The sequence below is a fragment of the Pollicipes pollicipes genome, unplaced genomic scaffold (genome assembly GCF_011947565.3).
Source record: "Pollicipes pollicipes isolate AB1234 unplaced genomic scaffold, Ppol_2.1 Scaffold_3087;HRSCAF=3621_pilon_pilon_pilon, whole genome shotgun sequence".
NCBI classification, from domain to species: Eukaryota; Metazoa; Arthropoda; class Thecostraca; order Pollicipedomorpha; family Pollicipedidae; genus Pollicipes; species Pollicipes pollicipes.
The window spans coordinates 17,749,712-17,821,262 of NW_023596225.1; the positions used below are offsets into that span (position 1 = coordinate 17,749,712).

Sequence of the window (71,551 nt, forward strand, 5' to 3'; positions counted from 1 at the left end):
CACGTCATACTAAAATCGTATCTTGAATAAACCAGTTTTAATATAACAGACATTTCATATAAAACAATCCAAGAAACGCTATTTACATGGTGGCGATGTGACCTCAAACCAAGGTAAAATAGAAAATTGTGAAGGCTTTGCAATTTAGCCGAGCGACTTGGCCCGCAAACCCGGTAGCTGGATTCGTGGATGTAGTGGGATGTTTACCGGCCCATAAAAAGCGGATCTTCGTCTCATATAGCGTTGCATCTTCCAACACTAGAGCGCCCGTTCTCATCGTCATAAAAAATTGCTTTTGCTCGCCGTAATAGTAAAAAATGCAGCATCCTAGCTAATAAGCGAAACAACAAACTCCATACACGTAGCCTCCTGAGACACGCAAAGGTTCGAGAGGTTAAGCTGAAAAGTTCTGGAGTGCGGCCATGGCTAAAGTCCTTTATAGCTAAGCCTGTCCCCATCCCCCACAACCAAATATAAGTGCCACCGTCCATGGCTGGCGTAGAGGCACGCTTTCGGCGCCCGAAGATGGCCTGTAAAGGGGCCCCTTTTTGTTCTGATCAAAAGGGGGCACGTACATCCTGATCCTCCCCCCCCCCCCCCACCTGGATCCACTCATGCATGATTTCTGTGATGCTTAAATTAAGAACTTTATGATAAATGATATAAACACCAGTTGACCACTACCCCCAATCTTTTACAAGATCGACACCCCTGCAGCTCAGCGCCTGCCGGCGCCGGAGCGATTCCCGGCGCCACCCGTTCCGCCACCTCTCCGGCGACTCCTCCAGAGCTGACGAGGTCTCCGTCGGGCTGCCTAGAGGCCTAACGCTGCGGGAGCGCCTACTCCCATACACTAGGCTTGCCGGTCAACCACGTGAGTACGACGAGGGTTGCGCAACTGGTAGCTGTTCTGGTCGTAGCCTCCAACGCTTTGGTCGTCGCAATAGGCGACCGTGTATTCGGCGTACACATAAGCCTACTAGTAAGCTATAAACGGGCATTACACACGTGCCGTTTCATGCGTCTCACAGCGCATATCCAGCAATTGTCATTAAGGGATGATCGCTGCACGCTGTCGGATTAAATGGCGTTCATGCAAAGAAGTGATTTACCACCAAAGCAGGTCGCATGCCAATTCTGAAGTTTGCCGAAAGTACGAAACAATAAGGTGTCCTGCCCATAGCAAAAGTGCGACAATTTGGAAATGGAAGATTAGCCATTTTCACGAAAGATTACGGTACGAGATTTCTCAAAACTTAAAGAATTGCTCTACGTTTATTTCTTAACGATACAGGCGATACATGATGGATTTTCGGCTAGATATGCTGTGCAGAAATTTGACAACTTTCATGCTTGTTTGGGCGTATGTGTTGAAATTGCGGTTTCCTAGCTGTCAACAAAATCACGCTTATACCAGCATTTAAGAAGCCATGTCTCTTCCTGCTGAAATATTTCTGAACATTTAAAAAAGATTCGGTGAAATGTATGGCATAGACGCGACAAAAGAGGCTCCTATACCCTGGCCGCGTTCCTGTTCATAAGTATGCAGAATTTACAGAGCTAGCATATCAAAACATGAGAACAATGCAGGAATGTTCAAAGCAAGCCCTACTCCACACGACACCAAAGTAAGCAACAATGGCGTGACCAGCATACAACGCCCAATACCAGATCTCCGCCGTTGCCAATCGGGGTATTATGCTAGAATGAGGGTAAGCTAAAAGCATGGACTGGAGAAAGAAGCGTGTATTAAGTGTTTCGTTTGATATAATGAACTTATTCTGAGTTCAACCAACGTGACTTAGCTACTCGATATCAACGATATTACGTGGACAATCATTTCCTTCCTAAAATATTTAGTACATACTAGAACTTCCGAAACGCTTTTTAGAAACATTGCAACAGCTTTTCAGCATATCAATCCATCGTGAAAACGGCTGTTTCGAGAAATAGTTCCTCATATATAGTATGTAGTAGTCACGTGAGCAGTTACGCAAGAGCCCACACCGCGTCAGTGTCCCACTGTGATTCAGGTGGTGGCGAGGGGGTGGGGTGGGAGCTGCCAAGTATTGCCTTGATCGTGTCCAAAACAAACACTGCTCTGTGTTGCAACCCCAAATTCGCACTTAGTTAGGTGAGACTGGACTGCGTCACCGGTAATTCCCAATGAATGTTGGTCGTAGTTCCAGCTGTAGAATACTTATTAGTGGTGGAAAGAAGTACTATTTCACTCGCCTAAGAACAAGTGCCTTTGAAATGCACACATGTGTTACAAAAGCAGCGCCGAGGGCCTGCTCTGAAAAAAGATTATTTATTCGCGAAAAAGAATGAATTGCTTGCTGTTTTTTTTTCAAAACTTTAAGATTAAGAAGAATTTGCAACTCCTTACAAAAGGCGTATTAATGAGCGTCAGACCAAATTAGTGATGGATCAAGGCGCTTTTGAGTAATTAAAGTTAATGAGTTATTATTCTGATGCAACTATTTAGCTGTGAACCTTCAACGGACGTCTAGTGATTCAATTTTGAACAAATGCTCAGCACTGCTTAAGATCAACGACAACGCAACGTTAGGGAAGAAACGTCCCCGTTAGCCTTTCGGCTTGTCGTGGGCCTTCTAGGCTTGTCTTGGGACCGGACCGGAAGTCAAAAATGTCATCTGACAGTTCAGAATACCACTCAGACCCATGATCCAACACATCAGACCGATCAGGCGCGTGACCTGACACGGGTCACCGCTCATAGACGTAACCTGACGCAGCTCACCACTCGGACAAATGGCCTGACACGAAAGGCTACATACACACGTGACCAGCCACAGCTCACCCCTCAGACACGTCATCTTACGCGTCAGACCGTGCTTGAAGCTCCGAGGGACAGAAATACAGCTGTAGGGATCGACGAGTGGAATAGTGTCAACGAACAGTATGGCTGGTCCATTTAATCAACGGGAATCTATAAATGGCGTAACGTGGGTGAGAACGTGGGGTGGACCTTGACTGGCGTTTCATCTACCATGGGGTGTATGAGGTCGGTTTCAGAGTTGTGGTTAAGTCGGAGCAATGCGTTGTTCAAATTTTGGGCGGCTTCTTCGTCCATTTGTGTTATGTTCATTTTCGCAAACTGAGCCTACATGAGTCCGCGGATGTTACATTTAAAACCAACGAAAATGAATGATAAGTTTCTGGAATGAGCTGTACCACCTCACTACCTCACGATTACACTTAAGCGCCTTTACTTTTATGTGCTCATAGAAGTAAAGGCGTCCATGGGTCATTAAGCGTGGGTGCCTGTGTACAATTGTGCATTTTTCAGCGGTTTGCAGTACAGCAGTCACAGTGGCGCGTATGGGAAAATTCAAAGCTGTTCGTGCGGTTAAAAAACGTCATCAGCATTGAATAAAATGTTGTGCATTCTTGTGCCTAATATAGCTACGACTCACCAGATATCAGGAATGGTTCATCTCGCGAAGACATCTCACACTTCCTCAACAATGGGACGGGAAAATTCCGCGGCCTAAATGGACATCCTTCACTTCACTTCTGGCACTTTTCCCGAACACGTGAAATAGCATTCCGTTCGATTGCCTCTTTAGGCGTCTTCTGGACTTTCGCTAGCTGCATTGGGAGCAAATGCGTGGACACAAACAGGCGTCTGACGCCATATGCGGCACCAGGTCAGGTTTGATCTGAAACCGCGTTAGTCCGCACACATGCTGTATGAGCGTGGCTACACTTACCAGCAGAGGACGGGGCGTGACCGCACGTGAGTTACCAGCAAGGGATGAGGCGTGGCCGCACGTGAGTTACCAGCAGGGGACGAGGCGTGACCGCACGTGAGTTACCAGCAGGGGACGGAGCGTGACCGCACGTGAGTCACCAGCAGAGGATGGGGCGTGACCGCACGTGAGTTACCAGCAGAGGACGGGCGTGACCGCACGTGAGTTACCAGCAAGGGACGAGGCGTGACCGCACGTGAGTCACCAGCAGAGGATGGGGCGTGACCGCACGTGAGTTACCAGCAGAGGATGGGGCGTGACCGCACGTGAGTTACCAGCAGAGGACGGGGCGTGACCGCACGTGAGTTGCCAGCAGAGGATGGGGCGTGACCGCACGTGAGTTACCAGCAGAGGATGGGGCGTGACCGCACGTGAGTTACCAGCAGAGGACGGGGCATGACCGCACGTGAGTTACCAGCAGAGGACGGGGGGTGACCGCACGTGAGTTACCAGCAGAGGGCGGGGGTGACCACACGTGAGTTACCAGCAGAGGATGGGGCGTGACCGCACGTGAGTTACCAGCAGAGGACGAAGCGTGACCGCACGTGAGTTACCGGTACACCCGTGAACGCGATGGAGCGCGTACGAAACATTGAAAATGAGATAAAATGAAATGATAAACGATAAAGCGAAAGACATAAATGGAATAGAGCAGAATGAAACGAACATAAAAATAACTATGAATGAATAGGCAACACTTAATCATCCGTTCGGACGTAATGTTCTGATTGCCCAGGATATTCCGGTCGGAAAACACCGAGACCAGCTGAGGCTCAGCGGTGTCTGCCCGGACGGAAAAACACTGGGTCCAGCCGGCACTTGGCAGTGTCCCCCTGGACGGACTGGTTGCGTTCAGACACACCTGATGCCTCCCAAAATAGCCCGACCCTCGCCCTTCATGCGCCCGCCGCCAGTGCGCGCCGTCATCGACGGCGCCGTCATCGATTTTCCAGAACCGGAGGAGGCCGGCTATACGCATGCCCGAGCCAGGCTCGGCGCAGCGTGATATCAACAGCATAGTACGCTAACATCGTCCGCGGAGGCAGCTCGTGCCCGCTACAGACGCTTGCCCCGAGGAACACCTGAGCTTCTGAAGACAGACGACAGACGACAGGAGCTACCGCCGCGGTAGGGCACGCCCTCTGCCTGCACTGCACCCGCCTGCTGCCATTCTCTCCGATGATGAGGCCCTCTGAGTCCAACTCGTCGCTGGGGTCGGACGCCTCGGGCGTGGGCAACGCCGAGTTTGACCCGATCCAGATCACGGACGCCGGGGGCACCACCGGCCAGGTCACCGTGCAGAAGCAGCGCGCCAGCTGGGACAACAAGCTGCAGTTCATGCTCTCCGTCATTGGATACGCCGTCGGTCTCGGCAATGTCTGGCGCTTCCCCTACCTCTGTCAGCAGAACGGTGGAGGTAGGTGCATTGGATACGGTTGTCGCTTCCCATATCTTGTGAGATTGGGTGGCGTCGATTCTTGCCTGCATCTGCAAAAAGGGAAGGATAGATACGTATCCTGCACAACGTTGCCTTACCTGCCTCCATCAACAAAACCGTAGAAGCGGAATGAATGGCTGCATCTGTCTTGGCTCGCTTTCTGTCCCACGAGCCTCCGTTTCGCTGTAATACTTGTTCCTGAAACCTATGGGGCGCCGTCGTCGGCGTCCCGCGCTCCAAGCCCAGCCCAGCCGCTCGTGACCGCCCGCCAGCCGCCGCGGCGCGTGCCAGCCAGCGCGACCCGGGCGGAGTGAGGCGGGGTGTCATGAAGTGGGCTATTGCGTAGACCTTCCAGACCTGTGTCGCCAGCTCACAGCTGCGTGCCCAGGATGACATGATCGCTTTGGACACTTTCGGGTCCAAAGGAACAGACGAGAGATTTTGCAGGGCACCGGTGATAAACTTAAGGCTCGGGCTGTCGCTCTGTCGTATTCTGCCACCTACGCTTGCTCTTCCTCTTCCTGGTCGAACGCAAATGCTTTTTGCTTCAACACCGCCGTTCTCTCGAAACGGAGCCTCCAGATGGTGACTGTCTCTGTTCTGTCTCGCGGCCAGGAAGAGATGAAAGACGCCTGCTACTATAGGTAGAATGGGGATGTCTGGCAGTTCACCTTTGGATATCTGACAGACTATCTTCGCATTAACTTAAGCCAGCGTGAACATACAACGCTCCACCATTTCTGTCGACTGTTGTTACCGGCATGGTGCATCTATGTAGGCTGAGCAGTTGAAGTCTGTCTGGTATTGCTCAACACGACTATGCGTGGTTGATCGCATAGTTAGATTTGCGTAGTCATTTTAAGAATGTTGGAGGAGTTGCAACTTTGTCTGCATCTGTTTACAAATTGTCACAGGACGTAAAATGCCCCCATTCTGCCTTTCAGCAGATCAGTGAAGGCACATTGAGACAGAAACATTGGACAGAAATATGCTCTTTCCAAAACAATTGATTCATCATTTGATTCAGCTCCGGGAGAATCCCAGGACTCAGCGGCTTCACCTTTGCATTCGACGTGGGAAGAAAATAGTTTTTAAAATGCATGTTGTAAAAAATGTAACAATGCTCGTCCGGGAAACTGAGGAAACGCGAGGATGAAACGTGAGCTGCTAGCTTGAAGGATTTCCACCTGAAATTTGTTTATGAAGTAGCACATATTACAACTCTATATAAATCAACAACTTTCGTATTTTAGATAGACGCATCTTTGTTTCGATGCTACGAAATTGCCCCAATAATGTTGTGTAACTAAATATATCTCGCAAACGTTATCTAAAGCATGTCATGCGATATATATATATATATATATATATATATATATACTTAGTTATTGAACTGATCAGTGCGATCTAGATGACCTCGAGGCAACCATACACATTCAGACACGACGTAGGGCATTATTTTTGTTGTATTTTGTCGAGACATTCTTCTCGCCGTTTCCACTGAACATCATCGACAGACTGGAACATGATGCTGATCAACCAACTAAACGTAGCCGTTTTGCCCATGAACCAGTGGCGTACTTTTAAAACTAGCTTTTGAGACCGGTCCAGAGAAAGTGACTCAAACTGGCGCCATTTTCACCCGGACTATGTTTGCTATTTCAGTGCACCGTTCTGTGTACTAAGCTAAGCTCACGCAATCCCGGCAGCTTTCCTCAACGACCATGGAAACACTGTTACCATGGAAACAGTCGATCGTCTGAGCCCTGTCGAGAGATTGACGTACGGAAAACGTGGTCGGATGAACGCTAGACAACATCTTAGGGACAGCGCTAGATGCCTCCGTCGTCAACCTTTTCCTTAGCACGAATATAGAAACGAAATCGAGCGCGCAAAACGCCCGCAGACGTGCCCCAGATCCACGCCTTACGTCCAGCGTGTCATGTGCCTGATTTTGCAACCGCCCCGGCTCTACGGCGCCGCATCAGCGGCCACCCGCGCGCGGCGCGTCACCCAGCCGCGGCGTCACGGCTCCGCCCCTCTGACGGAAGCCCCACGTCACGAGGTCAGGGCGCCGGCGGCCAAGGCAACCGGTGCCCGACGGCCAGCGCCGGAGCTATATTTGCCGCGGCGTTGCGCGCGCCGCACGCATCCCATCGGGCGGGGGTGGTCGGCGGAAACGGCGCCAGCGGCGGAATTTTCCGTCGTGGGCGGCGCGCGGCCAGGCCGGGCCGCACGTGTTCTGCCACGAGATCGATGCTGGGCGGCGGCGGCGATGAGCCGGGCTGGGCGCGCCGCAGAGGGACGCCGCGCGCGGCGCCGATCGAGCGGCCCCTGCGCTGCCAGGCGAACGATGACCTTTTGGCAGGCGCGTGGGAGGATGAATAGGAGCCTGACGCTGCCCACAACTGAATGTCGCATTTGATTTAGCATGTGGGTGGGTGATTTGTGGAGGATTCGCTGCGTCTCAGCAAGGTTACCTCAGTAAGACGTCATTGAGTTGATATAAAAGCTATCCTTTTTTGTCATTTTGTCATTTTCTGTTGGTTACAGGACGTAAAGATTCTCGTTGTGAACACAAAATGCCGAACGCTCGGTCTCAGCACGCCGTTTCTCGACAGCCACGTCCTTAATCTCACTATTTGCCAGAGGATAGCAGGTAACAGATGTGAGAGATAAAAAAGCGCTAAAACCTTTGGCACTGCTCCAATTCTAAACGGCTGCAAGCAACAGCGTAGCCTCCTATTCCGCCGGCGAGGGGAGGGCTTCTTTTTCCCCCACTCCCAACTTGGACTCAAGCCATTCTCCAACTTTCGCCTATCGAAACTTCTTGAGGGAAAGGACAAAGCACCGGCATCTGTTGCTTGCATAACAAAAGCACACCGGAGCAGCATTTACCTCATCGCCATCCAGAGAGGGCGGCCAGAAATGATGCCGCCCTTATACGCGGCACGCCAAGAGCCGTTCGTTTAAACGCATCGGTCCATTCTTGGATTCAATGTGGCTGTCGGCAGGCGGAGCTCTTGAAACTCTCTCTGGTGGCAGGTGGCGGGAAGGGCATCAGCACGGGCCCGCCCACCTCTGGTTGGAGGCGGTGGGGCGGCAGGTGGAGGTGCTCGCCGGCGTCTCTGGGGCCGCGTGCGGGCGCGGTGGCAGGTGGCGGCGCGGCGCACTCCGGCCGGTGTCTGTGCTTACTTGGCCCCCTGCCCAGACACGCGGCGCCGGCCGCCGGCCGCCGGCCGGGGGGCGTCGCGCCGGAAACGACGCCCGGAAGTCACCCTCGCAATAAGCACATGCCTGACGGGTGGGGAGTGGTCGGAGAGCGGCTGGCTGCCGGGCCGGCAACGATGCACAGCTGCGTCCGTTTTTCATGGTGGTTGTTTGTTTCCCCTGTCATGTCTGAGGTTGTTTCCTCAACGTTTTATCAGCCGGTTGTCCACAGTTAGTGTGTACAGCTGCATCTTCCAGCTCTTGTGAGTCTTTCATTTGTCGGTGCTTTTCACGTCTTTCATAAAGGTAATAACTGTTTTTTAAGTGGAAGATCTCTTCGCCATAGCAACTTAATGCAACTGCAGAAAAAACACGTCGCTCACTATAGCATTTCAACTGCTACCTACCAGAGGAGCGACGTGCAGAACCTACCTTGTGCGTGGATTTATTTGGTCATCCAAAACTTTGATTTGTGCACAATTGCTCTATTCTGCTGACATACAAACATGCCAGCTGTGTATTCTGACAACAACCAGCCAGCTGCTTGCAACCCGTATCTTGCCGTGCGCGTACTGAGCGCTCGCCGAATGCTGCGAACGGTCCCGGCTCACGGCTGTTGTCCTCCGCTTCAGGTGCGTTCCTGATCCCGTACTTCGTGATGCTGCTGGTGGAGGGCATCCCGCTGTTCTACATGGAGCTGGCCATCGGACAGCGGCTCCGGAAGGGCTCGCTCGGGGTGTGGAACTCCATACACCCGCTGATCGGTGAGGGTTTGGGCTGCCGGGGTGGGAAGGGCTCGCTTGGGGTGTAGAACTCCATACAGCCCCTGATCGGTGGGGGTCTGGGCCGCCGAGCTGGGAAGGGCTCGCTTGGGGTATGGAACTCCATACACCCGCTCATCGGTGAGGGTCTGGGCTGCCAAGGCGAGAAGGGCTCGCTCGGGGTGTGGAACTCCATACACCCGCTGATCGGTTGGGGGTCTGGGCTGCTGGGGTGGGAAGGGCTCGCTTGGGGTGTGGAACTCCATACACCCGCTGATCGGTGGGGGTCTGGGCTGCCGGGGTGAGAAGGGCTCGCTCGGGGTGTGGAACTCCATACACCCCCTGATCGGTGAGGGTCTGGGCTGCCGAGCTGGGAAGGGCTCGCCCGGATGTGGAGCTCCATACACCCCCTGATCGGTGAGGGTCTGGGCTGCCGAGCTGGGAAGGGCTCGCCCGGATGTGGAGCTCCATACACCCCCTGATCGGTGAGGGTCTGGGCTGCCAAGCTGGGCCAGGTGCGGCTGATCACAGTGTCCGTAAATCTTTACCTGGCCCAGGTTTAGATGCCGGACGTAGTAACAGTTCACGCAGGTTGGTGAATTTCTATAGCGAAGCTGGGTATTAGCTGATTATATCGAAAGTTATCGAAAATGTGCGCTCTGGTAAAGCTATTGAAAAGAATGTTTGTATCAAACCCATTTGAACGGCGTGGTTTGAAACCATTGCCGTCATAACCTACGGCCCACAACAGGATAAAATACACTGTTGGTTTCATGCCGGATGAACAACAGGGGACGTCCAGCGGGGCGTCCTGAGCTTATTGCATGCCATAACTTCCTGTCTATTGATACAGACTAGTAGGTTAAACCGTGCCCATCTCGTAGCTAATTTCAAACCATCTCATTTGCATGCCCAGAAAGCACCCCATTCTATGGCGGGAATAGAAGCGCGCGGAGTTATGCAAAGCTGACAAGGGGAGATTTCGCGGATTTAAGGGAGCTTGTTCACCAAAGACTACCTATTTATGTGATTATAATAGCGATTTATTTTTTTAGAAAACTGTAAATCAGTTTGTAGTGGCGCCCAGTTTTCTGTTGTAAGAGTGTGCCGGGTATTGTGAGGAATGTAACATGTAACGTAGGTGTTACGCATGTGTTTCGGCTAATTCAAATCGCAATTTTCTACATGACGTCATGACACACTATTCTGCAATCAGCTCCCGTGAGCGCAACCACATCGGCAACAGGGACGTATACCAACCAGTAGGCAAAATATTTAAATTTTCTGACTTCCTGTCAAAGCCCACCATTAGCGACGGAAACCACCGACGTGTTAAGGGTCGCTACTTCGGGCCGGTCCGACACGAGCGGTATGAAACTAAACACCTCCGACGTACAAAGTCCGACCTCTGCTGTCGTGCCAACCACCAGCGGTGAAAAATGAACTGTTCTGTCACCGACGAAACTTGGAAGAGCTTAAATTGTCACATGGAGCCGAATCTATCAGAAACCGTCGCAAGAAGATATACATACGATAAACCACATAAATCAGAGATGAATGAAATGCAATGAGTCACAAACATCATACCTACCTATGCTTTGGAAGATTCGCGCTGAAGAAGCAGTTGCCGGCCATGCCATAAGCCCCGGTGGTTATTGTGTAGGTTCTAGGGCATGAGTAACCGACGCAGCGGGTTAAGGGCTGATGAGCACATTGCCTCGGTTCAAGTACGTCAGATGTACGGGGAAGAGCGAGAACATGCTTGGCCAGCGGCCTCACAACCATAATATGTAAATAATCGAACCTGCTAGGCCTGGTCAAAAGGCCAAATTTTCCTGCAAAACGAAATTTTAAAACTTGGCAGACCCTCATTTATCAGATCATGCGCAGAAGTGACACGAAATTGAAATAACTGTATTTCCACCCACATACCTGTGGTGTAGGCATCCGCTGACGTAACGGCGTAACGCACATTGCCGATTGCCGCCCGTTACCCGCACCAGCTGTGGATCACCGTACAGCGTTCCTATAAGCCAGCAGCTACTTAGAAAGCAGGGTTGCCAGGGACGCGTTTTTGGTGTCAAAACACGGGCAATGAGTGCCCGAGGGTTACTGAAGGTTTGTACGCGATTGCATGACATGCCGGAGCGGTATCGTTCGAAAACCGGTGTGTGTGTGTGGGGGGGGGGGGGGGGGGCATGCTAAGCTAATCGTACTTTGGAGACCTAATTGTAATTTGAAAACGCTGGAGGTTGTGCACAGTCTACTAGCCTCGGACCACGAACGAAGTCGCGAGACCCGCCTCACTGCAAGCCGAACATCAGGATCACGTCAGCAGTTGCTGCAGGCGTGCCTCACGGTCAGATCCTTACCCGTTCTGCTAAAATGGAGGCTGGTGACACTGGTGTTGTGTGACAAATTCACGACCTGAATCAGCGCTGGGGATTGAGTGACGTCAGTTTCAATCACGGGAGCAAACCTGCTGACTCGTTGGCCAACGAAGGAGCAATTTTGAACAAAGCCACTAATACCGTGATCCGACGAGGACGTGGGTGGTAAGAAAATGGACTTTCCTATCTTCATTAACCATTTTGAAGTCATCACGTTTCATCACTCATCAGTTCTTAGAGTTAAGCCCCCCTCGAACCAATTTTGAAACCTATGCCCCTGTTCTTAACTCTGAGGCGAAAATGGTTGAAATCTGGGGTGAAACTGTTTTGATTGCACTAAAGGTGCTGGGGTCGGCCACAGCTCTCACGAGAAACAAGCCTAATATTTTCATATGTTATACTGTTGAGTATGAAAAGCGAATCTTAGCTGAAAAATCTGTCGAAAACACTGTCATTGCAAAAGCACAGTGTCGCCACTGATCTCTGACATCAGCACCGGTGTAATATGGTTTGCAGTATGTTCCGGTCATCTGCTAAAGTTATCCTGGTCAAAGCTACTATACTTGGCAACCTTTTGGGACCCAACTTACTCATACAGCGCAACTTCAATGTTTCGACACATGCTCTACACAAACTCACGCTGCAAGCGTTAGCGAGTACAGACCAATGCCAATATTTAAGTTTCCTCTGGCTGGGATATTTGCTATGATTTGTCTCCATGTTCCCAACTGCGTCACCAAATACCTCGCAAAGGTGCTCGTTTTTGTCACCAATCATATCCTGCACATCAGAAGCTTTTTCACCTCTGCCAACGTCACCCCCGGCACCGCCTCCGTCTGGGCGGCTGTATGTGGGGGGGGGGGGGGGGGGAGCAGGCCTGGCGCCTGCTAACGGTCTGCCATCGACCGCCGGCCCTGCTCAGGCCGGAACCCCCCGGCGACGCGGCGCGTTCTAAGTAGCCACCGCCGTCGGAGTGGCACTCAGGTCTCAGCTCCAGGGCGGATGGCCGCGAGGTGTCAGGCGTCCTGGGCAGGCCCCGGTCGATGCTGTGAACTCCGTGCCGACCTGGTCCAGGTGCTCCTGTACCGGGAACCCATGGCTGACACCGTCCCTGGATTGGTCCCTCCGTGAACAGAACACACACACACACACACACACACACACACACACACACACACACACACACACACACACACACACACACACACACACACACACACACACACACACACACACACACACACACACACGCGTATATATATATATATATATATATATATATATATATATATATATATATACATCAATATGTTTCGGTCGTGTTTGAGTGTAAAGGTCCATGAATCAACGAAGGCATACTTCCTTGCGATGCATGTGTGTGTGCGCATTTGCTTCATAACAAGAAGAGAAGGTGAACAGTTAACTGAATGAGTGAGCGAATGCATGAACAAGCATGATGTCTCAGAAAGGACAGGGCTCCCGCACTCCATGCGCGTTTGACCTTCAGTGAACCTCGTGGCAATACTAGCCTCTTCACTTTGCTTTACATGCCGAACGCTTCAGAGCTAATTTCTATCATTCACAGGTGGGATTGGTCTCTCGTCTACGGTCGTGTCCTTCCTTGTCGGCCTATACTACAACGTGATCATCAGCTGGTGCTTCTACTATCTCTTCAACTCGTTCACCGTGAGTAGACCGTGTGGTTCGCGGTTCAAACAGAGCTTCACTGCCTCACAACTCTTGCTGTGAACATAAGGTTTCATTTTTTCCTCTTGTATGCCCTCACATCACCACTGTCGGTGACAGTTTAAGTCGCAACTCACGGTTGGTCAGATTCATGAACCATTTACGTCAGCCGTCGGTTGTGCGGGTCCACAGTTGGGTCATTTATTACTACTGCAGTTGGCAGAGCTACCGTCGCGTGACGCAAATTAGAGACATGGTCAAAAAGGTTTGCTAAGTCCACGGAAGTTTGCCTAGGTCACGACTAACGGTTGTTGTTGCCCATACATACTGGGCTTGGCCACTGGGGAATGAACACGCGAGAAAGAAACACGAGTCGTGAGCTGCCTGGACAGATCAGCCAAACGTCACAGCATCCGTACAGCCTGTGCCCCGCGCGTCGCCCCTGGACCGGTGCCTCATTGGCCACCGGTACCAGCGTCCCTCGCGTTCCAACCCCTCCCCCCCGCCCTCCCCCTCCGCTCGGATCCAAACCCGCCTGCCTCGAGCCGGTCCGAACCGGCCGCGACCGGGCGTGGTCGCCGCCGTCGACTGCGGCTGCGCAGCCGTCGGTGTCGACGATCGATTGTCAGCCGCCGCCGGCGACCTTGCCGCCCGGGTCGCTCCCGCCGCCGCGCAAGAAGGGCCGCCGCCGGGGCGGGTCAACCATGGAACTGCGTCGCAGACGACGGGGGGGCCGCCGCGAAAGCCGGATCGACGGCGGCGGCGCGTGGTTCGAACCGATGCGGCGCGGTCGCGCCGGGAGTGCAGGCTCGCTCGCGGCGGAGGGCTGCGCTGGCTCGCTGGCGGCGCCGGGCAGCCGGTATTGACCGCAGCCACGTCGCACGTGCAGCGAGGCGGAGACGATCGTGGCGGACTTGGAAATGATTCCCGGGCTGGGTGATGTTAGGATCCGGTTTCCGTGGTACCAGGATCCGGTTTCTGTGGATCCGGTACCCGTGGAGCGGTGCAAATTAAGCTGCTTCGAGACTCGCGCAGTGTTCACATCAAATGCTGGCATCATTTTGGACTTTCGGCGACGTGCAAAAAGCGTCAGTAGCTGTGTTTCGGTGCCTTCGAAAATCAAGTTCGAGGAGTTAATATTTTCGAAAGCTGCGCAGAATCGCTATTTTATTGTGACATTCCACTGACACGTCTTTGAAACGTAAGACATAACTGATGATGCAAAATCCAGGCTGTGAGAAACCCCAGGCGTTGTCTTACAGGGGTTGTTAACGCTCGCTGTGCAGGAAAATGCATAAACACAAGCCAAAATAAATGCCAAGTCAAACAGATTCCTTCTGCCACGCGCCACAAAAACAACATTTGTAAATAACTGTCCTGAAAATACGTTTTAATAGTTTGCTGCTGCCACGCGTTCAAAAGAAATTCGATCGCTCCACTGTGCTCTGCATTCGTCCGGCCGGTGCTGGCACAACATGGAGCTTACTTCGCAAAAACGACTTCCAACAGGCCATCCATCGGCCCGCAGATGCTCCTATACGGTACCGTTTTCAGTTCTGCCTGCCTTAACAGATAATCGGAATACGTGCTGCCGCTGCTGCACCAGCGTAGATCAGACCTGCATCAGCAGATCTACGCTGCACCAGCGTAGATCAGTGCCCGCTGACGCAATCTGTCGTTCTTGGCTCCATCGGCAAGACACGGTGTCCGGGTCCGCATCCCCATTCTGACGATTCCCTGACACGTTAGGGCTGCTGTGCCAGCCGCGGCCTATCCGCTCATTCAACAGCAGTGGGTGCTTCTACTATGCCTAGTCTAGTCTGCTCAGCCTGTCTAGTTTGTCCGGTCTGTGCAATGTATGGCGTGTGTTGCAGCTCTTACTTCAGTGCAACCCGCCCGTGCAAACTGCATATCTTGCCAGCGCAGAGTGGTTCGTGTGGTTTATTAGGAAAAGCAAACCCAGTGCCGTTCTATTCAGCCGTTTCATTCGCGGTGCATTCGTCACGTTCGAATAGTTAAACATGCTAAGCACGTCGTCTGTTCAGTCTGTAACGAGTTCCACGGCGTCTCTCATAATTTATTTCCAATCTCTTCACTGTCTGTGCTACCAATCGGCGCAGTTCTGGCGCCATGACCCGGTGCGCTTGGCCCTGAGGTCGGCCCCCGCCACATGTAGGGAGGGGGAGACATGTTCTCCACCGAAATGTGCGAAACGTTATATAAGTTTTATGACCGTGCTTAGAAAGGAACGCATTGAGAAACCGTTATGGCCCCTCACCGGCTTTGGTTCTCTGCGGAGTAACTAGGTCTATCCCTAACACATCCGTACACGATACGACCAGCCATGGACAGACCTCTCCGCTGCCCTGGCTCGCAAGCCAAGCTGTCGCGGTCGCGGTCAAGAGCCCCTACAATTATCCACTGTTTCCATTCGCAGGACACCCTCCAAAGTCCAGTTTCCTACGGCGGCAGTCCCTACTGACCTGTCCAATGTGCTCGTTCGCAGGCCAAGCTGCCGTGGTCCAGCTGCCCTCAGGACGGCCCGAACGGCACGGTGAACCTCGAGTGCGCCCAGTCCTCGGAGACCGCCTTCTTCTGGTACCGAAACACGCTGGACGCGTCGCCCGCCATCGAGCAGCCGCAGGGCATCAAGTGGTGGATGGCCCTCTGCCTGCTGCTGGCCTGGACGGTCGTCTACATCTGCATCCGCAAGGGCATCAAGTCGTCCGGCAAGGTGGGCCCGAAGTCGGCGACGATGTTGTCAGAGGGATTGGACGGGGGAGGGCGAAGAGGTGCCCCGGCCATCAGGGGCTTAGAGTTGCTGGGGGACGAGAACTTGAAGGTGTGCTGCCTTCTATTACCACGTGAGTGCAGATGATATTATTGCTTGCTTGTAGTCAAGGAAACGCTATACACGCGATGTGTATGTTTACAGCAGTAGTATTTCACCTGTTTTTGATTGCTGTGCTTTATGAACGGCCATCATCAGGCATATCTGAGCCGGTGATTGCCGGTCTCTACATACTGGTATGCCATTCAATTCATGCAATTAAAATGCGGCAATTAATAACAGATTGACGACGGGATGCCTGTGACTTCACCGGTGACTATTCGCTGACTAAACTCGACTGAGCCCGGTGTCTGTCCGCAGGTGGTTTACTTCACAGCGACGTTCCCGTACCTGATGCTGACCATTTTCTTCTTCCGGGCCGTAACGTTGGAGGGAGCCGGCGTCGGACTGAAGCACATGCTCTACCCGAAGGTAATTAAAACAGCAGGCGGTACCCTGCGCTTAACGTGCAGGCTTTACGCTTAGCGTGCAGGTGTAACGCTTCACGTGCAGGTAGGGTTCTTTGAATCTGGCGATCGATGTTTACTTGAAGGGAGAGCAGCAACTGTAGGTGACGAATCTTATAGCCCATTCAGGTCCGCGTAAGTAGAAGCTTCTATCTTGCTTCTGTTGCCTGGTTGTGTTAGATTCCTCAGCTGTTTTTGTTTCCTGGATAAATTGCCTCGTGCTCCTGTCCGGTAGTTGCACAGGTTTTGATCGAATATTTAGTAGATCGTAGGAATAACGTCTGTATCCAAGCTTGGGGAATGTTTGGTTCAATGAGATTTGGTACACTCGTGTGAACTGGACGTGAACATCACCCAAATGAGAAAAAACAGCGTTTAGCGGCAGATTGGGCTCCAGAATGTGGCGGCACCTGGCCGGCCTCCTTCGCTCGCGGGGTGCTGCCATCTGTCGGATGGAACCGCGTTTTTGCTGCCAATAGCGCGAGATTTATTTACAACCAGAGGCGCCACTATTGTCAATAGCTTTGCATTGTAAACAGGGACCCTGAGTCTCTGGAGGAGTGTGGTCCCTGTCACCATCGGTTTCTGCAGACGTTTCGCGGGGGTGTTGCCAAACCAAGTAAACAGATTCGAACTGTCTGCGAATGCAGTTTTACCATTTGATTTCTGCCACCCTCAGACAAGACTCCGACGGCACCAATACAGGCGGTACCTTCATGAGAGTGAACCCTGGACGTTGTTCGGAGAACAGTGTATTGACCGTCTACTGCGCCGCGCCGCCCCTACGCTCCGGATAGGATCGGCTCCCAGAACGTTCACAACAGCTAGAATGCAACGATCCCTGGGGCGTCATGACCGCTCTTTTCTCATTCGCGACTTGCAGACCTGGGTAGAGGGCCAGGCTTTGGAGCAACATTACATCGCACGCTGAACGTGCGTTATGACTCCCTCGAGATCAACGAAATGCTCGGAGCTCCCCCTTTTTGAGGCCTTTTCGCAGATAGCGTTTGTTTACCGTCAGCATAAGAGCATACCAGAATGTTATGCTATGCCTCGCCAAAAGGCATGCATGGATAAAATCTCTGCTGAAATGCAGCGTGTTCCATTTTCCAGCTGCTGTGTGCGATAGAAGGGGCACTATCATGACGTAGTGGTTGTAGCTTACATGATATTGGTTATCGCTAACCGCTACGATAGCCTGCGTGCACATCCGTCGATGACCGTTATCTAACCCGCAGCGATTGCACAATGCTACCACCGCAGTAAAATATGAAATAATCCTTCGCAATGGTTTTCTGGTAACTATGGCCGAAAAAGACGCACCACGCACCAGCGCCGGAACTGATTAAGAGCTTACGAGTCACGAGACGGCGACGAAGTTCTACTGCGCACAAGCCGTCCCCGTTAATACGACCTACGTGGGAGGCGCCGAAATAGCGGCGCCCCTCCTCCAGCACACCCTCCGGTGGACCAATGGGACGCCAGGCTCGACTGACGTCACCAGGCCGTCAATATAGCCGGCGGCTGTGTCGCACTTGTCTGGCTGGCGCGGTGCCAGGTCGTGCCTGGGATCGATGGACGGGGAGCGGGCGATTATGAGTCCTCCTGCCAGAGGGGGTCATGCAGGAGGTGCTGCGGAGGCCGCGTCGGCGCCGGCCACGTGCGACGCTTGGCCGGGCCGGCACTCAGTTAGCCGCGGACCGGCAAATTGCAGAACAAACAGGCGTGGCTGGTCCACTGGGCATGACCCAGGGACCATTAACGTGACCACGTGACCCATTAACTACCCCGAGTAGACCGAACCTGTCTGCTCCGTGATGTAAACCTGTCTGGTCATGGTCTGCCCTCCCCCCCCCCCCCCCCACACACCTGCTGTTCGAGACTGACTACCAACTAGACACCGCCCAGTCCGTCCTGACTGAAATGTTGGCTATGGTTCGGGGTGGTCGCCCACTAGAAGGCTCGTTCACTGCTTTGAATCACTGACATTTCAACTCGTAAGCCGTCTCCACAATGCCCAGGACTAGCACTCAATAATTTGGGGACCACTTCCCATTTGATGGCCACTCATCTTCGATTAATAGGCTCGATAATGTTGGCCTAGCAGTCGGTCTATCCTCTTTGGTTATTTACGCCTCCGGCCCGTCTCTGGCTCTTGTCACACTCCTGGTCGCTCACACTACACAGACGGTAGTCATTCGTGCAGATGATGTCTGCATACATCTCGCTCGGTCTCTGATTGACATTTGGCGGGCAGAAGCTTACTGCCCGCCAGCCGTCTGCACCGACCGCTGAACCGTGACCTCACTCAGGCATGCTGCCCCCCCCCCCCCCCCAGCTGGACCGTCTGAAGGACCCTACCGTGTGGATGGACGCCGCCACCCAGATCTTCTACTCGCTGGGCCTCGGCTTCGGCTCGCTGATCGCCTACGCCTCGTACAACCCGCCGAAGAACAACTGTCGCAAGGACGCGCTCGTCGTGTCCATCACCAACTGCACGACGTCCGTCTTCGCCTCCATCGTCATCTTCTCCGTGCTCGGTTTCAAGGCCGTCGTCAACCACGAGAAGTGCATTCATCTGTGAGTGAACCTTGATTTGTGGCTCGCCGCTTCTTGTCTGCACTTAGACTGGTGGGATCATAGACCTGGCTTGATTCGATAGGAACACACAGCCCTGAGCTGTCTCGCGTAGTTGTCATTTGGTCCTCATTAGCATCAATATTAGGGTCACCTGTCGTTCGTTGAGGAGGAATAATCCGCAAAATTTGAACGGATAATAAACTTTTACCGAAGTGATTTCTGTTCAACTGTAAGTTTTGAGTCATCAGGACGTAATGAAAATGGTGCCATCTACTCAATACGAAAGTTAGCGCTGTAACGGGAACTAACTAGCAGTACGTGGTAGGGCTCCATTCTATTAATAGCGAGTTGTAATCCATTGGTCATGAATCCGTATATGTACTTTGGAAATCTTCGCGATTTCAGAGCCAAGGTTTATAAAAAGAACATGTCTTGACATCAGAGAACGATAACAACTCAGCCAACTGAGACCGTGCAAAGCGTTCTCTGACCGTTGTGTCTCCGCCGAAAGCCTTCGCGGATTGGACGCATCCACCGTGGAAAGCTAGTGCGTTTTTTGCTCGGAGGTAAACGTTCTCGCCTTTTTGTTTGAATTTAACACCCATTGTTTCCAGCCGACATAACCTGCCGCAACCAGTTAACTTGTTATCTTTTTACCCTACATCGATGGACGATGCGGCATCCTCATCAGGCTCATGTCTGTGTTACAGGCACGAGCTGGCCCACAACCTCTCAGAGGTAATTCCTCAGCACAACTGCAGCCTCGAGAACCAGCTGAACCAGGTGGGTAAGACATGGGAAGGCAATCCTCCCCATTACCACACCTGACTACTGCAGCAGGACCAATGTTCTACACTGTCTGGGGGAACGCAGAGAGAGGGGGGGGGGGGGGTGCCATCCCTGCCCGCCATGTTCCACCTTTTACACCCCGTCTTTTGGCCATTCACCATGTCGCCAAGGCAAAACGGGATTTTATTTCCTGCCGCCGCTTCCTGGTGGCGTTCGTTAGTCGTTGAACGCTATGGGGACGGAGTCCCCGGGCGATCTGCCGTCCGACCAAACCTGGCGGCGGTGGAAGGCAGTCAGAGCCCTGAACTTGAACCTCCCCGGTGACCGCCGGTGGCAGTGACGGTGGCGGGGGTGAGAGGGAGGGGCGGTCTCCGGGGGCGGCGAGGCCGGGTAAACATAGAGGCCGCCGCCGACTGTGGGCAAGGCCCAGCCCTGGTCGTCATCCAACCGGGCGCCAAATATTTAGAGGATCTAGACGCCGTTGCCGGGGATGCTGGGCATTTGGTGTAACCGGAGCCGACCGGCGGCTCCGATTTCGCCGCCGTTTGACCTCGGCCAGCTGCAACAAACCCCACCAGCTCGGATGACCGGGAGACGGACGAATCCGGCGGCTCGGCAGCCAGGGGCGGCGCCTGCACGTCACCCTCCGTGCGCTCGTACCAGAGCCACGTGGCTGCGTGTCCCGCGCGGAACGGCGACGCAATGCTGACGCTGGAGCGCAGACGGCATGCCATTCCGTGAACTCAATCGAAGCATTTACAAACATTTATGGATAGCTGGCTGAGGACGTGCACCCATGGGGTGGTGTCAAGCATGCGCCTGTCAAGGCCCGACGGCCTTCAAGCGGACTCAACTGTTGAACTCTGTTGAGTACAGTGATGACCACGTGGTTACCGGCGGCTGGCCAGCCAGCTTAAAACACCGCGCCCATGAATAAAGTTCCTTACAAATTTTGGTAAACAGTGGAAAGATGAAAAAGGCGGGGCTACCCCGGCTTTGCTTTCTTTCTTCTTTAAGTTTGAGGGGTCGGATCAACCCCCACCCCCACCCAGCTGAATAGAAAACTACACCCATGGCCGTGCCTTTCTCCTTTCACATATATGTGTGTATTGCTTCCGTTGGGCTCAGTAAGAAGTGCCGGACGTGGATTAGGTATGGAGCAGCTTCCTCGGTTCTGAAAACAACGCAATGTTCATCTCATGGTGTGACATGGGACAGAACACAGATACAAACCGCGCTTGACTCAGCTTTCTGGAGCTCCGACCAAAGCCGCCTCTTGCCAAGCAATCAAAGCGAGGTCACTTGGACCGTAAGGCACACACCCCCATCTCCTCGTATTACATAACGCTGACTGTCAACTCCAGCCGCGGCGCCAAGTCAGCCACGGCAGGCCTCTGTCCATGACGGGCCGGCGGCCATCGTCCGGGCGCCGTCCCTTCCGGTGGAATTGCTCTATATTTTATGTGCTCTGCTGAAGCTCCCATCAATAACCAGACGAATCCAGCCAGCACGCTGGCTCGATGCCGGCGTCACCGGCTGACCTCTGACCTCCCCTCAGGCGGCCGAGGGCACGGGGCTGGCGTTTATCGTCTTCACCCAAGCCATCGTGGAGCTGCCGGGAGCGCCGTTCTGGGCCATCTGCTTCTTCCTCATGCTCATCTCCCTGGGCCTCGGCTCCCAGTTCGGAACTATGGAAGGCGTCATCACCACCGTGTTCGACATCAAGCTCTTCAGGAACATCTCCAAGTCGGTGCTGAGCGGTGAGCAGCTGTCGGCGGCTCCGAAGGCTGGTTGTTTAACATGAGCGCTGCCTTTGGCTGGAGTGCAGGTGGCCCATTACCCTCGCCCGCACGACAGTCGTTACATTAGTTTAGACAAATTTAACCCTCACCGCCCCCGTAAATCGGCGATCATGAGGACCAGCCTGGCCCAGACCTGTAGGTCACGTTTACGACAATCACGCTCGCGAATGTTGTTGAAACTTGTCTCCCCGTTGTTTACGCTCAGCTGACAGAGTTTGGCCTCCGTGCTTCCAGGTGTCATCTGCGTGACCTGCTTTCTGATCGGGCTCATCTTCACCACTGGAGCCGGCGAGTACTGGCTTAAGCTGTTCGACTCGTTTGCCGGCACCATGGGTCTGGTCTTTATCGCCCTCATGGAGATGCTAGCTGTCTGTTACGTCTACGGCTACAAAAAGTGAGCAAACTGATGTTTTGTCAGTATGGAGCTCTTTGTCTGGACGTTTCTTTGTGTTCGGTTTTTAAAGTTTTGCCTCAACAGTGTCAAATGTAAGAAATTGACTACAACAAACAATTGCCACGATTTTGAGTGCGATCGAACTAAAATGCCACGATTGTCCTGCCCTCTCCCCTCCCCTCCAACACCATCACCCCAAACACGACCGGGCACGGGGTTTAACGGCAGGATCAGGCTGACTCCTGCATGGCTTCTCGGCCGGTGCCTCCCTGACCGGTGCAGACGAAAAGCCACACAAATGGCGAGCTTGATGAGGAAAGCCTTTGTACTGACTACGACGCTCACAACGTCTGCCCGCCACCTGTGCTGTTCAACGTAGACAGCTGAGCCCGACGTCTTTGGTTTTCAGCCCCTGCTGTGGCCGATAAATAACAGACACGATTTGTTGCAAATGAATGCTACTGAGTGGGGCCTGTGTACAGCTCTGGCAACATTCACACTGCTCGAACACTTCAGTTAATGAGTGCCTACTGCTAGAATCAGGACACGTAAACTACCCTGGGTAGTTGTCCGGTTGGGAGAGCTCCAAAATTGTGCGTGTCTGCCGCCCCAGTGCAGCTCAGTGCGCACAACGTAAGCTCACTGTAACAATGTCAGCTCACTGTGTTACAAGTCAAAACTACCGCCTTACGGCTGCACCTCAGCTGACTGTGTAACGTTATCAGCTGTTTGTGTTGTGAAAGTCGAATCAACGTCACTTCATCACTGCGCAGCGACTCGAAATTTCTGCCCGCTCCGTCGCATTGTCGGCTCATTATGTGGCAACATCTGCTAATGAGCAGAATGATCATTCTGTCTTTTATCGTCGTCGGAGGTGGTGTCATTGTGTCATTTTCTACACCATATTCCGGACAGCGTGTAATATCCGGCCTTGGACGTTACGCGAAAGGTTGCATTACTGATGAGGACACGCGCCCGAGTCATGATCGCATCTGAACTAATACTTTGTATCAGGTGTTGTCGAACAATACAGTAGCTGCTGACAGGAGGGTCTCATCAAAATTAATATGTGAACGAAAAGGTCAGATTATCTCGAAAACCTTTATTTGTATTGTTCTGATAACCTTTGGATGATGTTAATCAAATATTGGAGGAATAAAAACAAACTCAAGGGAGTGACGAGTGGGGAAGGAGGAAAATTCCTCCAAATCGGGGCAATCCTCCACCCAAGGGTTTGTCCACGGTGTCAGGTCATGTCAGATTATCGCGTTACAATGTCCGACCACTGCATCTCTTTGCTATGCCGCACTCATGATGTCAAAGCACCATGTCACAGCGTCCCCTGGCTGTCAGGTATTCCAGCTCCATGCATCCCCACATCACACGTCTGGCTGCTCATCGCCAAGAATGTCAGTGGCAGCCCATTCTGTCACGGTGTCAGTCTGTCACCGTGCTGCCTGTCGGTCAGGTTTGCGCTTGACATTGAGGAGATGACGGGCGAGAGGCCGGGCCTGTTCTGGAAGCTCTGCTGGAACTACATCTCTCCCCTGGTCATGGCCACCGTCCTGGTAGCTTCAGTCGTCTTCCGGTTCATGAACCGACCCACCTACCCAGCCTGGGACCGCCATCTGGTGAGACTCTGATTCCGCTACGCTGCGTCAACTGCCGGCATGGGTTGGTGATGGAGCTGCTGCCTACTGTTCCCTCATTTATTTGCAATCGAGCATTGCTGGAGCTAAGTCTTCACTTGTATGAGCTGCCAATACACATCCCGTGGTTTAGGCCGTGCGGATCACTGGCCATGGCTGTGCCCTCCTGGGGTGGAACCTGACAGTCGGCGCTCGTGCGTCAAAATTTAGCCGTACTATTTGTAAACCTATAACTGACTTCGAAAAACATTCAAAATTCGGGAATAAATCGAGGCGACGAGCCTTTGGCGCCAAGAAACTAAAAATAAATGCATGACCCTATCTGAGGACACCAGGGTCAACAGTGACAAAGATCACAGAGAAAATGTTGGCTTAAACCCCCACTGTCTTTGAGTCTTCTACGTGCTGCTGTCAGCGTTTGCAGTACTGATCCATTTGTCCGATTCATTTCACCCAATCGCTCGCAGGGGATTTTTGCCTCGGGTGGGTAAAATGGCGCTGGCCTTCCACAACATTTGCGCTGTCGCGTCTGCCGGGCCCGTGTCTGTAACTGCAGGCTCCTGTGCCCAGGCCCTCCTCCTCCCCCTGACCCCGCGCGCTCGTGCCCCTCCTGAACGGCGTCGCCGCGCCGACAGGGGGAGACCGTGACGCGGGAGTACCCGGACTTCGCGCTCGCTGTTGCTGCCCTGCTGGCCATTGCCGGCATCCTGCCGCCCTTCGTCGTCCTCTTCGTGCGCAAGTGCCAGGGCAAGCTGCTGACGACGGACGACGAGGTGTCTGAAGCGGAGCTGCGTCGGGTCGGCACCGCCTCCTCCACCCTCCCGATGATCGCGCGGGAGTCCAAGATGCACTGCGACGTGAGTAAGACGGGACCATGACACAGACGATGTCGGCAGCGCTGGTCGCATTCACCTGGGCTGGTCAGCTAGCCTTTGGTTATCGGAGCTGAACGATTAGCCTCAGCGATTAGCGGAAGTGGGTGATGGGTAACGATGCTTTCCGGAGGCGGTCACTCGGTAGGTTCACTGCGAGTTCTAATTTTGTCATCCAGGTTTAGTCTAAACCTTTTGATCGGTTGGATGTCTGTGACGAGAGCCCATGCTATGCAGTGCTTGTTGTGGAAGCCCTCAGCCCCTCCACCGACCGTGAAATTCCGAATCAACGCAGAATTTTGCGACAAAAGCTGAATCTGCGGCGACGCTTGATCCCTCTGCCCTCTGACGTCCCCTAACGTGTGGCACGGCCGCTGACACCAGCCACAGGTCATCGCAGCCGGGAAAATAGTGACACCTTAAGCCTAAAGCGAGTCGAGCCCGACCTGCCGCGGGTGGGCAATGGGAAGGCAGGCGCTCCTACCTGGGAGCTATCGGGCCGCATACATTTAATGAGTGGTCACTGGAGCTGGTTACGGATCGTCACCCAGGGACCGTCACAGCTGGCTGGTAGAGGCACTGGGCATCGACAGCGGTTAACAGAGTCAGTTCGCACCGTGACGTTTAGTGTCATTTCGAGCAATTTCCTACCGTTTAAAGGAATTCAGTCGATCAGGTTTACGAGCAAGGATATTTTTGGAAGTTGCCGTGAGCAAATGATGAAGTATGGAACATTAGAAAAGTCTAATCTGAATTAACTTATTGACCTACTCATTTTGGCAACTGCTGAATCTGTAACTTGACCATCTCATGCTTGATCACATAATGCCCACCCGTGCATGTCCTGCGAAAGATTACGTCACGGCATAGGTGTCGGGGCTACCAACATACATCGCAGCACAGATGGTGCGGTAAAAAGACGTTGGCCATCTGTTTCCGAATTGACTGACCCTGTTGGATGTTCAGTGCATCATGTCTAACTATTGATGATTGCGGCTGTCATGGGAGATATCAGCGCATAAGAACTTAAGCGTACGGCTCACAAATGTCGCCTCGGTCCACCATATGCCTGGCGGGAAGACAGGGGAGTCTGACTTTCCCCATTCAAAGACCTGTCCACAAATTTCGAGATCTCACTTGCCTTTCATGCAAAACCTAAATTCCTCCTCACACCCTACACCCATTCCGGACACACCCTGCACTCATTCCGGTCACGAGCCTGTTCGGCACCGTCGCTTCCCGCTACCTAGCAGGTGCAGACAATTTATACTCCAGATGTGCTGCTAATAACCGTTCCTGTTTTGCAGAACGACCTGGAGACGATCGAGGAGTCTGGCTACAGCAATCTGAACACTGTGACCTCCGTGTCGCAGCTCGAACTCACTCAGCCTTTGAGGGCCAAATTCCACTTTGAACTGGCCGACGACTGACAGCTGCTGCCAAAGCAGCAGGCCAACTAGCGCAGAGCTCGTAGTCCTATTTTCCCCCGGAGGGCCGCGGCGCCGGAAGCACACGCCACACGCGCGGGTGTCGCTGCGGTGGACTCGCTGGCGACCTGTTCCGGTTGTAGGTGCGTTCTGTTCTCGTACTGGTGCGTGAGCTGTGATAGAACTGTGTGTACTGTGCATGTACCCGATGCTCTGTGGCGGCACGGTCGCTGATTCTAGTCAGCGGTTGTGATATCTGTGGGCTGGGCATCTACGGAAGCACCCGCCGGCATTCTTCGGGAAATCTCCGCAAGCTCATGTCATGAGAATTGTTTGTTTCCCGCTTCTATTGTTCGTTTAAACGTACAGCTGCTCGAGTGGTACGCGAGTCAACCGGCTAGAAAGATGACCAGGAGCTTAAGCATTGCTTATCAGTCAGTTAGACCCAAAAATGATATCTTGCTCGCGTTCGAAAAACTTCGCAAAACCTGAAGATCTGGGTGTCTTCATCACATCTGATGATCTGTCTTCATTACATTCTTTTATTTTACGAACGTGCTTCTAATATTAATTTGGAAATGGCGTACCAAGCATTTCCACCCTGACATGCCTCAGGTCGTTCCGATTAAAGGCTTTGGGGTGGTATTAGAAACTGAACACTGTCAGGGCCCGTCGATGCAAAAGGGAGCTTCCTCGATGAGTCTACACGTTTTTATATTCATTTGGTACCACTGACAAAACTTGTCTTGTTTGTAGGATATTCAACATTTAAATGGCGTTTATCTTTCAAGCACCATCGGAATCTTCTTTGTCAGTCCATGATCAGTACCCAAACAAAATGACAGCAGTATGACTCTTTGCTGAGTGAGAAGATATTGATAGCAATATGAGTTTGCTCGTTTACGTCCCGTTTTGTGTTTGTTGGTTGGGCACGTATTAAACCCCATGAGAAACAGTCCTCGTCGAAATGTAGGCTCTACTAAGTGCTCGGAGCTTTTGTATCCTGAATTTTCTATGTGGTACATGGGCGAATGGTGTTAAATATAGTGACTTCCATTTCGTCGTAGAGCTAGATATATGTTTTGCAACATGCCCTCGCTGGTCTCGTTAAGAGCAAGCCCGCCCCTGTGGCCTAGAGCCACCGCTTTGGTATGGCTGTGTGCATGACTGGTCACAACTCACATCCTTCGCGGATAAGAACATGAAATTCTGAGAGCAGCTGAAACCAAGGAGTTTCTGAGTGTGAAATCAAGGAGTTTCCTTAGCTAAGCTTGTTATGACGTATATTACTTGGACGTTTGTCGTCTGTACGTCTGAAAGTTTTTAATTCTAGAATCACGTCATGGTGCATGTAAAGTGCATAGGTTAGGTACATTGCATGAACGTATATTAATTCATGGCCCAAGTGATCAGCATGTTCAGTCGTGTGAGCATTTTTAAAATGCGTTCAGAGCTTTGTTGATCATGTTGTACTATTTATATGAATATTCTCCTTTTTGTTGTTGATTTTTAAGGCGCGTAGCTGCTTAACAAGTGGTGGGTTCTTTACTGCGCACCGACATTTATGTGACCAACCTCTGTGGTAGTTTATCTTTGTAGTATATTTTGAAATGCTTGTTGTCAAAAGTATTATACTGCAGGACGTTTCATCCACGCAACTGGTAGTATGCTTCCCGATTTTTTCCTGGCTGTCCGCGTCATAGCATTTAGGCACTAGCAAGCTGCTGAAATTATTTCGTAATTTTAGGCCAAGAGATGTCAATACCAGTTGTGGTGATCGCGTGATCTCAACAAATGCATTGCAGAGATGGTCTTCGTAAATATTTGCTGGCGCCAGCTAAACCAAAAATGACGTGTGCAACTACCAACCACGATGGCGAAAGACATGGCGTGAGGATCCCGCACTACTGGTCCGTATTATTGCTTCCAAACAGCCTGACAACATTTGGTTTTTTAAAGCAACGTGTAAACCGCAAATATATTTTGGCCACCACATTCACCGGGCTCAATGTGCAATGCGCGCACAATGCGTATGTGCACAGAAAGCCGTCAAGTTTTAAGAGTGCTGGAGCGTATTTCACCTCCAGAAGCTTGTTTCGTTTGAGCGTAGCTACTGCGTAGTGAGTACTCGTGTGCCCTGTGAAAACACATTGGCTTGATGCAGCTGACACCAGTAAACGAAGCCCCTGGTAGTTTTGGTGCCCGCGCCGCCGATGCGACTAAAACCCACACGCCGCGTTCCCTGTTCGCGAGCTGTATCGGACTAAATGTTTTGTAGAAATGTGTCTGACAACGTACAGATGATTTTGACAAATGTGACGCCAATACACAAGGGAAAAGGCGTTTGTGGGTTTGTTCGAACAGCACGGGAAGGGTGCCATATCTCAGCTTCCATATATATCACAGTGTCTATTTTTACCCGACAAACGTGTGCCTGCCAGGAGCGGTAGCCAAGCTGATCATTAACGAAGCAAACGGAAAAAGAATGCGAGGTTCTTTGGAGGTTCCATTTGTAGCTGTGTGGCTGGTGGTCATATGATCACACGTCGCATCTCATGGTAGTCACCTAAACGCATTGTGGCACTGCGACATATACCTCTGGCCAAGTGTGCTCCACGCGGCCAGGGAATTCGTGGGGCCTGGCTGCATGGACTGCAACTGACATGGTGGCCCGATCAAGTTTTCCAAATTCAGCTCGACATTTTTTCAATCTTCTCAATATACCTATGCAGTCTTAGGAATCGTTGGGAGTGTAATGTTTCATGCTGGAATTCACGCATAAGGATGCGTTTTTGTTGACGCCCAAAGCGCTTCTCTACGACCGTTCAATGCCGCAAATCCCCGAAGCACATGCAGGGATGTGAAATACAGATGAAGCTTGCACCGAAGGTTATCTCCAGTGTCCTCATATTTCATGACGTCCACTTCCCGAGCACATTGCACGCGACCCAGCACCATTTCGCAATAGGGAACGAAAAATAAACACTTGGTCTTCCACTTGAAAATGCTGGTTGGTTTTCTCAGAAGGAACAAGAACACGCAACATCTTTCACGAACTGGCCATGTCATCACTCAGAGGACACGGGACGAAACAAAAGATGTACTACGCACTTATGTATGATCCAGTTTCCAATTAGGTGTGTCTTCAAGCTTGTTGTGAACGGCAGCTCCACAACTGGCCTTCGGGATCGCGTACGGCATGACCAACAATGCTTTTAGACCTATGCTGCGCATCGCGTGTAGCCGCTTCCTGTTCACGAAGTGAGAAAGGAGTTGTGGCGTAGGGATCGATATGCTGCGTGCCTCGCGGGTGTGGTTCCATTATTGCACCTATTTTCGGGTTGTGGGTTATTGGTTCAAGCTTTCCGGAAGATCTTAATACTGACTCACCTCGAACCATGGAATCCGTCTCACGCATAGCGTCGCCACGGCAGCACGAAGCACGCCACAAAATGCGCCGGTTATAAATGCCCTGCTAAAATGGCGATGACTTCACTAAGCAACACGCGGATCTCAAATGTCGACCACATGGCAGGGAGCAGAACCAACCGACAGTGACATTATGGCGATTCTCGCTGAGTTATGTCGGGTTGTGAGTTAGCAACTCATCCCAGCGAGATCCCCGGCCGGAGAAATGGGGCGTCTCCCGGCCGCGCCGCCGACTTCACGCACGGCTGGTGGCCTTAATCGGCAGCGTTCGCACCGCAATGGTCACATGGAGCTCGTCAGCGCCGGAGACCTACGGCTGCTTCTCTGAAGACTGTCGTCTGCCGCCACAGCCTGACGCCCGGCACGCGAATAATGCGCCTCGCCCCCCGGGCTCGCGGCACGCTGCGCCCCATCCGCGCGCTGCGCCGCGCCCCGGTGACCGCCACCCGGCGAGGCGCAGCGGTCCGCTGCAGCTGCAGCCAACGGCGCATTGACACCGCTGGCGCCCGGCGGGACAGGCATCAGCGCGGCGCCGAATCTGGAGGATATGAGCCCGGATTGGCGCGGACAAAGGCGGAGGTCGAAGAGCAGGGTCGCTGCCTACTGTCCCTTCAGTCGCTGCGGGGCATCTTGGCATGAGTAAACAGTTAGTGTGATTAGTATCATAATTATGTCATTTGCCCGTTATTATTATAGGTGATTTACAAGTTGATCGGCGTTATCATTAACATGAGATATGAGACCAATCGGAAGCACATTGGACAACACTCCATTGTGTTTCATACCTACGCACGCAGAACGGCACGAAAGGGATCACGCACGCCGCTTTTCTAGTTACGCGTGCATAATAAGCGTCATTTCCTAACTTTCACGGCAGACTCCCGCTTTCATTCGCTCGATCCTGCCACCTTAACCCATCTGTGGCGTCGCCGTCCGTCTGACTTTGTACGTGCTGACACCGGGCGCACGCGTACCGTGGACACGGCTCCGCGGCCACCATTCGTGACGCAGTGTTCGGGCGAGGTGAGTCGGGCGCTCGCGCTGCGCAGCATGACACTGATCTGCGTTGGCGGCGGATGAAAAGCCGATTCAGTGGATCAGACACCTCCTCGCTTATCACAAAATACAGCTGGATGATACTTGCATGGTGGGGCTGATCCTTTGCCCTGTGCATAACATTTCATATTCGCAGCCACTAGGGTGGAAACGTACGGTATGTAATGGGGATGGACCTCGGGCACTATTGATATGAAGTCGGCCTATGCAAACGCCATCATGCAGAATAGGTCGCAATGCCAAACAAAACCTGGCGAAAACATTAGAAACGAGATTCACGTTATAACTGGAGGCCATGTGCTCCCGGAATCTTAACACTGTTAGGTCAAGGACCGGCGGTGGCTGGCCGGGATACATGCTGCCAACACATGCTAGGACAGGGACGCCACGCCCCAGATGCCGGTCACTTGGCAACACTACGCTCCGATTTGGATGACGTCGGGTTTACAGGCAGTTGGTCTGCCTCATACTCTCCCCAGGGATGGTCGGCCTCGTCGAGACCAGGTCGGGGTCACGTGGCTCAGCTGGGGTACATGGGTGCAGTTGTCCGAGCGCGCGAGTGGTGCGGCCTGCCAGGCGCAGCGCAACATATAAATCTGTCAGGCCTGCAGATCTGCCAAACGGGAAAAATAGTCGCCCATTTCCACTGCATGAGAAAGAGCTAATATAGCAGAAAAGGCAGGAATGTTTTATTATCGCGATGACCTACGCGACTCAACTTGTTTGGGCAAACAACCATTATTATAGCACAAGCATAAGCATGAACCGGGAGGCATGATGTAAACACCAATTTGTGCTTGCAAAACTGAGCAATTCAGTCTGCAGGGAAGACGATATTTACGTTCACCTAGCTTATTTAAATTAATTCTTTAAGTTGACCTAGCTGTCACCAGCATCCATGCGCCAAACATGTCCCTGAAAACAGCGTTTAGCCTTTAGTGCAGATAATGTTAGATGAGCCATGATCTCCCTTTAGCAACCCAATGTCCGTTATTTTCTTGACCATACGTGGATTGCATGAGGCTCGCAGGCTGCATGCTTGGTAAGGTTAAATCAAAAGCTAAGGGAACTGTCAATTTTGTCGCCCCCAGGTATCAGTAAAGACGGAACAGTCCAAATTTAATATAATTTAACCTCCAACAGAGGGCGTTTTCTTTCATGATTTGCCGGTACGCGCCCACTGCACCCCTGGCTGCGCGGTTACCAGCCGGCAGTTGTGTGAGCTCCAGCCACAACACTGACGTGGCGGCGGCGCGGCCGCCTCGGCTCCGCGAGCCAGCGGTAACGACGCCTCTGACCCCTCCCCCGCCCCGCCCGCCTGGCACGGGGCCGCGGCCGGTGGCGCCACCAGCGTCACACGCCGACGACGCCACGTGCCGCGCCGACCCCATAGCACGCGGCCAGCCGTGGCGCCGCCGTCGCCGTCACGCGGGCCCGGCCGCGTTGGCGTCGGCGGCAGAAATAGGGTCGACAACGACGTGGACGCCGCGACGACCGATGGCGAGGTCGCCAGGGCTGGGCGGAGGAGTCAGACGTCCGGTCGGGTCGCCTGGGCTGGGCGAGAGGAGTCAGACGTCGGGTCGGGTCGCCAGGGCTGGGCGAGAAGAGTCAGACGTTGGGTCAGGTCGCCAGGGCTGGGCGGGGGGAGTCAGACGTCGGGCCGACCCCACCACCAACGTACTTCAGCAACCCAACGATGGTCGGAAACAGCTTGTTCCAACCCGCCCCAGCGGATAACAGATCAGGCACAGACTGCTCCAACCTGCCCCAGCGGATAACGGATTAGACACAGCTTGCTCCGACCGGCCCCAGCGGACAACGCATTAGACACAGCCTGCTCCGAACGGCTCCAGCGGGCAACGGATCAGACACAGACTGCTCCAGCCTGCTCAAGTGGACAGCGGTTCAGACCTTTAAGATGGTTTTCACTGGATGGCTCATGCTTGGAAAATTCAGGCAAGTATCGCATCAGCGGAGCCATACCGCGGAGTCTAAGAACTGACCCGTGCACTGCCGAGAACGATGGCAGCGGTAAGCTCCAAAGTCACGCTGACCGGTCCATCCGCGTCCGACAGGCAGCAGTGTTGATACTCATGCCGGATAGTGGCACATCTGCACCGAGTCGTGCACCCAGTGACAGTCCAACCTGTCCGAACAGCCTGGCGCCGTAACGGCCGACGTCCAGCCTGTCCGAAGAGTCTGGCGTCGTAACGGCCGACCTCCAGCCTGTCCGAACAGCCCGACGTCGTAACGACCGACGTCCAGACTGTCCAAACAGCCTGGAGTTGTAACGGTCCACGTCCGGCCTGTCCAAACAGCCTGGCGTCGTAACGGCCGACGTCCAGCCTGTCCGAACAGCCCGACGTCGTAACGACCGACGTACAGACCGTCCAAACAGCCTGGGGTTGTAACGGTCCACGTCCAGCCTGTCCGAAAAGTCTGGCGTCGTAACGGCCAACGTCCAGCCTGTCCGAACAGCCCGACGTCGTAACGACCGACGTGCAGACTGTCCAAACAGCCTGGGGTTGTAACGGTACACGTCCAGCCTGTCAAAACAGCCTGGCGTCGTAACGGCCGACGTCCAGCCTGTCCGAACAGCCTGACGTCGTAACGACCGACGTACAGGCTGTCCAAACAGCCTGGGGTTGCAACGGTCCACGTCCAGCCTGTCCGAAAAGTCTGGCGTCGTAACGGCCGACGTCCAGCCTGTCCGAACAGCCTGGCGTCGTAACAGCCGACCTTAGCTCAGCCAGCCGGGGGACCCAAACGGCCACACTCTGACGGAACTTTCCACACCTGTGGGAAGTCATGCGTTCCTGCCACCAGCACCTCTTCATTTAGGGTAGGGTCCGTGGGCGTTCTCTTGACAGAAATCGGCCCGAGTCAGACGGCACCCTTCGCGCGATTTCGGGGCGTTGCACTGCGCTGCGACCGGCGCGCCAGTTCAGGCGGCGCTCAGACCTGATCGCAGAGCTCGGCAGTGGGCACCAATTAGCACATGCCGCCTGTGCATATCGATCTCGCCCTGCTGCTGCGAATTGTCATAGGTGCTCAACGGCGCTCCCAGGCGCGCAAAACAAGGGGCCATAAGGGGCGCACCCAGGCGCGGAAATTGGGCGACCAGCCTGCATGACACACGTGCGTAACGTCTTGGAGCACGGCAAGGCCTTAGCACAAACCAAGAGCCAGCAGAGTTAGTCGGTGTGAGGTTGTGGGAAAGGTGTGCTGAGCTTTGAATAGCCCAACCTATGAACTGTATTTGAGGTTTTTATATCTTTCCATTTTGCGCCGTAAAACTTATCTGGCTCGTTTGCAGCGCTCGTCATCTTGAATGTTGGTGGCAGCAAAGCGCCCTTGCTGAGTAGTGATGTAACTAAAAAGTATTCATCTGGAACTGTCTCTGCGTGTGTTCTATCACCTTGTGATTGTCGTTATGGCCGGGACTGCAGCGGCTCCTAGCAAGCCTTACAATCCTGCCCCACGCCCGGCGTCTCGTGGCGAGTCGATGCCGACGGCGCCGCCCGCGTCAGAGCGGGACGCGAGCCGGTCTGGGTGGCGGGCGGGCGTCCGCAGCGCCCCCGGCCGGCCGGGGGCACATGGCACCGCCGACGCTTCGGCCGCCGGCCAGCGCTGGCGCCGGGCGGCGCTGGCACCGGCCCGTCCCAGCAATGCACCGCCGGCCGCCCGTCTCCCGGGGCGGCGCCAAAAATAATCATCTCCACACCCCGCGGCTCTAAAGTGATCCGCCAGGCATGCTTCCCGAGCGACCTGCCAGGTTCAAGTGCGGGCTTAAAGACCTCCTTGTTAACTCGCCGTTGTTGAGGTGATTTGTGTGCGACCCGATGGTCTTAAGTTTTGCTAGTCGTTGGTTGATCATAATGATCCATCAGCGATGCTGCTCAAAAAGCATGCTATGTGATGTGTTTAATTTAACTATGCACGTGGATGTCCAGATAAGATGCGTTGATTGGAAATGCAAGCATAACTATCTTCAATGCGTTCTCAAAATGAATTGCGTAATGGATTGCATGATTGACAAGCTTGGTAGATCGGGCAGACCTGCTTATAACATCACGATTTGTATTTTAAACCACAGTTTTTGTGCAATTGAACATGCATGGTCCCTGCTCCATACTAGAGACTTATTTTTCACAAAACCAACCTTGTTTTGATTCCCACGTGGCCAGAATATTTGTTCAGCAAACTTTCTCGACGAATTATTTTTATATATCCTATGGGATCTCATCATGCGACTAATCACTCACGCATCTCCATGCAAATGTATGTTTACAGCCGAGTGAAATCGCCGTAGACTGAAGTATTTAGGCGCACAATATAAATTTTACGTTGTCAACCTCTCCAGTCTTGGGCCGTGGGCTTACAGGTAAAGTGATTGGGGCCCACCGAATATCTGTGTTGTGATTGGCTACCGGCCAGCGCACTGCTGGTACATACTGGGGTGAGCAGACGTGCGCTCGACATCGAACACTCACAAGGTTTCCGACATACTGCACAGCATTTGCCTTGACATGCTGTTTTGACAAGCATGCTCGCCAACGCACCTGCGTGCGATGAATGGGTTTATCTTGGCGGTTGTGTCAGTTCTTGATATGCATTAAAGAACTTGGTAAATATGTGCCTCAGATATGCCTGAGACTATATTCATGTGCTTTGTGCGTCTTTCATGGGCACACTGGTTAATGTACCGAGAGATAAACAGTGAAATCGACTCCACAACTTAATGCCACAACTTGTAGGCTTGAAATAAAAAACTCGCAGGCTCGGCTAGAAATGTCTTGCAGATATCGCAAACATGCCTGTTAATACGTCTCTGCTGATAAAATTGTGGTTTGATACTATAAGCAAGATCATCCTTGCAAGGGCAATCATGGTTCCAAATGCTCCCCCCCACCGAACATTTCCGAAACTTTTTCAAAAGATTCAGACGTCATGTCAAACGCAGACGCGACCTATAGACACCTATATCGTGGTTGCGTTCCTGTAAATAGGCAAACAGCACTTACAGAGCTTACTTGTCTCGCCATGGTTCACGATAAATGATCCTTGACTAAAATGGTGTTCAAAGCTCGTTTTACTCCACACGACAGCAATGTAAACAAAAATGAAACGGACAGTTTGCAACACATTCGAGCGATTCACAATCTTTGCCAGGCCCGGTTCTATCTTAGAATTTGAGCGAGCCTTTGGTATGGGCTGAACAAACAAATGTTTGTCAAGAGGTTTGTTTCACAGTTTTAACTTATTCTGAGCGCGGTAAATGTGTTGAAGATATCAGATGTCAAAGATATTGCATGGACACAACGATTTTCTTGTCAACGTGCTACGTTTATACCAAAACTACCCAAAAACATACAAAAGCTTTTCAAAGCTCTTTAACCCAATAATCATTTGTGGAAACAGCTAATTGTATTTAAGTGATTGGCTGTTCTCACCTAGTAATTGAATCATCATTCGCTTGCATCCTATGGAAAGTTTAAGTTTTTGAGGTAAAGGCGAAAACTAATATCGAATTGCAGCATACTTACTTCAACAGGCTATCCTCAGCTCCCCAAGTACGACTGCAATTTTGCGTATCTCTGCTATTCATTGTGTGCATTGAAACATTGTGCATATAGGTGCCTTGCGTGAAAGCGCCTTTATGCCTTTTTTACCCATTACTTTGCTCCAGGACTGACAATTTATAGGACAATTTCGCTGCAGTTTTCGGTCATAACTATGTTTTAATCCAGTATCGTTACGTTTTTAAATTATCATCTTCCAGCAGCTTGTGTGGTTAAGCTTTCATTTGAAATGAAAACACGGTCTCAACCGGGATCGGCCGGGGACAGAAGTCTGTCCCCTAATGGTTCAGAGGCTTACCACAAACAAATGGCGGATATGCATCAATTTCGTACCCGACGGCAATTTTGCAGTTCCAAGCAGGTCACTGCACCGGCCGAGGCTAGTCTGAGGTTAATGTTTAAAAATTTGAACGTTTATAATCTGTTAAGGTATGGACTGACTTTGTGAAAATTGCTCAAGTGTTCCCGTTTTGTATTACACGTGCATTTACTGATAGCGTTAAATAATTTGAGTGTTCTTTGATCTTCAGCTTGTAATGGAATAGCTTTCAGAGAGTATTTTGGCGGTGGTTTGCCTAACTGGCAACTACCAACTTGATTGTTCTTGAGTGCGTGGGCATGTGTTCTCTGCATCATTGCCAACCGTATACATTTTTCATACGCTTTATACCTTTCAGTTCCCAAAACACTTGACCACTATCCATTTCAGTAGTTAACTACAAAGTATTTCTCAAATATGAGCTGTTATTTCAATAAGAAAGCAACAAGTTATTAATTTCTAAGTTTTATCGCTTAACTTAACCTACATCAATGAAATGGCGTACTATAACGTTTACAACTGCAAACAGTGTGCAAAAAGATTCAAGGAAATTTTGGGCTGTAGCCAAGAATGGGATCAAGGGGAGCATGTCGCCCAAGCCAGATGGCTTACGCGATGTTCTTGGTGATGTCGCAGGAATTTATTTCAAATTCGCAGGGTTTTGAAAGGAATTTGACATTTGGCCAATGTGAGAAAGATTTTGGTCGCGTGCCTTAGGTAATAGAGCCAAAAATTTTATGAGAATGTGTTGTTGCATTGCTATGGTGTGCTGGAAAATTTGTGTGGGAGTCACAAATGTCCCCCACCAGTCGGGTACGGGTACCTATACTTGAAACGAAAGCAAACGACTTAAAATGTGTTTTGTTTTAAGCCCATTGCGTCGTAACACATTACTTATATAACCTTAAATTTCGTCCCTCTTTTCTGACTTTTGACATTCCATTCCAGGTCACGCAAAAGCTACGTATACCAACCCTGCGGAGAAGTCCGGGGCAACGCCATCAGAGGGAAAAGAAGGCGCCATTTGCCTTCGCCATTTGGGAAATAAAGCTTCCCCGTCTGTGTGGATACCCATCCCTGAAGTTGTCAAACTTACAGTCGTCTTTTCATGACTCTGTCTGCCACTTGAGCCATAGCTGAATGCGCTGTCAGCGCCCAACAGGAACTGAAAACTTGCTTCCCTTAAGGTGAATATTACACACAATTGAAGATACTGAGGCAAACATCAGATAAGATGAATGTCTCAGTTGTAACCATTTGTATATAATTGCAATTAAGATCAGTTCCATGGTCTTAAGTGTAAAAGGCTGCCTTAGACCACATAATATCACTATTTAGTAAATATGTCCCTCAATACGTCATCGTTGATTGCGTTATGGAACATCTATTTACGTCAGAGTGACTGCCAGACTGGTCGTGCGAAATCGCTACCATGGTGGACGGACTCACTTATAGTACTTCAAATTGTCGAAAGACGTCGTGTTAATCGATACACTGAAGATATGAAATATCGTTCTACGCGCGAGTTTTGGCCCTTTCTCGTGGTGTTCCTGTGTCCGTGGTTTTATATTGTTCATTTGAATTCACATACTCGGTTATAGCGTTATTCCTAACTTATTCGATTGCAGCGTTATTTCAGTCAGAACTCGTATCAATGCTCCTATCCTATAAAGCATAAAACGTAACTTGTGCTCAAACTTGCATGAAACGCATCACCTTGGCCCACAGCCAGCTGAAGTCCGAATGGCTCGATGTTAATACCCGCTATGGCGTTGAGAACTATGTGTCCAGTGTGGTGGTAATGTTCATATAACGTTTCCGTTGCGTCACGCGTGCCGGGGTGACCCTGAAAAGGTCTGCACGAGATGGTTTGCGCTAGTTGGAGAGCGCCAAGCTCAGAATCAACCGACGTCTTCTTCCTCGTCAGTCAATATTACAACGTTATCACCACTTGATGCTTCTTCCACTTCTTCACTCTGTTCACGGAAATTTGCAAAAGACGAGACGTCTTCGAATCACATCAGCAAACTGAGCCTCTTGCATGAGCATGATTTGTAATGAAGCGTACGACTGTACAAAAGTTTAGGCGATTTAACTTAGAAATAAAGCTAAAGGTTTTAGAAACAGCACATGCGAAAACAAAACAAGACCCGAAGTTAACGATGGAATAGTTAAGAGGGAATGCGAAGGCGAGTATTAAAGGGAGTGCTTCACATTCATATAGGGCATTGAACTGAAAAAGTCGTCTTGAAGACCATTCAGTGCGGTTCACAGCTCTGCCCTTCTTAAGACTTAAGCCACGCTGTCTCTGAGCTACACGTCCGCGAAGATGTGGAGATTATTTTGGAGAGACTGTTCCCAGGCAACCCAGGCATCCATTATACTATAAAAACATCATTTAGAATTCACCATTCCATTGTCCGAGCTGCGATCAAGACCAAAAAAGATATAATTGCCGAGTTGTTCCTATCTGGAGTTCGTGAGCACAATTTCCAGATAAAACGTCAGTCAATTGGTTCTCAATCAATGCTGTGTAAGGCGCCATGATGCGATCAATGACGTATTGAGGAGCATATTTACTAAAACGAGAAATTTTTCTTGAGCATTCCTTTCCATTTAAAAGTGTACAAAAGGTAGAAAGGATCCCAATAAGTGAGCCTATTGTATAATACTTGATGATTACTTTAATATCTTTAAATGTGGAGCAGTTCCTTTAATAAATGGCAAGGCTTATGAGGATTAACGCAGCAGCAGTGTGTTACGTGCTCTCCTTCACCTGGATCGTATAGATCTAGGTCATGCCGCGATCGCTCTTGCCAGTCTAAACGCATCATGTCAGAGAACAGAGAACTCATGTGCGCTTAGGACCGCATCATAACCAGCGGTGGTACAGACCTGGAAGGCGTACAGGAACTCTGATCTTCAAGCAGTGTGTCGTTGGAATGCTTTCATTGCCACCACAGTATGTGACCAGGTTTACTCTTTTATTTTGAGTTTTCCACAAGCGAACAAATCACTCTGGAACCGGGCGTCCAAGCCATAGTGTAGCTGCCGTACAAAAATACTTGAAATATCACCCTGCAAATCCTACAGAAGGTTTTCTCGCCGGTACGGGGCGCCAGACGTCCTTCTATGTTGAGAGAGCGAGGAGATGACAGCTCATGTTAAATTCTCAAGGAGGTGTGGGAATCAGCCTTTCCCTCCCCCCCCCCCCCCCCCCCGTTTCCGCACCGCGATTCCTTACCATGGTGCAGCGCAAGACACATGAGGAATTTGCATAGCAGTGGTCGTTCACGAAAACGTCAGCTATTATGCGGATGATTCCATTCATTTCTTAAATAAGTGTCGGGATGAATTTGCGGCTTCGTCCTCCCACCCATGGATCAAAAATTGGTGGCGGCGCCGCTGCACCTACTCTGCCGGGTTACTGTCACACGACATGCGATCCGTATGACCTTGAACTAGATCTGAAAACTGCATGGTCGGTCTAGGCTGACCTACTGGCCCGGTCCTGACGGCCCATTAAAATCCGGATATGGAGCAGGCCACGTTCATGAACATAAGACATTACAAGAGACGATGAAAGAATGAATGCGTGCTGATGTAACATTGATACTCTGATCAACACCTCCCACTTGGAACGCATACCCTTATACACACAGACCACTACTTAACCTTATATCAATCTCACCCCTTCATGTCGTGGGCGTGTGTTACACGCGCCCAATGGAGTCACTTGTCTACTAAATGACACCATTCAGCCGCGTCCCGGGCGTACACACCCACCTCATCTCAGCGCAAGGCGCGTGCCGCCGCCGCGCCTGCTGGGGGGCGTAGGGGGAGGGGAGGGGGTTGGTGTCCTTTTACCAAGACAGCGCCGACGGACGGCGCCTGCGCGGCGGCCGCCGGTGCCGAGCGTCTCCAGTTTCGACGCGCCGCTGCCAGAGGCGCCCGCTCGTCGCCCGCGCCCGGGTGCTCACCGCTGCAGCCATGCCCGAGAAGGAGCGCAAGACCACCTTCGCCATGGAGGACCACGAGGTGGAGTTTGCGCCGCTCAACGTCGAGGACAACGGTGACGTGGACGTGAAGGCGCAGCCGGAGCGCGCTGCCTGGGGCAGCAAGTGGCAGTTCATGATGAGCTGCGTGTCGCTCTCCGTCGGCCTGGGCAACGTGTGGCGCTTCCCGTACCTGGTACAGCAGGACGGCGGAGGTGAGTGGCCCGGGGAGCGCGGGGAGGGGGGGGGGAACGTAGGGAACGACGGCCGCTCACGATCGACGTGCTCCGTCGCTGATGCGGTCTGGTCGTAACGGGCCGTTCCGCTCCCGTCCTCCGTCTACCAAACAAATGGTGTTTAAGTATTTGTTTTTCCAACGTGTCTTCTAAGTTTTAAGCATGCATTCAGTCCCCTTTGGCTTTTTGTCATCTATACTCCACACACTAATCACCGCAGAACGACCAACCACCTAGCCAGGAGCTGGGATTAAACCCAAAGTGAACAGCATGCAAACTGGTTTTGCTCTATCTCCATGTCGGCTTTCACAATCTGCCGCGCTTCTTTTGGTGCGGATGAAAACAGCACTGGATTTTATATTTCGCGCAAGGTGAATGAATTGAATTGGTTTTGCTCTTATGACCATAACGCCACAGCAAGAGAAACGCCTGCGAACGCCTCAGGCCTCATATTCCCACCTCTGCCTGCCAAAGAGCGCGAACCTCCGAATCAATCCGTCCCCAAACAAACACATCAGCCTGGCCCGACTCCTGAGCCTGCTGATGCGCAGCTCGGTGCCGAGCACGGCCCGGAGGGCAGCTGTGAGCGGCCGAACCACCGTCATTAGCCGGCTCGGGGCTGGCGCGGATGACACGCCACCTGTGTGTCCGCCTGGCGCGCCGCCGCTGCCGCCCACCCCGGGCGCTCGTGAGCGGCATACCGCCTTGCGATGATGCAATGATTTGTGGGTCACGGCTGCGAGTCAGCGACCAAGTGTCCCGCCGGGCCGGAAAGGCGGGGGTGGACGAAGAGAGGGAGGGAGGAGATAAATTGTTGGAGAGGTGTTTTGTTCGAGACGGGGAAAAGTGAGAAGTTTAGGCACACTGAAGAATAGAGAAGAGGGGAGGTCAATAGTGGGAGTGATTGAAGTTGTGTAGTGACACAAATGAAATAAAGAAAAAGGTGTTATAATAAAAGATTTAGAGACAATATATATATATATATATATATATATATATATATATATATATATATATACATTTAATGTATATGCATATGTATGTATCTTGCATACATGCATATGTGGATACGCTTAAGGACAGAGTGAAGGAGGCCTCAAGGCATGCGACAAAGTGGTTTCAAATCGGAATTTTTCTTTGCATCTGTTTTTGTCTGACAAGTGTGCCGGTGTGTACCTTCCCACGCTATGCAGCCCCATCTACATAAAGCCCGGGCCGCAGATTCTCTTAAGCGCCGACGGTGAACATGACGGCATCCTCAAACACAGCCCAGATCGCGGCGGGCCGTCGGAAACGCGCCACTACCGCCTCGGGCGCTAGAGGCCCATTTCCGGGTGTCTCTGGAGCCGGCGCCGGAAGCGACAGGCGAGCTGCCGTTCTCCAGTATCAGTGCACCACTGCTGTGATGTCATCCGACTACATTCCCCGGACCGCCCCCCGGCCGGTCCGCCCTCCTCCCCCCCCCCCCCTGCCGGCGGGGCCGATACGCCCAGAAGGCTGGACAGTGTTGTAACCGCCAGCCGCGGCTGAGTGACCAGCGTCTGGCACTCCCGTCCATGGTCGGCTAGTCGGCATGCTGCTGGAAAGCACTCACGTCCTGAATGCGCCGTCATATCGGCTGATGCTGCCTTTCAGTGGAATGCTGCAAGATTTTGCGTCAAGACGCTATAGTCTAGCGCCAACGGCAATTCTAAATGCTAAACAACATTATTACAAAGCGCGCATTTGCATTGCGCATCGACGGGCGCATAAAACCTCGTTCTTGACATGCCATAAATGAGGTACGAAACATATTGAAAAACTTGATTATTTGGTGAGTTTGACATGCATCTACGCACGTACTTCCGGGCTACAGCTGACCGCAACGCCTCGTCTACGGCACTCAGTGCTAGCAAGGCCGCGACGTTTTCCCGAATTCAATCTAAATTTCATCTGACTGATATCTGCGAGGCAGTCCGCTGCTCAGGCCTGCTGGCCGGGCCCGCTGCTCCGGACCTGAGTCAGGTCGCACCCCGTGTCTGGCCAGAGTGATTTCTGGGTAAACAGAGCGCGCCAGACCCTCGCAGCAGTGCATTCCGCCTAAAACCGACGTGGTGACGCCGTCAGTACTTATCACCGGTGCAGGGTCCGCTGGAAGGGTCAGATTTCGTGTCGACTCGCTGTCGCGCGGGCGGACAAATGGTGGACGGGAGGTAGATTGTGCCGCCTGGCGCATGCGTCTGGCGGAACAGCATAGGCATGCGCCAGGCGGCAGGCATGCGCGAGACTGAGATCATGGAGGGGAAGCAGTGGTAGTCACGGACGCGTTCGCACCCAAATTGTGTGGGTGGAACTGATCATTCGGTCGGCTTTTAGTGAAACATCATAAATGCTATCTGTTTTCCAGTTATATAATTTATAAAATGGGTGGTGCAGTGGGCAAAAATTACTGGCATCATCACGAGTCAAAAGTGTCGATGCAGTGTCTCATTTCTTAACATAACTTAACTTTCATTTTCTTGTCACGGTCGGTGTATCACGCTGGTTGGAAAAAAACTTACTTTTTCATCATGTGAAGGAAGCCATTTCGTTTGGAGATGGTTTGACAAGAACTTTGTTCACCTCAAAGGGAATCAGCCTCAGAAACTGGTTCTTGCGATTCACGCGATTAATTGGGTGCTTCCTTACCCGATGCGTGGAAGTTTCTCACCAGGTGGTTTCTCTTTGCTCAGTAAGAAGCCTATAAAACTTCTGATCTGTACATAAGTCCTGATGGACGAGCATGGACTAGACTAGTGCCACAGCAGGACACCGTCATCAATGCAATAATGTAGTCTTTAGCACGGTTTTAGTACGGTTTGAAATGAATCACAAAAATTGCAACGCCTCGGTCGTTTGGATTGTTTGAGCTTGTTGTTTGTTATGTTAATTGTTTGAGTCTGTAGACTGTTTGAGCAAGCTGAGCTTGGCAAGCTGCCTGAGGAAAAGGACTTACTGTCTGTTAAAGTAAAAGTACGGTTATAAAGTTTTTATGTTTCCAATGTCCTGTCAGGGGCCTACGTTAAAAAGTTAGTTTTGAGTTAATGCCGTGTCAAGTTATGACATCTTCTCCATATATGAAATGAATCCTTCCCCTTGCCTTAAGTTTTAAGTTGTAGCCGTAATGCTTCAGGCCAATTTTGACATTTATGGTGGTGGTACTGCCATTACTGGTGTGTTAGAGTCTAGCGTTACGGCTAACTGTTGAGTGCAAAGGTCGCAAAATGTAGATCGGATGATTAGAAGCTCATTTAATTGAAATTTTTTCCGCAATCAGCATCATCCTTTCGTTTCTAGGAACATGAAGTTAAAAAACCATGTCGGTGTAAAGCCTCTTAAACGCGCTGATATTGCCGGTATCATGGAATGGAAGTTGCTGCCCTAAGTTGACGACATTTGTTGATTGCTTTTGATCCTTTGATAACAGCATTGTAAAACATGTGTTCGCTGAACGCTTGATCTTTTCAAAAGGGGCATGGTGAAGCATGTGGTCCCTGACCTTTTTTGATCTGCTCAAGAAGTACCATGGCAAAGCATCCGTATGTTGATTTTTGTCACTTTCAAAATAATATTTATCTACCTAATGCTTAACAGCAGTTGTTTTACACAACTTAATGCCGTTTTATTCCTGCCAGAACAGAATGCGCCGCGCGCGCTCATGCATGCTTTTGTAGAGATACGTTAACGAACATGACACAAACGGGATTTGAACCTGGGCCTCTCGTACTAGCCGAAGGCGCTTTCCGCGCGGCCATTTCAACCCCAAGCTTGTCGGGCCCTCTTGATCGGTTCAAGAATCACCATTGCTATGAATGTATTTTGTTGGTTGCTATTGATCTCGTTGAAAAGCACCGTTGCAAAAAGTATGCGTGACGAAATGACAATGCACGGGTCCTGTCGCGCGCGAACCGAAGATCATCACTGAAGCGGGCGGTTCATTCGCCCATGATGACCCCGCCGCTGGCCCCTCCTGTGAGGCCGGGCATCAGCGCCTCGTGCGAGGAGGGGCCCCCTATTGCCGTGTCGGTCCGCACACTGTCTGTATTATCATTGACCGCTTGCCAGCACGGCCCTTCGGTTAAAAATAATACCGGTCAATCAGCTGGCCATGTGGAGGGCCAAGTCTCTGTATCGGTACGACCGTCTGCAACGAGGCAGGCTTGGCACCGAGGGGAATTTCGTGGCCGTGATGGTCACGATACTGAAGGCCAAAGATGCTGTCTAAGGATGATGTAGTTCGCGTGCTGTTCTTGCTTCTGGCGGGCAGTCGCTGGCGGGGAAAGGTATGAAAGGTTGCAGCATTTTACAGTATGTTTTTACCCAATTTCATGGCTTAACCCAGCCAGCCAGTTCCTTCGGGAAATGTTGGGGAAGGTTGGGGGGAAACTTGGTAAACCCCAAGTTTATTCTAGGAAACGCTCGGAAACGCATGGGGCTCCAAAGCTTTCCCACATCAAGCGCCTGCTGTCGGCTCTTTTTAGGGAAATTTGGAACCTCCACAAGCCTCTCCAATGCCCTGATTTGGTCTGTGCAAGGGAAAGTCATTTTTCAGGGTGTAATTACCACAGACAGCACGGAGAACGTTTCCGATTCCCTAACCGGTCGTATGAAGAAAGGTTGGCAAATCCCAATGGGGGATAGGACATTTTTTCCGGATGTGGCCGTCAAAGGCAGCTCGGAGAATGATCCGGACATTTCTCTTGGGAAAATATTGGGAAAATATCTCAGAATAAGTTAGGAATCAAAACCAATGTCTCATTTCTTTAATTGATCCAAGCCCACAAGCAGAAACAACGGTCGGAATATTCCAGTTGGGATGAGAACGGAATGGCTGGCGGGGAAAGAGGACTGAAATTTAGCTAATTATTTACGTTGTAATGAAATATAAGTCATGTTCCTCGCCAAAGTTTCTTGTTATATATTCCCTTGAACGTAGACGGCGTGCTAAACCAGTTTGTATCACAAAAACTTCTGGGAACTGAAAATTCAGGGGCGATGTGCTGTCTCAGTGGTCAGGGCTCTTGGCTACCACGTAGACCACCGGGCTGAAATTCCACTTAGACCATGGACACTGGTCCCGAAAGGACTTCTGCAGTCGTAGACAAGCCATGAATGATGTGCGATGAGTTACGTCACGTTGTTGGCATCGCTTTCGTCACCGTCGTGGCGTGCTATCATTTTTTTCCATTTTGCGTTCCGCCATCATGCTATCGACTACCGCTACCATAATTGGCAGTACAAATCTGTGGTATTCGCACACCATAAAGCTCTTGATGTGTCAATGTCTTAGCTCTGAACAGTTTTGAAAGCGTATTTTATTAACCAGTAACAAAAATCAACATGTCAAAAAATAATGAGCATATAGCGCAGCTTTCGGTGAATTCCGGCAACCACCAATTTTTAACTCGTCCAATATCTTAAACGTGCCATGAAGGCTTCACCATGGCTTATCATAACGTTTAGCGGAAACAATTCAGTTAGGTCTAAAGACCCCCACTTATAGCCGAACATAGCGCGCGGCCTTACCGAATCCCACACTAAGAGAGGAGTAATAGCCTTATGCCTGGGAGAAAAACCAGGACAATGGAGATAATGATACATTGATATTTCGGGGGCATGCGTTTAGCAGTTTATCTATATTATGTAGTATTATGTATATATACATATGCGTGTGTATGTATATGTGCATCGCATTTTCTAACCGTGAAGTAGGTTGTGTTGAGTTTCTCTAATGTTCAGTATGCGTCCATAGTTGCGGTTACAGGATACACCAACCTCATACTTTATCTCTGTTGACCGTCAGGATCACGAATGGACTAAGCAAGCATGTGACTTATCTTGTCTAACTAAAATTTATGAGATTGGAAACGGTCTAAAACTGGAAACCCACTCGTTGTTTTTGTATGGCACCGTAAACAAATCGCAACAAGCGCATGCTAGGGAACATCTGGTCAAGCATTACTTTTCATTCGTCAGAACAACATTTTCCCCTAGATGTGCCGATTTAGGGTGTACGGTTCGATTAACTGAGCCAAGAGCGTATGCCATATCCACGAAAACCTACCAAACTTGAGCGCTGTCTATAATCTGCGCTATCTCTGTAGCTCAAACGTGCTAGCTAAAACATCGTGGTTTTCTAACTCAAATAATTGCTCTCATTATGAATACTGTAGTTTTGCTCGCAGTTTTTATTTTCACCTCAGTTTATTACGTACGCGCAGTAGATTCATTATTTCCGTGTGTTTTAACAGCTTTCTTCGTTTGCTTCAAGTGCTGAAACTGGAGAAGTTTAGAAGGTGCAAATAATCTGAACATTACAACTGCGTCGCTGCTAATGACGCGAGAGAAGCTCCCATCATTGCCCTAACCATCTCACTAGTGACGATGCTTTGACGTCTGTCGCGTCGCCAGGTGCGTTCCTGATCCCCTACATCGTGATGATGGTGCTGGAGGGGGCGCCGATCTTCCTGATCGAGCTCGGCATCGGTCAGCGGCTGCGGCAGGGCTCCCTCGGCGTGTGGAACACCATCCACCCCTGGACGGCCGGCATCGGCGTCGCCTCCACCATCGTCTCCTTCCTCGTCGGCCTATACTACTAACGTCATCATCGCTTGGTGCTTCTACTATCTCTTCAACTCGTTCACGGTAAGCTGCGGAAGGCCTCGGGCCGCATCGGCAAAATGAGCCTCGTGCGCAAGAATGGTTTGTACGGAAGTGTACGATTGTACAAAAGTTAAGGCGGCTAAAGTTAAGTTTAAAACAAACCCCATGTCTTCCTGCTGGCAGCACACACAAAAACAAAACGAGGCCCGAGCGTTATAATGAAATAGTGAAGAGCGGGTGCGAAAGCGAAAGCATTTACGGAAGTCAAGAGACCAGATATGGTGATCACCGATAGTTCACGTGATAAGTCACAGTAAGTAGCTACGATATGTTTATGAAATGGTGGCCATGGTGGCAACGCTAAGTGCACGTGCAAAGGGCAAAGTTCAGTGCCACAACCGAATCGCACATTCCTGGCGATGTAAGCGCAAAGTTTTGCAGACGGGCTGCTTACACGTGCTTGCTGAAGCGTTTAGCTGCTCATAACTCGGTGGACATACCGTGATCAGATCGTTTAAGGGGCATTCAGCGGTATTCTACTTCGTTCGTTTCACCAGTCCGGTCCGTTGCCCTGAGATGTCTCGTATTATCGCTCTTCCTGTCAAGAACTAAACGAGCTTTCCTGCATATGAGGTCGAAATCAAACTGTCCGCACCGTTCCTAGACAAGTGAGTCCGAATTGAAACACAAAGAGCATTTTCCGAGATAAATTTTCCAAAGCCTTAAACCTATGTTTCAATATACGTTCTATCGTTTTTCCTTTTCCCAGTCGTTGTGGCGTTTTTCCATGTTTGCTGAGGGGAGTAATGCCATCATTTTACAAGATGTTTATATAACGCACTTGAGGTTCAGTTCCGTTTACGAAATAGCCATTTCTTACCTAGCTGGTCTCATTATATCAGCTTGGTAAGCAATACGCTGGTAATATGTATGACAATATAGCAATATATAGTAAGACGCTGGCAACCTGTATGGCAATATAACAATACCATAGCAATATGTATACCAATATAGCAATACGCTAACAATATGCATAGCAATATAACAATTTATAGCAGCATGTATAACATTATGATAATTTACAGCAATATAACAATACGCATAATAGTGCATTTAAATCAAAGAAAGTAGCTCCAAACCTTCCATATGACATGTATTTTGTCACAGCCATTCTGGCTGTGAATTTGTGTGCTGGAGATAAACGCCGCCAGGGAGGCGCGCGGATAAAGTCCCAATGCTTCAATGCGGCGAATCTGGGCGTTTGTGGAGCTGGAAACCTCGACGATTTGGGCGGAAGCGACTTTCGGCAGAGCTTATAGGTTCGTCACAGCTGCGATCAAGCTTTATGAAATTGGAAATAAATAGGATACAAGTGTCTGCCGGTGTCTTGCTTACGCGACGTTCTTGTGCGTTGTCATAACATTAAAAGTCGTTGTGGTGTCGATCGTTCATTCCGCTGAAATTTTGTAACACACGCGAGAGTTGGGACCACCTTCTAAGGCCTAGCCCAATCGTTCGTTTCGGCGAGTTTTTGGAACGGTGTCCCAAAAACGAGACTTTCCCTTAAGGCATGAATTGTTTGTGGGACCAGCTTAATAGCATCGGTGGTCGGAAATATCGGCTTATTAGTGCTTTTCATATGAGATTAACGAGTCTGACATTGAATCGGCGCGGTAGATAGTGTGTCCACTAAGTCACGATTAGGTCATTACCTACTTCAAGCAAATTGCGAGTCTCGTCAGCCTGCATTTACACGCTGGCCAAGGCATTGAAATAACCTTTGCCGATTTACCGTACGTTGAACTGTAGTCCCCATTTCCCCCACGAACTGATTTCACCCATTCTAACCTACGATTATGCATGACGTACAATCATAAGAAGCATGACGATTGCACATAAGCTACATGACGTACAATCTCGGGTTTCGGCCAAGAACAACAGAAGGTTTTTGTCAATTAAGTTTGTCCTTGGATCAGGAGGTATCATAATTCGATCCATCCTCAGGAGGAAAAAGACCTGGAAAGGTTGGGAGACACTGGGCTCTGCGTTATCGTAAGCCAAATAAGTGGTGGGAACTACCTTACATTATGTATAAGCATTTAAGATTTTGACGAAATCTAGAACCAAATAGGATTACTTTGAATATGTTAGAACAAAAAGAAAGCGATTTCAAAAGGACGGTTCAACTCCAAAAACCATAGGCTGTTTTCATTACGCTATTTGCTACTTTAAACGGAAGGGAACCGCGACCCTTGCGTTGCAGCCATGTGCCGCACTGATGTATGCGAACTGGTTTTTGTTTTGTGTGAGTGCATTTAGTCCTATGATGAAATGTAATCATGTTGTTATTCAGCGTTCCCCGGGCATCCTGCTCACTTCCAAAGCCAAGATGTTTTACAAGTATTCAAATACCAAGCATCGAGATGCAGATTCTTGGGCAGCAAACCCATGTATGCTCACCCACTGAAGTCTACCACGGTATCCTTTACAGCAGGGACGACTGACTGACCGGCTCCAATCCCTACGTCGCCAGAATCCGCTGCCGTTCGCCGTGTGCCCGACCGAGGGACCGAACAACACGGTGGTGGCCGAGTGTGCCATGTCCTCGGAGACGGCCTACTTCTGGTACCGCAACGCCATCGACGCGTCGTCGGCAATCGACGACCCTCAGGGCATCAAGTGGTGGATGGCACTCTGTCTGCTGCTCTCCTGGGGCGTCGTCTACGCCTGCATCATGCGGGGCATCCAGTCGTCAGGCAAGGTACGTCTGGCGCGACGCGGGCAGTGGCGGCGGTGCGGCACCGCTGGGCGGGAGAAGCAGCCCTAGCATGCTCCGCGCTGGTGTTGAGATGCTTTCCGGCGCATTTTGTACGCTGAGATGGGATTGGAGTTGCACGCAGCTCTATGAGGATAAGAGCCAGCAACGTAAAACTCGGTCGAAGAGTCGCATATGGCGATTTATTTTCTTGTCGATCACATGTCTGAGGCTGCTTGGTTTAACTAGTTTAACTAGCTCGGTTTAACTGCTATAGGCTGGGATGTTAAGCACAGGCTGTTGCCAGACATCCCCAGGCACCGTCTGCGGACGTGAATAATGCAGGAGCAAGTTAAGCGCAACATTTTCGTCTTAATTGGCTTAATTGGTTTCGTTTTAATTGGTTTTGATTATGCACCTGCACATTGTGTCGTGTCTCTTTGATCTTACATCAGCACACATACCTGAGATATGCACCGTAAAACAAATATCGTTGTGGCGCTATAAGTTTCTTGCTGCTGGTAAATTGTCTCGTCGCATTAAGCACAGACGGCTGTTCGTTTCGCCAGAGGTACCTTCCCATTACGATAGGATAATTCGCCCGTTTGTCCGCTCGCAGGTGGTCTACTTCACGGCGCTGTTCCCGTACTTGATCCTGATTATCTTCTTCGGCCGAGCGGTAACCCTGCCGGGCGCAGGTGTCGGGCTGGCGCACCTCTTCACTCCCAAGGTATTTGGTCATGCGTCGAAGCAAGGCAGGCGCCACTGTGCGTGTTTGTTTTGCGTTATAGCCCCAAATTATGACATTTTGCGCACAAGAAGCATTTTGGTTTGAAATGTTCCAACTCACTTCCGCTTTCGCGTGGGGGTAAACTGGGTGGGTCGTGGATCAATTCAGGACTGGTGGTTGGCCCCTTGTAACTGCTCCCCGCCGGTGAACGCCACGCTGACTCAACGTCGACGTTGGCCGCCTCCCAGAGAAATTTCTCGGCAAAAACCGGTCGAAAGTCGCCTGTTCGGAGCGGCACGGCGGCCCGACGCTAATTTTAGCCGCGCCGGCGGCCGGTCGCGCCCGCCGCCGCGGGCGATTGGGGTCAGTCACGTGCACACCCAGCAGAACTGCCACTCGCCGGCCCCGACGGCCGCCTCACCGCGGCCGCGTACACCGAGGCGGACCCCGTGCGTAGTGTCAACACGCCTGGTCGGCCGCCAGCCTCGGACAGCGGCACCCCTGGGGGGCGGGGAGGGGTGGGCATCACCAGGAACCACCGGCACGCCGCCGCCAACACAGCCCCACGCCGGCCTCGTTGGGGAGCGCCGCCGCGAAGCCCGGCGGTGCCTCTAACGCGCCAGGCTGGCAACATGGCCAACGCCAACTCAAACACAGCCCAGTATATCGCCACTCCGTCACATTGCCAACCTGGCTTACAACACTAACGGGTTCAGTACAGCGCCAGCGGGTCCGTCCAGCGATCGATGAGTATGCCGAAGCTCCGACGATGCATTCAAGTCGCCGCGCTATCGCATTCCTCAACGCTCTCACAGTCGACGCATTGACAAACGCATCACATTGAAACACGCACGTTTAGAAGCAGCGCCACAGCAAGTACATTGATACTTCACCAGAATAGCGAGCCCTCCACACCTGGGAGTTCCGCCGCGCGGCCTGACTTACGAACGGCGTTTACAGTGCTCGCACGTCCGCAGATGGAGAAGCTGATCGAGCCCACGGTGTGGATGGACGCCGCGACGCAGGTGTTCTACTCGCTCGGGCTCGGCTTCGGCTCTCTGATCGCTTTCGCTTCATACAACCCGGTGAAGAACAACTGCAAGCAGGATGCCGTCTTCATGTGCTTCGTGACAGTCTTCACGGCCACCTTCGGCGCCGTCGACATCTTCGCCGTGCTTGGATACAAGGCCGTTCAGAACTACAACAAGTGCATTGCCCAGTGAGTGACTGTGAGAGTATACGTGAGTCTCCTAGAGTGCGTATAACGTTACTGGCTGATGCTCTGCGCCATATCTTATTAGTACGCACAATTTACGCAGAATGCAATGATAATTTGTGTTCTGTGTGTAGACGATGCACGTGGTTCGTAAGATGTGCTATTTTAGCAGGAATGTTGCTGTTAACATAGGCCTCCTGTTCTCATTCGAAGTGAGCGCCTGACGCATGCAACAAGTCACTGGAGTTATCCTCCGTTGTAATGTCGGGGGGTTATTGCAACACCGCCGACGCTTACTGGCCGTCCAACGTCATACGTCGCCTTCAAGAATCCCAGCTTACAAGCGACACAGTGCGGTCCAGCGCGGTCACTGCCAAAGAACCACTGGTCGTCTGTTTAGGAAAGGTCGCCCAAACCCTCAGTTCCAACGTCGGTCCTAAGAAGCAGTGGGCACAGAGCTTAACTAATGCTGGTCTCACGCGATACGGCTTCGTTCCAGTAACGTGGAGAAACTGGCTGTCGTGTACCCGGAGCAGTTCTTTGTGAACATGACGTCAGAGGCGTACGAGGGAATGCTGGGGCACCACGCGTTCGTCAACGAGAGTCGCCAGGCCCTGGGACTGCTGCACTGTGATCTCCACGAGACCCTCGACCAGGCGAGTGTTGCCATCCCGGCTCTGAGTTTGAGCCCTTAGGAGTTAGGCCCTCTCTGAAGCTTCACATGAGGTCAATGTGACGTCACTAGGTGGTGTGATCTCACCGGTGCCGTGAGCCAAGTTGATCTCGAACGAGTTTGGCGCCTAAAAAAAAGAATCTGACGCACGTCGTCGCGCATCCTTTTGTGGGGCGCCAGCGACTGTAAAGGTCATGTTAACGCTCAGATGCCTTGGCGCAACCCGGGTTCAAACCCAAGCCCTAACGTATGAACCGAAGGCGCTAACCACCCGGCCAATACGCCACGTTTTGATTTCGTTGTTCTATCTTTCGTCTGTCGGAGAGTGGGATATCTCAACCAAGTTAGATATCCCCATATCTTACGTCACTGTAAGCACGTTTCCGTCCTCTCCGTCTGCGTAGTAAGCCAGGAGGCTATTTGCTTTCTTTTCCCTAATACAATGCATTCACATACTGGCTCGCACCTCATCACCAGGCGGCCGAGGGAACCGGGCTGGCGTTCATCGTCTTTACCCAGGCCATCGTGGAGCTGCCCGGGTCCAACTTCTGGTCGGTGGCGTTCTTCATGATGCTGCTCGCTCTCGGCCTTGGCTCCCAGTTCGGCACGATGGAGGGTGTCATCACCAACCTCTTCGACATGAACATCCGCATCAGGAAGGAGATCCTCACCGGTAAGAGTACGGTGCTCTGAGGTGAAGGGAAAGGTGCTCGGAAGTGAAGGGAAATGTGCTCGGAAGTGAAGGCTGGTGTCTCTAAGAACGAATCGGACGTTGAGTCTGAAGGTTACAAAGACAAAATGCTGGAGAGACAGGGGAGTACCGCTCTTTACCGTCTTGGAAAGTGCATGTTGTAGTGCTCCCCCCCCCCTCCCCACTGGAAGCTGGCGGTGCTGCTTGCCGAGATGGGGAACACCGGCTTTCAGTGACAAACAGCCACATCTTCTAAGCAGTCAGAACTTCGTCTACGTCTGCCTCGTGTGGGCGAAACTTCCGAATGTCCGGCATCTCGCATATCACAAGCGCAGGAATTTCGTCATGAGTCTGTTACATCCGTGTGGGAAAAATTTTGTCAACACATGCCAATTCCGTAGGAACTGCACCAATTCCTACGGAATTGGCATGTGTTGACCGGTCATTGACCGTTTGTGTGCAAACCTTAGACAAGCATGCCATTTTGTCGGCACTGCACTTTAACCAGCCAGTACACCGCTTGCCAATCATCAACGCCGTGCCGTTGTCGGCAGGCATCGTGTGCACCTGCTGAACGCCGTGCCGTTGTCGGCAGGCATCGTGTGCATCTGTTGAACGCCGTGCCGTTGTCGGCAGGCATCGTGTGCACCTGCTGAACGCCGTGCCGTTGTCGGCGGGCATCGTGTGCATCTGTTGAACGCCGTGCCGTTGTCGGCAGGTATCGTGTGCACCTGCTGTTTCCTGATCGGCTTGATCTTCACCACCGGAGCCGGTGAATACTGGCTGAAGACTTTCGACGCCTTCGCCGGCACCGTAGGCCTGGTGGTGGTCGGATTCTTCGAGCTCGTCATCGTCATGTACGTCTACGGCCACAGAAAGTGAGTACCGAAGATTTAACTGAGAGATGTAGAGGGAATAACTGCAGTGCAGCACCGCGCAAGCAATGTAACTAACTGTTCATGCACGAGTCATCGTGCAATCTTTCGCCATCAATTGCATAAGGTTGCGGCAGTAAGATAGCATGGAGAAATAAATCTTGAAAGAATGGCAACGTTACTGCCATGGATACGATGCGTTTTACTTTACGATCCCTGGTGTGTTTGGACCGTCTCAGATGAACAAAGTGCGAACGTACTTAAATAAGGAACTATTTTTGCGCGCGACCTAATGTAAACTACACAGTGTGCAGCCAGATGGAAAGGTGACGTCCAACACGTGAGTGCCGTGAATAAAATTAACGGGGTGCCGTCGGAAACAAACAACTGCCATACGAGAAGAGCACCAAGAAATATCTTCGAGTACAGCGTTGTGCTACAGCTGTCATGTCATCGAGTCCCCGACCTGTCCCGGCTGACGGTCTGACTGATATCCGCCCTCGTGACAGGTTCACGGACGACGTCGAGCACATGACGGGCAGTCGGCCCGGCATCTACTGGCAGGTGTGCTGGCGCTTTGTGGCGCCTGTGCTCATCGTGGTCATTTTCGTCGCCAGCGTGATCTTCCAGATCAAGAACCCACCCACCTACACCATCTGGAACGCCGTTGAGGTACTGAGAGCATGCGAAAACGGATTTTCCCCGGAGAGAGAGGAGCATCAATCGGCCCGATGTCCTTTGTGCGAGAATCACACGGGGATCTCATGTTCAGTTGTGGCCGGCATTTTAATTGTTTGAAATAGTCCCATATCATTTTCTCTTAAAATGCTTTGTCCATATTATGATGCCTCGTTATTCTCAAGAATGCCGTACTCGATATCGATTGACAATACTTCCGTCCTCCATATATTGCTTTTATTTCTTACGATGTTGGGCATTCTTATTACCTACCATGTGGTGAATACCAGGCGTCTATCTGTTTGAGAATGTTGCTGAGCTGGGACATCGTAAATATAAAAAATAATATTCCAACGAGCTTGTTTATATTCAACGAAAGCGTTCGGAACGATTTCAAGCCCTTCTGCTACCTTGGTCAACAATATCTTTGCCTGACCAGGGCTGCAGAGATTTTCCCGAAAGCTTCCGTTGAAGATAAGCAAGCTGGTTGAATATTAGCTTTTTACATATGCGTTTATCACAGCTCAAGTTAGTGCTTTGGGGCGGTTCAACACAAAGTTTGGAATCCAATGTGTCCTCAAAGAACTTCCTACCAGTTCTATGCTCAGTTTCCTGGTGCTGCAGTTTTATTCATCAATTCAGTTACTTTTCCCAGTATTCTATCGACTGTCTTGACGGCACACGATTGCCTCGGAACTCTAGCTTACTTCTTTTCACCCTGTCAGTCAGGACTGACGCCAGACTGAGCGTCAGATTTCCTGCGAACCGCAGTCCCAGTATTTGATTCACGTCGATCAGAACCGCGGAAGCTATAACGAGTACCACCTCGTCCAAAGCCGGCGCCCGGGTGGCGCCCGCACCGCCGGCGCTTCCCCCGGGGCGGGGCTTCGCCGGTCCAGGCGTGACCGGTCGATGACCTCGCCGGTCCAGCCGTGACCGGCCGATGACCTCGCCGGTCCAGCCGTGACCAGCTGGTGACCTCGCCGGTCCATGCGTGACCGGCCGATGACCTCACCGCTCCAGGCGTGACCGGCCGATGACCTCGCCGGTCCAGGCGTGACCGGTCGGTGACCTCGCCGGTCCAGGCGTGACCGGCCGATGACCTCGCCGCTCAAGGCGTGACCGGCCGATGACCTCGCCGGTCCAGGCGTGACCGGCCGATGACCTCGCCGCTCCAGGCGTGACCGGTCGGTGACCTCGCCTCACCCACAGGCGATTCCCGAGTCGCGCTTCTACCCTGGCCCGGTGATGGCCATCGCCGTCATGCTGATGCTGGCCGGCACGCTGCCCATCCCCATCGTCTTCCTGCTGCGCCGCTTCCAGTGTGTGAAGCTGGACACCGACATACACCAGGCCAGCATCAAGCGGATAGACACGACCGCCTCCACCACGGGCATGGTGCGGGAGGCTGAGGTACGTGCAGCCGGACAGCGTGCCTCTCCCCCTCCCCGCGTGTGCCGTGGGCCGCTGACCTGGGCCGGTGTTGTGGGCCGCGGGCGTGGGTCAGAGCCCGGGGCCCAGGTGTGACCGCCGCCGGGGGTGTCCGGCGCCCCCTGGTGCGCTGTGCCGTAGACGGCATGTCCAAGCTTGCCCTGCCACCGACCGTCAGGCCTCATTGTCCCTGTTGACCGCTTTGGAAGGTTGTGAAGGTGTTCGTAGGGAAATCGGTTGCGGGAAGGAGGACGGACGTCAACCCCATGCTTTCATGCTTTATGCTCGTTCATTCATTCACCACGCCGTTTGACGATATGACTAACGGCACGGCAGCCAATGACAATCATTATTTCAAATAACACCAGAGTCTCTCGAATTGTTCAAGTCGAATGGATAGTAATGCCGACTTTTGTAATTGTACGTAATTGTAATTGTAATTGTAATTGTAACTGAACGCTACCGGAAGACGATCATAGGAGCGCCCACAGAGGCTATTTGAGATGCCCGAGGCCGCTCTCGAGCCCGTCTCCTCTTTCAGCCCATGGCGCGCCAGGACTCCCGGGGCTACCTGTGGACCAAGCTGGCTGACTTATCAAAGCGCTCCCCTGACGCATAAACGGGCTGGCGGCGGGTAGGGGTGTGGTGCCCTCTTCTGTGTCGAGGGCGGCGTTCACACGAGACGCGGCGCCGATCCTGTCCCTGTCCGTTACTCACCCCTCTGCTCTCAGCCGACACCGCCTTGCACGGGGCAGGGTCGGGCTGGGGCAGCGCTTGGAAGGCATCTCAGGCTTCTGATAGTGGAATGCGTACGAAATAGTCGTTTTCCAATTTTTTTTAGACGAGATGACCGGAGAGGTCGAAGAATTGTTGAGTCAGCGTTTTCGTTAATGGCATTTCTAGTTACAAAATTTGTATAACGGGGTGGCCGGAGAGGTCGAGTAATGACTTGGTTAGTGTCCTCGTGAATGGCGTACTGGTGACAAAATTGGTACGTACGCTGTGATGACATGCTGGTGTTAACAGCAGTCGGTGGTCAGAGAAGAAACCGATCAAAATGTCGCACACGTAACACTGTGAGGACAATGGTTCCATTCATTTGTACGTGTGGTAGATCACAAATCTGAGAAGGGTTCGCCAATGCCCATAGCTGCTCATCAGTAGGAAACATGCTCTCGCCCTAGTTTGAGGATGGGCAACGGGTCCCTGCGCGCGGGATGCGATGGACCTGCAATGAAAAGTAGTGTCATTTGTGCGTTAATTATTAATGCCTTATGCGCTCAGCTCGCGGTCTGTGTGGTGATGAGCTTGGTCATGATTAATGTTTGCCTTCAGGAACCTTTCGATCGATTTATGATAGACAAAAAGTAGTTTGTGAGTGGCAAACGATGGGCACTCAAGTCAACTTTTGCCGCACCGATTAGGAATGTCGACTTTGAACAGATGCTTTTGAAATGTCAGTCAACTGCTGATGAGACCTGGGCTCCCTGTCTTCGGTTCACATAGTAAAAGTTGATAATGCTTTATCGCGAGCAGCGGCCAAGGCTAAGGATACATCTGTAAGTGGAATACACAAGCCGTCCATTCCTACTTCCTATTTCGCATCTAGAACTGATGCAAACTGTGTCCATGTTATTGCACGCCAGGCGTTGAACGATGTTTTAAACGTCTTGTGTCGTTGTATGTCGCATGAGCTGTGCTATATACGCTCGTGTTTTTCTCAGTCGTAGTTCGATGTTGCATGGCTCTGCTTCTGCTGGATCCGCGCGTAGACCCGGCGCATATCGGTGTTACTACACGTCAAAGCACATGCTTAAATACCATGGTAGTTTTTGTTGAAGTGCATACGTGCTTAGACATTTTAAGCCGCCCATTAAAAGTGACATAAAAGTATACCAAAGTATACCAAAGTGACATCAGGCGGCGTATTAGCGTTGATAGCCTAAGCATAGGTTGTAACGTGCCGAGACGGAGAAAGACACTCCATCCCAATTTGACCGATATCTTGGTGCCTGCCTCTCACGATAACGGTCGCTGCCGCGTGGAGGCACACAGCTAGCGATGTGCCGTCCCATTTGTTTTTGCGTCGGTCGCTGTGGTAGCCATAAACACGTGCGCACCTTTCATCAAGGCTGGCTGCCACCCAGTACGGGGATCGATGCCCCACTGCCTTTATAACGATACGGCCGCCGCAGGCCTATTGATTGCGAGGAATATTTGGCCACTAGGGTGTAAGGATTTACACACTTCCGGAAAGAGCGTGCCGTGCCTTTAACATAATAATTGATGCCATTCTTTGAAGCATGCAAAGGTATTCGTGCGAATCTGGAATATTAATGATTTACACTTTTCGACGTTGGAGCTAGCAATTTAAATCTCTTTCCATTGGTTTAAAGTAGTGTTTCATATATATATATATATATATATATATATATATATATATATATATATATATATATATATATATATATATATACTTATATATATTCACATATGTGTGTATATATTTGTATAAATGCATATATAAGAGCAATGTCACGCTATTTTTACTTTTGCCAAGCAGTATACACATTACGTTCCATGTTTAGTAAATTGCTTTGGCGTCCACCATTCATTGCTTGTTTCTTTTCAGCGTTTGATTATAATGTGTATGCGCTCGCACCGTACGGAAATATTTGCAGGTTCATGTCATACTTGTTCGCCATTCTTGTCGCCTTGACCGGCCTTTCTTTGATCATCAAAAGCTGATGGGAATATGCTGCTTACAAGTTACCCTAGCTTTAGCCTGTTTTCTGAAGAAGTTCGCCTCACGTGACCATGCTAGCATGACTCTGACGCATGCTTAAGGAGCCAGAAAGAGTTGCCAAGCTCGGCGAAGTCCAGCTCGTTCGCCGATGCCTGACGCAGCGCGGTGACGTTTCAGATGAGAGAATATACGGACACGCCCCACAACTCGGACGAGAATATGGAGGACGTCAAATTCCACATGGAGGTAGTAGACGCCTAGTGCGAGGGCGCGTGGCAGTGCGGCCGCCAGGCGCGAGAGGGCGCTGATGTATAGTGAACGTCGGCTGGGACCTGTGCAATCACCAGAGACGCCAGCACCGGGAGAGACCGGCATGTCCACAGCGACCGGGGCAGGAGGCTGGAGGCAGCCCCAGCGACTGCTCTCCGGCGACGCACCACCGCGCCAGCATCCGCGTGCCTTTCAGCGGCGTGAGACATCTGGCTACCGGTGGTCCGCCCGAACCGTGGCCGGCAGCTGTTGAGCCCAGGCGCGACTACTCCGTCGGCTGCTGGGCTCAGAGGTGGCTCGGTTGGTGCCGCGGAGATCCGCTTTGGCCCTCCGTGGCCTCCTCTCGGCTTAGCCAGGTCCTTCCTCGACCTCCGGGCTGACCCGCTGGACGTCGGCGAGGTCGCCGCGCTAAAGCATAGCTCAAACTATTTTTGGCAGCGCTTGTTGGCGGGAATAGAGTTGGACTTACTGTGGGGTTTGTAGCTCCCCGCCAGGTACGAATGAGTCGAGTGATGTTCGAGGCTTTATCTAGTACACTGTGTTGGGATTGGCTTCTGTGGATAATCTACCAATGTTAGAGAACTCGTGACAGTCGGGCTAGCCGAAAAACGGCCGTGTTGGTTTTGACGAGGCTTCTATCCCACACGTTCAGCGGACCCGTGGCCCACGTGAAGTGATGTAGAGAGATAGACTCGGTTCTAAGGACTGACTCTCGGCAGGCAGCACGGAAGACAAGTCCGATGTGGCGTTGTGATGTAAGTGTTGACGCGTGTTGGCATATTTCGACAAATGCTCAGGAGCATCAGACCTGTGATGATGTGGATGTGTTGCGCGACACCTAGGCTGGAGGCAGAGGAGTTCAGACTTATGTGACCGAGCAGACCAAGCGCATCCCCTGCATACAATTGTCTCCAGGTTTGCCTGAAACGAGAGCTAGAAGTTAGTGTACCCATGGACCTGGCTGCGAGTGGCATGAAGCATTACGCAGGAAAGCTGTGGCTAAAATCATTGCGGTTTTGTGTGACAGGGAGTACGGGCTCCGTCAGATGATGTTTGTGTAGCTGAAGAAGTGTGTTAGGTCTGTCATTTAATACAAAATGGCGACAAATGTCTTCTTGGGTACTTGACACCATTGTGACATTAAAGCAACACGGATCCGTTTGGAAAAACAATATATGCATAAAGTACGTACGCGACTGTTCTTAAACGAATGCACGCAAGGTATGAACTTCGTATGGCAGAACTACGTGCGTGAAAGTTTGTGGCAAAAGCTTGGAAGTAAATGTACTACATGGTATAAAGTACTAATGGGAAATGTTTGTGTTGACAAAAGCTCGTTATGACGAAAAGGTCGTGTGGAAAATTGTTAATGCTTAAAGTACGTACGCGATTGTTCGTAAGCAATGAAACATGCGCAGATGTTCGAAGTGAATACAGTTGGTTTAGCAAAAATACGCACGCAAAGGTTCGTGAATAGTGTGAGCCTAGGAGCGGGGAACTGCTCGTGCGCTCCACTTCCTGGGAATGATGGACACTAAGCTTATGGCGATGCATGGAGGGCATCGACTTCGGCGTGGTGGATGGCGCTTCTTTGGGGAACGCACATGGTAAATCATTCATCAGGGTATGACGTCGTCCACCGGCAGCTGTTACATTTCGCTGAAATTTGGTTTCCATGGATGATCTTAAGTATTAGATCGTCTGAGTAATTTCTAGCGCTATGCTGCGTACGGTTCAATAATAATGCCCTCAGACAGTGTTAGGTCGGCTGCAAAGAGGATCTTAATCAAAGGGATGCATCAAAGCTGGTCCAGCTCGTGCATCACTCTCTCTGGACACCGATTTACTGCATGTAAGCAATCGTATACCCAGTGTCACTGGCGCTTCTGCCCGCCGTATTCCGCGAGCGAGCTGACTCGTCGCGTCCGTCCGTCAGGTGGCGTCAGTGTCGCGTTGAAGCGCGTCAGGGCGAAGTCGTCAAAAAGGACGCCGGTAGAGTGAGGGATAATGGTGGAGCACAACAAACTGGGCGGGACTTTATACAGTGGACTTTTGTGACCTCCAGTCCCCTTCCAACTTAGAGGCATCATGCACAGCCTCCACTGACTCGAGTTTATTTGGTGGTCGCCTCAGACCATCAAGTGGTATCATGAAAAGTTAGATTACTTATGATACTTGACCCGATCTACGTCATGGTCACCGTGTTGCCGTCACTGTCCCCCGCTATCCCCAACGTTGCCCTTCTCTCTCCAATCGACGGGGTGTTTTGGCTCATTCATCATCATTCATCATTCATCATTCAGTGACCATTCATCTGACGCCTGCCACCAAGAATCAAGTCTGCATTCCAACGTTGAAAATCACATGTGCATACGAAGTTTTAGGTAAGTTCTATCGCCAAACGAAATTTACTCTCTTATTTGTAAAATGAACGCCATCCATGAATAGCATTCGCGCTCGAACATTGGTTACAGACAATTGCTTACAACCTTTTTCGATACGTAATTTTGTGCGTACGAACATTTTTGTCACGAACTTTTACCTGACAAGAATTGTTCATGCGATAGTTATCCATTCGAACTTTTGGCATTTCAAACTTTTGCCGCTATAAACTTTTAAGCATACGTACTTAACCCGCTTAATCCTACGAGTACTTACCACACAAGTTTTTCTGCACATGCTTTTGTCCACAGCCAATTAATTGTTAGGGGAGTTAAGGGAAGTTATGCCGAACTACTGAAAAGTTGGTACTGGATCTATGGACGTTGACCGGAGTGAAATAAACAAAAATGGCTATCCGCCTCCCAACTCGAGTGGATGCCAGTGGATAGCGGTTTGTTACTCCTCGTGTTTGTTTGTTTGTTTGTTTCTTCTGCCGTTGTGGTTTGTTTCTTATCATATTATTTCACAACATCAAGAGTATCATGTATTTTTGATTATATTATATGGCTAAATAAATAACAAGACCTAAGAGCCAAGACGCTGCTCCTGCATGTAGAATCTGACGAAATCAGGCCTCCGTCTTCCAGCTGCAGGCCTTCGTGTTCACCTCAGTGACACGGAGAACCATGTTGACGTCCATGAGTTTCAAAGCCTTCGTCTTCCAGCTGCAGGCCTTCGTGTTCACCTCAATGACACGGAGAACCATGTCGACGTCCATGAGTTCCAAAGCGTTCGTCTTCCAGCTGCAGGCCTTCGTGTTCACCTCAATGACGCGAAGAACCGTGTCGATGTCCATGAGCTCCACAGTATATTAAGGTACATGGAACGCCAGAGCGAACGGCCACTGTAACGATATCATTCACGAATACGCTGTCCACGCTCAAAGCCGTGTTCGAGTCGCCCGTATGGGTGGTGATGTACCTCGCAAAGAGTGGACGTGCTCAGGGGCTCGGGTAGGGTGGCACGTATAAACACGTCCTGCTTCCGGATCTTGGTAACTTGCAAGTCCACCTTCATTAAACCAAATCCCGAGGGTGAATCGCATGCCGATCTGCTCATACCACACAATACGGGTGCTGTTAATGGCAGCCTCCAGAAGATCCTTTACTTGCGGAAAAAAAAACTGGGTCGTTCAAGGTATTTATCCTCTCCGAGACATAGGTTCTGTGGCACGGGAGAACACAATTGGGTGGGGCGGGTGCTCTGGAAACTGCGGCCTACTTGAAGGCATAGCACATTACAAGCATGCCTTGTTGCTAAAGGAGATTTGCGTTCGTCGTTGAGAAGCCTGGCCGTTGGGGTAAAGCGAAAGGTAGCTGTTGCGATCCAAATAGCTGCGTTGAGTACGGCGTCAATGATGTATTGATGAGTTTATTCGACTGAGGGGCACTTTTATTAATAAGACAGGTGCAGCCTGATTTGAAACGGATCATGCAGCGGTAAAAAATCCAGTAAGATATTCTGACTACCCATGCGATGTTATTGCCATACATTTTAAAATGTTTAATGGTTTTCAAAAAAAAATTGTCACGCAGTGTTTTTAAATGCATTCTGTTCACTGTTGGACTGTTAAATCGCACCCCCAGTCATCAAGCGAATGACGTTTTGAAAAGTCCACTGTCAGTAAAACAGCCAGACACCTGAGCCCTCCCATTTGGACCCTTCCATCAGCGTGTGCTGCAGTGCGCAGCAACGGTCTCAGCGGCAGAAAGCGTTTCCGATTAGGAGAGAACACACATACACGTAAAACGGGGCGTAGCCGACTTGTCAAAGGGAAAGATGAGTAAGGATTGAATATGGAGCATGAACGTCGTGAGCCACGGGCCGACAAAGTTCCAAGGAAAACTGCTAATACACTAAAAAGTATGTTTCTCCAGTTGAGCTTCAACACGACGCGGCATATCCAATTTATCGGAGGCAAATAAGTATGGCTCATGTGGTTCTCAAAGTCGTAATTCACTGGTCAACAGTAGTCAAACTGTTAATTTCTGACACTTTGGAATGGTGTGTTTGTCGCTCAAATTGCGCTTAAAGAAGGTTGCTCTGGCATGGCAAGGCGAGTTAAAAAAAAATTGATCTGCTTTTTATAATTAGGTTGGTAAAAATGGTAGCATGGCTGGCTTTTAGCATCTAAAATGGCTGTCAGCATCTAAAAATGGACAATCTTTAACTTTCTTGACCAGTGGGTCGGTGCGCTCATAACCTACGTATCCCATATCCTTCCAGTAATATATATATATATATATATATATATATATATATATATATATATATATATATATATATCCTTGTAGTATTCTTGTATTGAATTGCGTGGGCTGCGTCGAATGGTGCATTTTTTGTTGGAATTTGAATGGAGGCAGGTGTTGCTAGCACCTGTCATCGGCACGCTCCAAAACTGACCGAATTTGAACCATGTTGACCCGCAGTGGCGTATTTGGGGAGAGAGACATGGTTCTGTCGTTGGGTGCCGAGGGCGTCCCAGTATGGGCTACGACTGCTGGCCAATAAGGCACCCTATTGTCCAGGGTCTCGCCACGGCCAGCACTTTTGGCAGGGATGTCACTTTGTGTGTTCAGAGGGGGGGGGGGGGCGTGGGGCAGCCCCGCACGCACTACAATGCTGGCTCGAGCCCCCTTAACGCTCTTCTGACCCTCCCCCCGATGCACATGAGAAGAAAATAGTGGGCCGATGAAATGCAGCAATTGTCTGAGGGCTTGCACATTAGGCTGATCCCTCAGTCATAGAGAATGCTCCACATTTGAAGACATCTAAGTTATAGTATCCTCACATGTTAATGCAACTTCTCCCTTAGTAAATATGTTCCTTAATACGCCACTGTTTCATTGAGCCCTCGTGCCTTGCATAATGTTGATTGGGAGCCATTTGATGGCCGTTTTATCTGGAACTGGTGTTCACATACGCCAGGTAGGAGTGACTCGACAATTATATTTTATTGGTCTTGACCGCCTCATGGCCAATGAAATGTCCTAATTTAAATGGCGTTATTATGGTGCCATTGGATGTCAGGGTGCCTCGAAATAGCATGCAAGTAAAAGTTTGCCTATTTTCGCGGGTGTATAGCTCAGAAATTAGAAGGGCTGCGGTCTTAGGAGTGGTAGGGCTGTGAGCTGCACCAAATAATCCCCAAAGTGGCTGGTTCAGTTTAAAATCCTATTAAGATGCCGAGCACTCACTTTAAAAAGGGAATTGCTTTGTACCGCAGGGAATTATCTTGAAAATAGCTATCAATTCAAAACCCTATGCAAATGTGGAATAGTCCCTGTAACACATGGTTCTAAAGTAACGGTCTTGGATACACCTCTAAAACTGATTTTTCCAAAAAATAACTGATCAAGCTTAGTGAAAAACTTCATACAATCACAAATGACCAGAGGATGTATTTCGGATGTAAATAAACATTTTTCTACAATCTAGATAAGATCCTACATCCGCGGTGTGTTTACGTGTTTAGTGTCAATTGTTCAAAAATTCCTAATTTGCTTGCCGCGTCTCGAAGTGCATTCGGTGTCATTGTTACAATTTCGGCGTTCTTGCGTTGTTTGCACTCCAGGTAGGGCCTAATGCCTGTAAGCGGAGAACGGCATTGTTTGCAGCAAAGGCTTGGGGCGGTTTGGAACGTTAATTGGTAGTGGGTGAGCGTGCGGCACTTCATATACTATTATTAACTTTTGCAGGTGAGATGGCAACAAGGTGACAAGGCTCGGGCGGTCACTTTGTTGTTATGTCGGCACGTGAACGAGGCTATTTGATTTCTATCAACGTTGCTGTTGCTTGGTTTTGGACGCGATCACGTTAGGGCGGCGGACTAGGACACAGAGAACCACCTATAAACGGTTGATTACATGATAAATCAAGAATTACTTGTGTGTAAACCTTGGCATACAGACATCTCTGTCCAATATACTGAAAGCTGACTGTGGCCATAGGTGTAAACATGTCCAGAAAATGTGGGGCTTATTTGAATTTTGTGATGATCCACACCATATATTGTGATAAAGCTGAAATAATATGTTGTCTAAAGGTGAGTTATCATACCCTGTGTCTATTTGTCAAAAGCTATGATTTAGTGGACTAGGTGTAACACATCTCCCATATTGGGGTGAGTTTACCACATATTTGTCAAGGTTTGGGCAATGGGCTTGGTTACACCCAATCAAAGCATCTCCATTATGCAGGGGTAAGATTTTATTAGTCTTGGATTCAATTTAGATTAGATTGGTTGCTATAACTCTGAGCACTTGGAGTTTGGTGCATGGTCCTGCCATTTTCAGTACATATGTTCAAAGCAAATGCTTCAAGAAGTTACACTGTTGCAAAGGTATCTTTCTGCAGAGATGCTCCTGAAGTTTTTCCATTCAAAAATAATTTTAAAAGTTTGTGTGGTTTGGCCTGGTTTGGTTGGGTACATGCATGAGGGGCAGCACACAGATGTCACATAGGAATTCAGCACAGTGGAGGGATGCTTGGAGGGGGGTGCAAAATTATCTTAGTAGTTGGTGCACCCTAAAACCTTAACCATCATCACAGGATTGAGAAGGATGGACATGCAAAGTTTATGGATGTCCAACTTAGTTAGTCTTTTCGAAGGTAACTATGCATGCAGCAGGAAGGGTTATGTAGTCTTTGGCAGATGTTTTACCAACTTTTCAATGGCACTATAACATAAACCTTTGTGTTGCTCATAAAAGTGTTGGTACATGGTATGTGTGGTTGTCAAGCCACCCAGTGTGGTGTCATAATTTTCCTTTAACATTTAGACTCAACTATGCAATGACATATTGGGCATTCTCCTTTGCCATGTTATATCGATATGTGCACTCATTTGGCATGATGAGCATGAAAACACAACTAGATTATTAGTAGCAGGATCATCATCGTTGATTGACTGTTACAGATTGTAAGTTAGTTATGGAAGGCCATGAAGGTGTGTTTCCATTCATTTGTTTTCCAGGCAATGCTGCTCTTTTCAGTTAGGAAATAATGGCATTACATGTAGCCAAAGACCAATCAGAGCAGGTTAATACCCAGATCTCTCTTAACCCAAACAATAATAGCATCCAGCAGGATCAAGGCATTGGTATGGAAACTTAGTAGGACTTACTTTTACAAGTAACCATTGGTCAATCAGCAATTATAAACCTGCATAGGCAGATAAGTAATGTTAGGTGGCTCATTTCATTACTTTGTTGGGGGTCTCAACTGATAAGGTTGACCTACCTTATCCCCAATTATAAATCATTGCTTGGTTTCAGCTGCTTTAACTGTGCTCAATGTAAAAACCCTAATTTAGAGGATTCAAGAATGCTTCAACTGCGGTGAAGTGACTCCATTGTGAGCCAATGTGGAGCTGCAGTTTTATGAACGTCCTTAAGTGCATGCACCTCATAGAAATATCTTAATGAAATATTCTGATATGATCAACAAACATAAATCTCAAAGACCATTAATCAAAGGCAGTCTGACCACAAAAAGGTGGTTTCATGGATGAATGGCTTTTAGTTAGAAATATGTGGCCTGGTAAACATAGACAAAAAGATATGGATGATGTCGCCTCTGTCAGTATATAATATTTCTAAAAGTGAAACTAAACTTCCATGGCCTCAACAGATATGTTGCTAACTGGAAGTACTCAGTAAGGTGAAAGCTGGTGACCAGACAGGTCATCAGAACAGCTGCCTTAAGAATGAGTGTAACCAGCACTTTGGTACGAGCTCAAAGTTGATGGATGAAAGAAAGTACATATCCACCCAGTGTTTCTATTTTATGATTTTGGGGTACTTAAGGTAAAAATAATCATTGATGGTAAGCCAGGAGGCCAGAGATACTGGCTGAACAGCATTTGTATGCAGATTTGAGTATTTTGAGAAAACTTGATGTTTCAGTGAGTCCCAGTGATAAGATTTCTTGGCAAAAATTAATGAACACAATCCCAGCATTTCTTTTGCTCTATACCATGCCACACAAGATATGTAAAATCAACCTCTTGTTGCCCTTTTTGTGGTACAACCAGTGAGAAAATATACCACTGAACACTACTTGAAACCCGTGGTCGCATTGTAAGGCATTTTCTGCTCTTAGTTGTGTCACACGGACTGTGCTAACATATCTCTTATTTTCCGTGGGAATAGGTACCCGGAACACAGGGTGAAGTCTTCCGCCTGAACCGCACGTTCTGGAACAAAACACATCAGGTTCGTGAAGAAGTTGTAGGGCAGTGAGCGTTATGCGGAAGTGGGGCTTTATGACACACTCAGCTGCTGACGGCTGTATGGTGCTGCTTGCCTCTCACCCTGGCCGGAAGGGCGGGAACCGCGGAGAATCGAACCCCGTACCTCTGGTTTTCCAGACGCGCAGTGGTTAGCGCAGGCGCGTTAACCACTGCACTGTCGGCGCCCATTACAGGGAAGTGAGACAACCAAATTGCGTCCATGTGAAACTCCCGAAATGACAAACTGTGTGTACAGGTGAATGCTGTTATACAATCGCGTGGCTTGCACGGCTTTGGGATAGCAGTGACCTAATTCAATGTCCGTGCTTGTTCGATTAGCCTTCAAGACACCTAGCGTGTCTCAGCTAAGATAAGGGTGTGCTACGCTCGTGTCAAGTGCCCTGAAAGGGACAGACGAGAACAGACGAGACAGACGAGCAGACGAACAGAGCGAACAGACGAACAGAGCGGAACAGACGAGTGTATCATTTAAGAGCCCTTTAAATATGTGCCCAGAGATAACTCAAGTAGGAAAAATACAACGTAGCGTTCTTCTGCCGTTTCATTCAGGCGCCTTGGAGACGTGCGTTGGCGGAGAGCGTGTATGGGGGAACGTACGGTAGCCTGCCTCAGGGACGTAGGCAAAGGGGATGGCCAAGGGAGACGCCCCTCCCTCCTCAGCCCAGCGGTTTACGCCAGATGCTGGTCGGTATCACAGGAACTTGGTCCCAAAGGTTGAAAGAGGACAAAATGTGTACCGTAACGTATGAACAGGCCCTTAAGGACCTTCTGGGTACTTCCTGGGTACTTCCTGGGTGGTACGAAGTTAAGGTGGGCCTAGTAGCGATTTTGTATCTGATGAACCAACAGCTCAGGAACGTTGCCTGCATTTTTTTGGCTCAGTATTCCCGTTTTCCCGCATGCACTGCGAGAGGGGGGGGGGGGGGGGGCAGAGGAGCATTGTCAACGAAGGGGTGCCCGGGGCCCCGAAAGTAAGAAAAGTGACGTCCGGGGTCAGTTTGATCCCCTAACCTAACAGCATTATTGTTACCTAGCGTGGCATTAGCAGCCGCACCGAGAACATCAGTTCACGAGCAGGGCCGCCCCGCGTCCCCGCGGGAAGAAGCGACGCCATTGATGCCTGAAGTGCTGCCGCCTAGGGCGTAATATCATCTCATGTACCGACAATTTAATGTGGATCTCAGTTGACATGTCCGGGCTGTCCAGCAGTTATGGACATCCGGGCCCAATGTCGTTGTAACGATGTCCTGCGCATCGCAACACCGGATAAATTTCAGTTTACACGCGCGTGAATGGGCTGTCTCCTGCCAATGGGTGTGTCAATTCCGTCACTACACAGACTTTTTGGTTTGTTTTCGCGGCTTGGCCCTGACGCGTTTTGTTTATCCTTGCAACCTGTGGTTTATACTCGCAATGCACTTGTGTGACGGTGGTACCCACAAGCTTATGTTTACCACGTTTCATTAACTCACATGTGCTTATAGTGTCCTACATGTGAGCTAGTGCCCCTGGCTGCTCGAATTGAAGGCGTCAACTACTCCTGTGAGCAGCCAGTCGGTGGGTATAATTCCTGGTACGACCCACAGATTTCATTAGAGGTCTCTGCCAATACCAGGACCCTGGGACCGTCTGCATAGGCCGTGGACGGCACAATACTGAAAACGAAATGTTTGGGAAAAATCAGACAGTTTGAACCGCGTGCTTCAAACCGTTTCGGAAAAACAGCGAAAAACTTCAGGAGGACGCCAGTCTGCCTGCATAGTGTCAAGGACCTAAAGCCGCCTGTACCCTGTTCGTTTGAAGGGCCCTCGGGCATATCGCACAGTCCCGTGGACGGCAGTTCGTACAGCAGCGCAGCCCTGCGCAGAGAGCGTAGCCAACTGTCATCACTCCTCGCGCGTCGACGGCCAAGAGCCTTCGCGAGGGTGGTGAAAGCGGAGTTTCGAGTTTCCCTGGAGTTGAGGGGCGAGGGCCCACGGTTTGCCTGTGCTGCAAATTTTGTGGAGGATATTTAGAAAATGCAATGTGTACACTAGCTCGTTCGTGTCCGGTTGTGTCCGGTTGTTTTCCATTTGCTGCCCGTGTAAACTGCCAGAAATATTGCATATTCCTGTGTGGGTGTTCGTTCGTAGTAAAACAATTGACTTCTCAGAAGTTTTGGCTGCTTACGGTGTCAACAGCTCGATCTCAATCAAATGCCAGAGACTGAGGGCCTTCCTCGCTCAGTGACACCGAAATTAGCATCATCATTGAGCAAGGAAGGCCTTCAGCTCCTGGTGTCCTGGTTTCCATGCGCGAGTTCCCATGTTGAGAATGGACGAAAATGCATAAAGATGATATATATGTATATACAAGTAATGAAAAATACGACTAAAATTGGTAGGTTTGTATTCAATAAAAGCTGCCGTTTGGTGGCAGTGCTTATGAGAACCGTTTTATAAAGCTGGTTAATCAGTGCCTCATAGCAAATTTGAGGTAGATAATATTGAACAAGAAGTGGTTATCAGTTTTCAAATTTCAGATTTCACCTTGGATCAATCAAACTTTGCATGGTGGTTTGCTCCACTCTGTCTTCCGCTGGGGTCAGGTACAATTCAGAGCAAGTCTGTTGCAAGACAAGGTTCATAGAGCTCTGATACGGGATCTGCTGGCAGTCATCGGCGGGAATTGTTGCTGCCTGTATGCCTGCGTAGTTACTGTGCATTAACCAGATGGCGTCCTGCCTCAGTATCCGGTAGGTGGCAGTGCAGTTCACGTACGTGCCAGCTCTGCCCTGTCCCTCTGGCGGGTTTCTGTCACCGTCTCTGTTTCTGCTTGGCAGCACCATGATGCAAACGGCGACCAGCTATGCGGCTCCTCTGCCGGAGTGGCTCTCGGCTGAACACGACATGGGTGTGAGTAACACGGTTTGCGCAAACGCGATGCTGTTGAACTGTGAGTGCGCATTGCGAATGATACCCAGTTACATCATCGTGGTTGTCGAAGCCTGTGTGCCGCAGTAAAACATTGCTCATCGTCGAAATGGATGGAGGCTCGCGGCTTAAATGAGCTATTGTTATACGCTTGTGCTTCACTTGAGTAAGCGTCCAGATACCATAACGTCTGACATCTCTTCACAGTCTCCGTATTTGCGCAATCACAACATGGCGGCACATGTTGTGCATTTCCGTGATGTGGTACATAGCCCCACGTGCTGGCCGCCTCCGCCGACTGCGGCGCGCAGTCGACGGCCGTGCCGGTGTTCGGGGAAGCTGACCCCGTGCTGTGCCGCAGACGACGCTGGTGGCGGCCGAGTTCCCCGGCGGCGTGGTGATCGGCGCCGACTCGCGCACCTCCACCGGGTGAGCACCGCCCACCAACTGCCGCCCACGGGCCGGCGGCGCCGGGGCCGTGCCGGCGACCCGCACTGGCAGCCGCCCCGGCCGCTGATAACCGCCGGCTGGTGCCGAGATGTCACACCTGAGGCGTCACTTTGCATACCT

General features: G+C 50.8%; 3 protein-coding genes across 4 annotated transcripts in view; all 3 read left to right on the forward strand.

Annotated features, from left to right (window-relative positions):
• Positions 1 to 4,867: 4,867 nt before the first annotated feature.
• LOC119090645 (sodium- and chloride-dependent transporter XTRP3-like) lies at positions 4,868 to 28,400 on the forward strand. Its single transcript, XM_037213490.1, has 12 exons — positions 4,868 to 5,193; positions 9,057 to 9,188; positions 13,161 to 13,261; positions 15,768 to 15,995; positions 16,413 to 16,523; positions 18,897 to 19,138; positions 19,849 to 19,921; positions 21,486 to 21,687; positions 21,964 to 22,123; positions 23,592 to 23,754; positions 24,408 to 24,629; positions 25,952 to 28,400. The coding sequence occupies exons 1-12, from the start codon at positions 4,956 to 4,958 to the stop codon at positions 26,072 to 26,074; spliced, it is 1,995 nt and encodes a 664-aa protein (XP_037069385.1). The 5' UTR covers positions 4,868 to 4,955; the 3' UTR covers positions 26,075 to 28,400.
• A 12,003-nt stretch (positions 28,401 to 40,403) lies between these two features.
• Positions 40,404 to 60,478, forward strand: LOC119090644 (sodium-dependent neutral amino acid transporter B(0)AT3-like). The gene is given in 12 exon segments (XM_037213489.1): positions 40,404 to 40,667; positions 47,118 to 47,302; positions 47,304 to 47,351; positions 49,843 to 50,070; positions 50,684 to 50,794; positions 51,772 to 52,013; positions 52,510 to 52,666; positions 53,161 to 53,356; positions 54,093 to 54,252; positions 54,759 to 54,921; positions 56,140 to 56,340; positions 59,282 to 60,478. Coding segments are annotated over 12 exon segments (1,995 nt in total). The 5' UTR covers positions 40,404 to 40,447; the 3' UTR covers positions 59,366 to 60,478.
• A 4,912-nt stretch (positions 60,479 to 65,390) lies between these two features.
• Prosbeta1 (proteasome beta1 subunit) overlaps positions 65,391 to 71,551 on the forward strand; it is a 14,237-nt gene continuing 8,076 nt past the window's right edge. The window contains exons 1-4 of one of the 2 annotated variants that reach the window (XM_037212355.1): positions 65,397 to 65,514; positions 67,969 to 68,031; positions 70,891 to 70,963; positions 71,343 to 71,410. In XM_037212355.1, the coding sequence (XP_037068250.1) occupies positions 70,895 to 70,963; positions 71,343 to 71,410 (137 nt within the window). In that variant the 5' untranslated portion in view covers positions 65,397 to 65,514; positions 67,969 to 68,031; positions 70,891 to 70,894. Of the gene's footprint in view, positions 65,515 to 67,968; positions 68,032 to 70,890; positions 70,964 to 71,342; positions 71,411 to 71,551 lie in introns of both variants that reach the window. The other variant, XM_037212354.1, reaches the window with a different exon arrangement.

Coding starts and splice junctions, on each gene's coding strand:
- LOC119090645 (XM_037213490.1), top strand. CDS start 4,956: ATGATGAGGCCCTCTGAGTCCAACTCGTCGCTGGGGTCGGACGCCTCG. Junction 19,139..19,848: donor CACGAGAAGTGCATTCATCT/GTGAGTGAACCT, acceptor TCTGTGTTACAG/GCACGAGCTGGCCCACAACC. Junction 22,124..23,591: donor TACGTCTACGGCTACAAAAA/GTGAGCAAACTG, acceptor CCTGTCGGTCAG/GTTTGCGCTTGACATTGAGG.